The sequence below is a fragment of the Phalangium opilio genome, unplaced genomic scaffold (assembly GCF_054372755.1).
Source record: "Phalangium opilio isolate 3A_F unplaced genomic scaffold, DU_Popi_V2 ptg000209l_1, whole genome shotgun sequence".
In the NCBI taxonomy this organism is placed as follows: Eukaryota; Metazoa; Arthropoda; class Arachnida; order Opiliones; family Phalangiidae; genus Phalangium; species Phalangium opilio.
This window is the reverse complement of record NW_028324217.1, coordinates 14,770,280-14,842,368: the sequence shown is the minus strand read 5'-3', so window position 1 is coordinate 14,842,368 and position 72,089 is coordinate 14,770,280. Positions and strand designations below refer to the sequence as shown.

Below are 72,089 nucleotides of genomic sequence, written 5' to 3'. Positions count from 1 at the left end.
TATCTCTACCCTCCGGCAAGGAGGGGGCCTCTGGTTGTGATTTTACCGTGCTTGGTTTGGGGGTTTTTAAGCTGGCGACATGGGCGGTCCCGAGACGACGACCCTTTCGCCGCTCGCGTCGCCTCTTTGCGCGTTTCCCGACCCCGATTCTTGACTCAAAAGATCAGGACAAAAGGGACGTACGTGGCCTACCTTTTGACAACCGTAACAAGTCACGTTAGGGTTGTAGTATGCACCAGAAGGGGGGTTAACTCTTTCGCGCGGAGGATTGCTCTGCTGGGAGTTATTTCGGACACTGGAATTATTCTGGCGAGTTTGAAAAACGGTACGGCTATTATTTATGGGCCTATTTGAAAAATTATTTGATCGAGTGTCAAAACTATTCGATCTAGAATTGAAATTATTGGGTCTACTATTATCACGGCCTGAGGCATTAGAAGGGCGCGACGAGTTGCTGGGACCACTGTTCGGTACCGAGACGCTATTTCTAACAATAGGGGGATTAGGGTTGATTTGGTCCCTACCTTCCCTTCGGACGATAGTTTCTACGCCCATAGCGTCGTCTAAGAGCTCTCGTACACTCGCGTAGTGATCCTTTACCACTATGTATTTTTGGATATTGTCCCTTAAATTGTGTCAGATCACTTTAATCTTTTTCTCTTCTGAAAAAGGCTTATTCAATTGACTAAACAAATTCTGCATGTTTTCCACGAATTCACAAACGGCTTCATGCGGTTTTTGTTTTCTATCGTAAATTTTACTTTTGACGATTTCGTCTTGACCCTTTCTCTCAAACTTCGCTCTTAAGCTTTGTTCAAAATCTGAGTATGTAAGAAAGGGGGCGTTTTCTACGTAAAAGTCGAACGCGGGACCGTGAAGAGAGGGACAAATAAACCTTTGTAAAAATACTTCATCGGTTACGTTATGCGCATACCTTAGCTGTTTCGCTTTCTGTAAAAACTCTTTGGGTCCTGGATCTGTCGGATTCCCTGAGTATTTCATAGTGGGCATGGGGGCGGAATAAACAAAAGGGGTAGCTTCCACATTTAAACTAGGAGTGGGAGTATTATTCACTACTGGATTTGGAATGCACGCCTGGGCTACGCCGCTACTGCCGCTATGACTAGCACTAACTATTGGTAATGCGCTCGGAGCAAATGTAATGGGTGTAGTGTTATGAGCAACAACACCGGTATTGGCCAAACCAGGATTAACTCCAGGAGTTGGTTGTGTAATATTTAATGGCTGAACTAACGAAGCAATAGAAACCTGAGGTGGAGTCGCCACACTAGTTGAGGACGAAATAGGTGCCTGGGGCACTGTAGGGGTTATAATCTGATTTTGAGCATTTAGCAACTGAGTAACTAGATCACCAAGCCGTTTTTGTTCTGCAGCCTGCTGAATTAACTGGGCCATGATAAGAGTTGAAACATCAGGCGGGGTAGCATTAATAGTTGCATTTCCGCTCACACAGGCGTTTAGTGGCATGTTAGTGTTCACTGCATTCGCTGTTGCAACCGTCGGGGTTGCCGTATTAATATTGACCGACGAACTCGGTGGACTATTTTGGACATTACTACCCGCTAGTAACGTGACATTACTTGTACTTGTACTAGGGATAGGGGAAGTACTTCTATTCGGCGAAGCACTTCTAGAAGAAGGATTGCTACGAGTTACTAAGCCCATGTTCGTATTTCGAATATTATAACGTGCGTTTCTAGATAATCGACATAAAAGCCTATCTTGGGCGCTAAACCGAGAATACGGACTGTAATTTTCCTCACTCATAAAAAAATTCTTGGATACCAAAATAAAAGAACGACAAATAAAACAAATAAAAAAACGGGGATAATTTCAAAAACCAATTAAAACTTGGAACCAAATATTAAAAATAAAATAATCAACTTTTCAAAGCAACTAATCTGCAATACAACCTGGAAAAACCAATGCCTAAATCTACCAACCAACTAATCAACAAAATAAACAAACTAACAAACCTACAAGATTCAAATTGGCAACCAGGAAATATTGAGATAATTTCTTAATTCAGTTTCATACGTATCTTAATTTCAGTTTCATTAAAATTGGAATCCCGGACGGACCCCCAGTTTGTAGCGATTTTTGGGTTACCATTAATAAAGATCTGAGAACCTGGGAAATAACACTTCGCCACAAAAAGGTTTATACAAATTAGTGCTGATCCGGGTCATGTTAAAGGGGGAGAATTAAATTAAATAGGATTTGGTCAGTTTGTCTAGGGGAATTTTGAATAGGTTCATAATAAGAAACAATATTGAGAGTTACCAAAAGAATGTTTAATCACTAATGAACGATAGCAAAGTAATTAAACCTGGTCATGACCTTTGTACTAAATACAACTAATACAAAACAATACAACACAAATAATTAAATATCGTGCGCAATATAAATAAACAGAAAAACTTCTTAACAAAATAATAAAATACAGCCAACGTTACGTGTCCTTTTGGCGGGAGTAATTCATTTTCGCGACGGATGTCCGAAACACCACAGCATCGCGAGAGTCCGGTTTAAGAGTTATTCGCTCGTCCGGCTCGAATTATGCGGAATTAACGTTTGATGTCATCAGGAGGCGGGCGCCCAACGCGGCGGATAAATTTATTTGTGAATAGCCGTATAGGCTATCGAGCCTTTTTGGCGGGTGAGGGTTATAGTTTTAAGCTCCGAAGAAAAGACTTAGCGGTTTTAGCATTTAACCGACATTACGTTTTAGCGCGGAGTCGACACGGTACCATCTTCTCCGTAGGTAGTTAAGGTAGGTTCTGGTCTCTGGTTAAAGTTCTTTCTTTTTCGTCGACCATGAACTTCGAGGGAATAGCTACTCTCGGCTTTTAAGTCCTTTGATGGACATGGCGCCTAAGGTTCGTTACCTTATATTTTAGTTCGGCGACATCGTTCCCGCACATGTGCCTTCCGATCTTTATCGTTCTAGAACCCATTACGGCGGGCCAATACTTTTCATTCGCGCACAAAAGATGACAGATATTATTTACGACTTAACGCTAGGCAATATATATACACACACTATAACATATACAATATATACACAATGACCTGTATTTTTGGTAACTCTCGGTAAAAATATTCAGGTGGTGCACTTAAAGATCGAGGAGTTTCGAGGAATACCAGATAAAAACTTGGGGGTTGCTTAGCGTGATTGGGAAGGGTTGGTAATTGCTTTGTAAATTCTCGTGGCCTTTGAGAATTTAAAGTTGTCGGTTCCTTTCTGACGATCTTTGACCAGCAATAGAATCGCGCAGAAAGGTTCCAAGAAAAAGATACAATTATTGGAATACGACTAAAGGGGTCATGAAATGGTAGAAAATATCAGTTTTAGGGAAATGGCTAAATTTTATCGTTACATGTTTTTTTTTAAATTATTTGAACAGCAATTCGAAATTTTTGAATAGTAAAAGGAAAAGTTAAGAATAATAAGAAATATTAAGCAGATGACGGGCAAATTTATCAGAAGAAGGAATCATTAACTAGATAATTTGAAAATATAGTATATGAAGGAAAAATTAAGCAAAGGAACGAAAAATTTAAAAGTTTAAAACAGAAATAAGAAAAGTTTGAACAGAAATAACAAAGGTTTGAACAGAAATAACAAAGGTTTGAACAGGAATAACAAAGGTTTTAGTGAAAATAACAAAGTTTTGAATAAATATAACAGAGGTTTGAATAAAAATAACAAACGTTTGAACAGTAATAGGAAAGGTGTGAACAGTAATAGGAAACGTATGAAAAGTAATTGGAGAGGTGTGAACAGTAATGAACAATAATTGGAAAGGTATTAACAGTAATAGGAAAGGTGTGAACAGTAACTGGAAAGGTGTGAACAGTAACTGGAAAGGTGTGAACAGTAATAGGAAAGGTGTGGACAGTAATAGGAAAGGTGTGGACAGTAATAGGAAAGGTGTGGACAGTAATAGGAAAGGTGTGGACAGTAATAGGAAAGGTGTGGACAGTAATAGGAAAGGTGTGGACAGTAATAGGAAAGGTGTGAACAGTAATTGGAAAGGTATGAACAGTAATAGGAAAGGTATGAACAGTAATAGGAAAGGTATGAACAGTAATAGGAAAGGTATGAACAGTAATAGGAAAGGTATGAACAGTAATAGGAAAGGTATGAACAGTAATAGGAAAGGTGTGAACAGTAATAGGAAAGGTGTGAACAGTAATTGGAAAGGTATGAACAGTAATAGGAAAGGTATGAAAAGTAACAGGAAAGGTGTGAAAAGTAACAGGAAAGGTATGAACAGTAATAGGAAGAGTGTGAACAGTAATAGGAAGGGTGTGAACAGTAATAGGAAAGGTGTGAACAGTAATTGGAAAGGTGTGAACAGTAATTGGAAAGGTATGAACAGTAATTGGAAAGGTATGAACAGTAATTGGAAAGGTATGAACAGTAATTGGAAAGGTATGAACAGTAATAGGAAAGGTGTGAACAGAAATAGTGAAACACTGAACAGAAATAGTGAAACACTGAACAGAAATAGTGAAACTCTGAACAGAAATAGTGAAACTCTAAACAGAAATAGTGAAACTCTGAACAGAAATAGTGAAACTCTGAACAGAAATAGTGAAACGCCGAACAAAAATAGTGAAACACTAAACAGAAATAGTGAAACGCCGAACAGAAATAGTGAAACGCCGAACAGAAATAGTGAAACGCCGAACAGAAATAGTGAAACACTGAACAGAAATAGTGAAACACTGAACAGAAATAGTGAAACTCTGAACAGAAATAGTGAAACTCTGAACAGAAATAGTGAAACTCTGAACAGAAATAGTGAAACACTGAACAGAAATAGTGAAACTCTGAACAGAAATAGTGAAACTCTGAACAGAAATAGTGAAACACCGAACAGAAATAGTGAAACGCCGAACAAAAATAGTGAAACGCCGAACAAAAATAGTGAAACACTGAACAGAAATAGTGAAACGCCGAACAGAAATAGTGAAACGCCGAACAGAAATAGTGAAACGCCGAACAGAAATAGTGAAACACTGAACAGAAATAGTGAAACTCTGAACAGAAATAGTGAAACTCTGAACAGAAATAGTGAAACTCTGAACAGAAATAGTGAAACTCTGAACAGAAATAGTGAAACACTGAACAGAAATAGTGAAACTCTGAACAGAAATAGTGAAACTCTGAACAGAAATAGTGAAACTCTGAACAGAAATAGTGAAACTCTTAACATAAATAGTGAAACTCTGAACAGAAATAGTGAAACTCTGAACAGAAATAGTGAAACTCTGAACAGAAATAGTGAAACTCCGAACAGAAATAGTGAAACTCCGAACAGAAATAGTGAAACTCCGAACAGAAATAGTGAATCTCCGAACAGAAATAGTGAAACACCGAACAGAAATAGTGAAACACCGAACAGAAATAGTGAAACACCGAACAGAAATAGTGAAACACCGAACAGAAATAGTGAAACACCGAACAGAAATAGTGAAACACCGAACAGAAATAGTGAAACACCGAACAGAAATAGTGAAACACCGAACAGAAATAGTGAAACACCGAACAGAAATAGTGTAGCTTTCAGTATTATTCTCGTCATCTTTTCTATCACTCTCCATCACTTAAAATAGTATTTTGTTTATCTTTTCAATTATTTTCCACCAGTTTTTATTGTAGTTTGGTAGGTTCACAACACTTTAAATCGCATATTTTCCCATTTCGATACACTTTTGACTAAGTGCTTAGGGATAGAATCTAAGATCTGTATCTTGCTTTATCTTACAAATATTTTTATCCATAGATTCACCAAATAGAATAGAGGATATTTGATTTAATTTTATTCCGCTTTATTATGATATCCGATATTTGCTCATTGTATAAACATGATAAAGATATTTATGATACGGAGCTATCAGAATAAATGTCTTTAATCAATAGAAAGTAGGTTTATTAGTATCTAAACATTGTTTTAAGGACGATAACACTAGTATCTGGTGTTCATATCGGGATGGGAACAGTAATAGGGAAAGTACGAACAATAATAGGGAAGGTTTGAACACTAATAGGAAAGTTTTCTCTAATCATGTTGACTTTAGAAATGAATTTAACGAATGGACTAAAGCGTGGGTAGTTCGAAAGTCTACCCGCCATATTCCTGAAATTAGTTCACTTCTGCACTTATCAATTTAACGTTTGCTTGCTCACGCTCGGAGGAAATTTACCGATGATTTTGAAATGAGTTTAACCCTTTTATCATTGTTTAGTATGGTTTGAATTTGATTTTGTTTGTGTTTAGGAGATACAATTACCGTCTTTTCTATTTACTTTTTATCCTTACTTATAGGAAGATCAAATATTTGTTCATTTCCTCGGCATGTATGTGAAAGAATGGATAAATCGAGGCATATGCTTTTATCATTATCATTTCAGAATGATTATTGGTTCTCTTATCAGATCGAAAGTTCGCTTTACTGTTGGCACTGTGAGACAGAGTTTTGAACATGGTTTATTTCCCTTATCAGTTCAAATAATAATATATTATGATAAGAGAAATTTTATGTTTTTAATAATAAAAATTAACTAAATTAATATTTTATGGGTGTTATAAGATTTAAGATAAGACAACCAAAAAATTAGAAACACATTAACTCTGGCTAATCTTTAAACCGTCCTCGTCTTTTATACTTTAATGTCACGTGACATTCTGGGCTCTGACCATGTAAACATGGCACTCTTTTAGATCAATCATGTTCTTATAGTGAACATGGAGTTTAAACCACGTGTATAACAAGGGTTATTTACCACACGGGCCACGTTGTCGAATATTACGCTTAAGCCTAACATTTTCCTCCGTTATATTTAAGACATTCGAACCTGCGTGTGTACTTAATTAAAGTTTAAGATGTTCCCATTAAGAGGAGGGTACCTGATTCACTGACGCCATAGGAAGACTGTGACACGTCATGTACGTCACAACAATATTGGGTGAAAAATGTGACGCCATGTTTGATTCACCAGATGATTGTCCTAAAGATGCGGTGGACGCCATGTCTGATTCATTGACGCCATATTTACTGGTGCCAGATCATGTGCCAGATCTGGCACGATGCTGGCACTGGCTGACGCCATGTCCCCAAAGTGACACTTCCCTACTACTTAGGACTTTCACAGGGTTAAATTACAAAGCTTCGAGAGCTAGGACTTTCACAGGGTTAAATTACAAAGCTTCGAGAGCTAGGGCTTTCACAGGGTTAAGTTACAAAGCTTCGAGAGCTAGGGCTTTCACAGGGTTAAATTACAAAGCTTCGAGAGCTAGGGCTTTCACAGGGTTATAATACAAAGCTTCGAGAGCTAGGGCTTTCACATGGTTATAATACAAAGCTTCGAGAGCTAGGGCTTTCACAGGGTTATAATACAAAGCTTCGAGAGCTAGGGCTTTCACAGGGTTATAATACAAAGCTTCGAGAGCTAGGACTTTCACAGGGTTATAATACAAAGCTTCGAGAGCTAGGACTTTCACAGGGTTATAATACAAAGCTTCGAGAGCTAGGACTTTCACAGGGTTATAATACAAAGCTTCGAGAGCTAGGACTTTCACTGGGTTATAATACAAAGCTTCGAGAGCTAGGACTTTCACAGGGTTATAATACAAAGCTTCGAGAGCTAGGACTTTCACAGGGTTTTAATACAAAGCTTCGAGAGCTAGGACTTTCACAGGGTTATAATACGAAGCTTCAGCTAGGACTTTCACAGAGTTATAATACAAAGCTTCGAGAGCTAGGACTTTCACAGACCCTTATAAGAAAAATAAAATTATCATCAAAAACCATATAATTTCAAACAAACGCAAAAAAAGATCTTACTACATAGTTAAATATAAGTCAGCCAACTTGAAAGACCTTTCTTTTAAAGTAGTCGTACGAAACTCTATTAGCTATATAATCCCTTCGATACAGAAACTGCATCTAATACCGGTTTATGTAGGTTTTGCTTAAATTTTTGATAACTTATTGGTAATTTCAGTACCTTTTCATTTAAATTAAAAACAATATTGTTATATTCCATAACAAATGTATATTGTTACATTCTACAACAGACATATAAATACTTGGATATATCATAATAAAGCGGAATAAAATTAAATCAAATATCCTCTATTCTATTTGGTGAATCTATGGATAAAAATATTTGTAAGATAAAGCAAGATACAGATCTTAGATTCTATCCCTAAGCACTTAGTCAAAAGTGTATCGAAATGGGAAAATATGCGATTTAAAGTGTTGTGAACCTACCAATCTACAATAAAAACTGGTGGAAAATAATTGAAAAGATAAACAAAATACTATTTTAAGTGATGGAGAGTGATAGAAAAGATGACGAGAATAATACTGAAAGCTACACTATTTCTGTTCGGTGTTTCACTATTTCTGTTCGGTGTTTCACTATTTCTGTTCGGTGTTTCACTATTTCTGTTCGGTGTTTCACTATTTCTGTTCGGTGTTTCACTATTTCTGTTCGGTGTTTCACTATTTCTGTTCGGTGTTTCACTATTTCTGTTCAGAGTTTCACTATTTCCGTTCGGAGTTTCACTATTTCCGTTCAGAGTTTCACTATTTCCGTTCAGAGTTTCACTATTTCCGTTCAGAGTTTCACTATTTATGTTCAGAGTTTCACTATTTCTGTTCAGAGTTTCACTATTTCTGTTCAGAGTTTCACTATTTCTGTTCAGTGTTTCACTATTTCTGTTCAGAGTTTCACTATTTCTGTTCAGAGTTTCACTATTTCTGTTCAGAGTTTCACTATTTCTGTTCGGTGTTTCACTATTTCTGTTCGGCGTTTCACTATTTCTGTTCGGCGTTTCACTATTTTTGTTCGGCGTTTCACTATTTTTGTTCGGCGTTTCACTATTTCTGTTCGGTGTTTCACTATTTCTGTTCAGTGTTTCACTATTTCTGTTCAGAGTTTCACTATTTCTGTTCAGAGTTTCACTATTTCTGTTCAGTGTTTCACTATTTCTGTTCAGTGTTTCACTATTTCTGTTCAGTGTTTCACTATTTCTGTTCAGTGTTTCACTATTTTTGTTCGGCGTTTCACTATTTCTGTTCAGCGTTTCACTATTTCTGTTCAGAGTTTCACTATTTCTGTTCAGAGTTTCACTATTTCTGTTTAGAGTTTCACTATTTCTGTTTAGAGTTTCACTATTTCTGTTTAGAGTTTCACTATTTCTGTTTAGAGTTTCACTATTTCTGTTCAGAGTTTCACTATTTCTGTTCAGAGTTTCACTATTTCTGTTTAGAGTTTCACTATTTCTGTTCAGAGTTTCACTATTTCTGTTCAGAGTTTCACTATTTCTGTTCAGAGTTTCACTATTTCTGTTCAGAGTTTCACTATTTCTGTTCAGTGTTTCACTATTTCTGTTCAGTGTTTCACTATTTCTGTTCACACCTTTCCTATTACTGTTCATACATTTCCAATTACTGTTCATACCTTTCCAATTACTGTTCATACCTTTCCAATTACTGTTCACACCTTTCCAATTACTGTTCACACCTTTCCAATTACTGTTCACACCTTTCCAATTACTGTTCACACCTTTCCAATTACTGTTCACACCTTTCCAATTACTGTTCACACCTTTCCAATTACTGTTCACACCTTTCCTATTACTGTTCACACCCTTCCTATTACTGTTCACACTCTTCCTATTACTTTTCACACCTTTCCTGTTACTTTTCATACCTTTCCAATTACTGTTCACACCTTTCCTATTACTGTTCATACCTTTCCTATTACTGTTCATACCTTTCCTATTACTGTTCATACCTTTCCTATTACTGTTCATACCTTTCCTATTACTGTTCATACCTTTCCAATTACTGTTCACACCTTTCCTATTACTGTCCACACCTTTCCTATTACTGTCCACACCTTTCCTATTACTGTCCACACCTTTCCTATTACTGTTCACACCTTTCCTATTACTGTTCACACCTTTCCAACTACTGTTCACACCTTTCCAGTTACTGTTCACACCTTTCCAGTTACTGTTCACACCTTTCCAGTTACTGTTCACACCTTTCCAGTTACTGTTCACACCTTTCCAGTTACTGTTCACACCTTTCCTATTACTGTTAATACCTTTCCAATTACTGTTCACACCTCTCCAATTACTTTTCATACGTTTCCTATTACTGTTCACACCTTTCCTATTACTGTTCAAACGTTTGTTATTTTTATTCAAACCTCTGTTATATTTATTCAAAACTTTGTTATTTTCACTAAAACCTTTGTTATTCCTGTTCAAACCTTTGTTATTTCTGTTCAAACCTTTGTTATTTCTGTTCAAACTTTTCTTATTTCTGTTTTAAACTTTTAAATTTTTCGTTCCTTTGCTTAATTTTTCCTTCATATACTATATTTTCAAATTATCTAGTTAATGATTCCTTCTTCTGATAAATTTGCCCGTCATCTGCTTAATATTTCTTATTATTCTTAACTTTTCCTTTTACTATTCAAAAATTTCGAATTGCTGTTCAAATAATTTAAAAAAAAACATGTAACGATAAAATTTAGCCATTTCCCTAAAACTGATATTTTCTACCATTTCATGACCCCTTTAGTCGTATTCCAATAATTGTATCTTTTTCTTGGAACCTTTCTGCGCGATTCTATTGCTGGTCAAAGATCGTCAGAAAGGAACCGACAACTTTAAATTCTCAAAGGCCACGAGAATTTACAAAGCAATTACCAACCCTTCCCAATCACGCTAAGCAACCCCCAAGTTTTTATCTGGTATTCCTCGAAACTCCTCGATCTTTAAGTGCACCACCTGAATATTTTTACCGAGAGTTACCAAAAATACAGGTCATTGTGTATATATTGTATATGTTATAGTGTGTGTATATATATTGCCTAGCGTTAAGTCGTAAATAATATCTGTCATCTTTTGTGCGCGAATGAAAAGTATTGGCCCGCCGTAATGGGTTCAAGAACGATAAAGATCGGAAGGCACATGTGCGGGAACGATGTCGCCGAACTAAAATATAAGGTAACGAACCTTAGGCGCCATGTCCATCAAAGGACTTGGCGTTTTAGTCAAAAGATTTCAAAGTTGAAATTATGATTTTTTAGGACTGCATTTCAGAGTACTGCATTTTAGTCAAAGGATCTCAGAGTTGAAATTAATAGTTTTCGTGGACTGCCTTTCAGAGTACTGCGTTTTAGTCAAAAGATTTCAGTGTTGAAATTAATAGTTTTCGTGGACTGCATTTCAGTGTACTGCGTTTTAGTCAAAAGATTTCAGAGTTGAAATTATGATTTTTTAGTACTGCATTTCAGAGTTTTGCATTTTAGTCCAAAGATTTCAGAGTTGAAATTAATAGTTTTCGTGGACTGCCTTTCAGAGTACTGCGTTTTAGTCAAAATATTCCAGTGTTGAAATTAATAGTTTTCGTGGACTGCATTTCAGAGTACTGCGTTTTAGTCAAAAGATTTCAGAGTTGAAATGATGATTTTTTAGGGCTGCATTTCAGAGTACTGCATTTTAGTTGAAAGATTTCAGAGTTGAAATTTATAGTTTTCGTGGACTGCATTTCAGAGTACTGCGTTTTAGTCAAAATATTTCAGAGTTGAAATTAATAATCTTCGAGGACTGCTTTTCAGAGTTGAGATTACGATTTTTTAGGACTGCATTTCACAGTTCTGCGTTTCAGTCCAAAGATTTCATTGTTGGAATTAATAATTTTCGTGGACTGCTTTTCAGAGTACTGCATTATAGTCAACCAATTTCAGAGTTGTAATTAATAATTTTCGTGGACTGCTTTTCAGAGTACTGTATTTTAGTCAACCGATTTCAGAGTTGTAATTAATAATTTTCGTGGACTGCTTTTCAGAGTACTGCGTTTTAGTCAAAAGATTTCAGAGTTGAGATTACGATTTTTTAGGACTGCATTTCACAGTTCTGCGTTTCAGTCCAAAGATTTCATTGTTGGAATTAATAATTTTCGTGGACTGCTTTTCAGAGTACTGCATTATAGTCAACCGATTTCAGAGTTGTAATTAATAATTTTCGTGGACTGCTTTTCAGAGTACTGCCTTTTAGTCAAAAGATTTCAGAGTTGTGATTAATAATTTTCGTGAACTGCTTTTCAGAGTACTGCGTTTTAGTCAAATGATTGCAGAGTTGAAATTATGATTTTTTAGGACTGCATTTCAGAGTACTGCATTTTAGTCAAAAGATTTGAGAGTTGAAATTAATAATTTTCGAGGACTGCATTTCAAAGTACTGCGTTTTAGTCAAAAGATTTCAGAGTTGTAATTAATAATTTTCGGGGACTGCATTTCAGAGTACTGCATTTTAGTCAAAAGATTTCAGAGCTGAAACTCCAATTTTGTTGGACTGTATGTTAGGCAATGAATTTTAGAATTGCTTTCTTATATTTGTAAATGTGAACCGAACCTGCATACTACAAATAGTAGTGGACTGCATTTCAGACATTCAGAGGACCTGCAGATTAGTCGACCCCGCTAAAATCTGACGAAGCGACAACCCCGGCCACTACTACGACGGCTCGGGTCAAACTAAGAGCCTATCGTATACTACGATATGGCTAAAAAGGACTTCGGTAATTTTTCAACACCGTGTGATACACAAAAAGTGAAAATTGGACTTGGGTTAAGCATTTAACAAAAGCACTTTCGTCCAATAAAGCCTTTTTGTTCAAAATCAGGTTAGGTTCGTAATATTTTATAAATCATTTAACCAAAATATTGATGTTTATCTTTATTGACTTCTCAAATAATATGCCTTTTCCAAAAAGTTGCTGTTCGGTTAGGTTTGGTTTGGTTAGGAGGACGTCTCGTCCTCTTTGGGGCGGTTATACACTTCAAGTACAGTAAAACGGCTGGCTTAAAGTATTTTCATAATGAATATAACATAAAAAATAAATAAATATTAGCAATTGATTTTATTATGACATATATTGCTGATTTATTACTATTTTGTTCTTATAATCCTTAGTTCTAAAATAATAATTTAGAAAATGTTTGGATCTAGTGTTCATTTTACGTAGGCCGTAAATTGATATAAGTTAAATTAATTTAAATTTCATCGGGAAAAACCCGAAGTGCGGGTTTTTCGGTGCAATGGGATTTTCCCATTGGACAGCATCGTAAATCCGCCAAAGTGCAGGTTTTCGGTCGAATGGGGTTGGTTCGGTTGAATGGGATTCGGCGCAATGCTACTGAAGCGTTTAAATAAAGCTAAGTTGACGTTCAACGGAAATTTTGTTTTCCAACGAGAAGCGGCACGTGTTTTTCTTAAAACAATGTCTCTTATTTCGCAGGAATTAATTCAACCTATGTATTTAAACCAACACCATTCAGATATTTCAAGATAAACCTGCAAATATCTTTAAAACTAAGGTAATAAACCCGTAAACATGATAGGAATCTAAGCTTTAGTCAAGTTTAAAGCCTAAACATATAAACCTGAAAACATATTATTCAACTAGGCATATAATCGTGTAAACACGTCTTGTTACTAAGCGTCATAATATAATATAATAACATGACATATACCACCTTAAACTTGTTTAAATTCTAGATATGACAAGCGATCAACACATTTTGAACCTAAACATAAGGTGTTGCAAACCTAAACACCATTCTTACTTAAACATGAGTGTTTTTAAACATGATAAAATATCTGTTGCATTGTCGTGTTTAGGCAAGTGTTTAGTTTCTAAACGGTTGTTTTTCTGTGTAGTTAGGGAAGTAGTAGAGCATGAACGAGACATAAACAAACCACAATTCAAAATGTAGATAGTTGGAATTTTCTTCCCTCCCAATGACATTCTTAAGAACCCGTCTTTTATACAAATACCTTCCAGGTATCAATAGGAAGTATGCGGCGCTAGTGCCCAAAGGGTTTCCCCTTTCAATTTGAGCACTTTCACTTGAAAACATAAAATGCAAACCAATGTTTTAAGTATTTTTTAATTTTATTTTAGTTACCAATAAAGTACGTTTTAGTTGAGGATGTGTTTGAACTTATCGTATTATCACACGAAAGGATGCTTTTGCCTGTTGACACACCCCAAATCCATGGTAGAGCCTGGGATTTTCCAAATATGCTATACGACCTGCACCTTGAACCTATTTTTGTTAACGCCCGTTGTGGCGATTTTCGACTTATAATGGCTATATTCATTAAAAAGTAACAATAACTTAAATTTTGTGTTGTGAAAAGAACTTTATTCACATTTTGAGCCAAATATATTTTTAAACTAATGAATCCACATAAGGAATATATCAGCTTTTATGGTGGTAATAATAAATAACATTTCCAATCGGTTGGCTAGATTTGCTTGAAAAAAAATCTAAGTCGAATTTCAACGGAAACATAGGTTGTCCCACGAGAAGCGACATGCGTTTTATAACAGCATTTTTCGGAAAACAACATAGAGTTATTTCAACATAAGAATTTAAACCGTAACACCAAACAAAAGATTTGAAGATAAACCTGCAAATATCTTTGAAACTATGCTTATAAATCATTAAAATTGTTTGGAAACTAACCTTTAATCATGTTTTGAAACAAGAAAAATGAAAATGCAAACGTGTTTAAAACCTAAGACATATAAACCTGTAGACATGTTATAAAACAGGGCATATAAACTTGTAGACATGTTATACAACAGGGCATATTATCGTGTAAACATGTCTAGGTATAAGCATTATAATATAATAACATGACATATACCACCTTAAACATGTTTAAATGCTAGATATGACAAGCGATCAACACATTGTGAACCTAAACATAAGATGTTGCAAACCTAAACATCATTCCTATTTAAATATCAGTGTTTTAACCATGACTGTTACATTTTCGTGTTTAGGCAGGTAGTTGGTTTCTAAACACTTTTTTTTCTTCAGTGTAGGTAGTCCTCCTCTCGGAGAGGTAATATGTTGGTTTTCTTATTTTGTTTTTTTTTCTAACTTTCATCACAACGTACTTCTTATATCAAAGTGCCATATATTTTTTAACATTGAGTGCAATTTAAACTGATTGTGACCTTCTCTTGGTCAGCATATTATAAGAAAGTTGATGGTGTCACCGTTTCGGTAGAAATAAGCATTTTGGTTACTAAAATAAAAGCTTTTGTACAGACTTGAATTTTGAACATTAGCACCACTTAGGCAAGCTGTAGGGTGTGGGTGATAACGGATTTATTTTATTTTGAACATGGTTCCTAGAATTGATGCGGATTGAAAATTTTACAGGCAGATGTATGCCAACGTTTTAAAAGAATTTTGAAACCTTTGATTGTGTCTCTCAACGTTAATATTAAGAAGCGTTTGAAGAAGAATTATGGGAAAAGTAACGAAGAAATCATTTTTATACTTAATTTGAATATTTGTTTAGTAATGTTGACAAAATGAATAAGCTCTTTTATCTTTATATGGTCTCTTTTGTTGTACGAAAATGCTATCTGAAATACAAATCTCTAACACTTCATTTTCGTTATTAATTGGTAAAAGACCGAAAGTACGCAAATTTTGCTATCCTAACTTACAAAATTTGGAACCTTAATAGAATAATTTTAAGCGTTTCTATCTTTTTAGCTTTGCAATTAAGCAAAGTAGTTTGTATAAAATATCATGTTAAATTTAAAATTTTAAAATTCGAATTGCTTTAGTTAGATACTAATATGGGTGTCGTAAAAACAGTGACATTTATATTTGAATAATAATATTGACTTGGCCGCTCTTATATGTATAACTAATAATCAATATATGTTATATTTTAAATACTTCAAAAAAGGTACGCTTTAATTTTGAGTTAAACCTACCTCTATTTAAGGGAAAAAACGTGGCATACGCTTCGAAACTGAGAGATTCACGCTATGAAAAGTTGGATTTTAATTAGTGGAACCATCTTTTTTGTTTTAAAGCAGCTCATTTTTCTCATCACTTGTTAAATGTGATCAACATTTTTCTAAGCATACACTCATATCGAAAGCAGTACGTTATCGGTTAAATTTTTTGCTCATAGTTATTGTGAGGAGCCTTGATTTCTACCAGATTAGAAAAAACATGCAGCGTCATTTTGAACATAATTATTTTGAAAATTATTTACACGCTTTTTTATACTTTGCAACTAATATTTCCATGATGAGAACCATGGAAGCAAATCCCTGCAGTGAGAGCATAAGAATGAATGCTCCAGATAAATTGCTGATCTTAAGAGGCGTTGCTTCATTGTATTCTTCGGCTATGAAACATTTCCACAAGTTTCTACTCTCTGAATTTACCCAGTTCTCTATGAGATGGCCTTCGATCATCCAACGAATTCTGTAAATATAGAAAAGAGCCCCGGAACTGTTAGCCAAATAGAAAATATCCTTTTGTAAGCAATCAAATTTTCGTCACTACGGCTCGCAAAGCACAAGCGCACCAGAATTTATTGGGTTTAATTATTTCATAATAATTTCATGATTATATTTTATGAAAAACAAATATTTATCTTTATAAGGGCAAAATTATAGTAATGCATAAAACCTGTTATTTTTGGAAAAGAATTCTTGTAATTAAAATTTTGGGAAAAATTTAACTTGCGTTCGGTTAGTAACGTATAGTAATAATATATTCATTACTGTTCATGTTATTTACACCTTTTTATGTGAATATTTTTGAGTGATTTTATGTCCAAAATGTTCTATGAAAAATATTTGGAGTCTGCTAATTCGTCATATGAACACAAGTATATTAAGAAGCAACCTGCATGGATATCTATGCAAAGCGTTTTAATTTTCACTTTTGGTGAAACGTATGATTCTCAATTTTATAAATTTAAATAAATTGAAATGTCTCGTGAAGATACAAACAATTCAAGGCATTTTTTGAATATAAATTGACACGACCAATATCGAAAATCATACTCATTTTCTCCTAAAATTAACTTTCAAAAAGTTGCAACATTTCTAATTTGGGCAAATTTGTCCTTTTAAAGCACGTGCTTGAACTCACACCTTGAAATTTTGTCTCGTTTGATGAGAAACTTCATAAAATCTGATACTGTCAAGAATGAATTCTCTTGAGTCAACGGTTTAAGAGTTATTGAAATTTTTCCCAAAAAACACATTAACAGACAAAGAATTTTGAAAAAGAACCTACAACCCTTTTTAGAACACCCTGTATAACAACTCACCTTGTGTACATTTTTCTATAAATTGTATCATTTAATTTTGGAGAGGCAAAAAATGTTAGAAAAAACCAGCCCCAAATTCCATCCAGAAAATAAAATTCACGGTTTCCTTTCAGATTTCTACAGTTTTTGGCGAAATTAATCTTCATTGTTGTTTGCTCGATAACAATCACAGCTTTGCCATCTTTAACTCGTTGGAAAAGGTAGGGTTTGTCAAACTCCTGTACTTTGAATGCTGCTTTTGAAACCCCATGATGTACGATGTTCTCCCAAACCTTATAATACGCCGGAATATTCGTTTTCTATAAAGAGTAAGCATTTGTCGATATTAATACGCACGTTACCTGTTCAGCGTTGATAGAAAAAAATATTTGTACAACAGGGCGCAAAGTGAACACAGGTCCACTACAATCATTGCATTTAAAATATCTCTTCAATCTCAAAGATAGTTTAAAGATTGAAGTTGATAATTACGCACTTTTCGAGGATATAGATGTAAAAAAAATTAAAAATGTAAACCAGAAACAACCAGATATGTATTTCTACCACTACATTATTGCGCAATATCTAGTTTTTTCTCTTAAATTTCTAATACTATATTCATCATTTCAAGAATATAAACTAAGCAATATTTTGAAGAGTTAACTACTCCAAGCCTGCGCATGCTAGTCTTTAATGCCACAGTTGACCGAATGTGGCCTATTACCGTTAAAGGGATTGTGTAAAGAAAATCAAGTGATTTTTTTATCGATTCTTCTAATAATAATAACACCGAATGATATTAAAATACAATTAGTTTGAAATTTCATGGCTAATTTTAAATAAGTACTACCGAGCAATCACGTAACTCTCTGCCTTTTTGTTGACAAAATAAATGTAAAAGGATTTCTATTGTTCATCTTCAGTTCGCTAGAACCACATTGCACGGCTTTCTGTTAGCTAGAACCCTTCCAACTTTTGACCCAGCGGGGCTTCGAAAATCGGCACGGTCGCTTCATTGTTAGTTTCGATGCTCTGTTTTCAGTTCGCTAGAACCATTGTCGCTGGAAGTCGGCCTTTAACCCGATACCGATCGATACCGGTGCAAACATGAACCGATGCCGATATTTACTCACTATGACCCAAAACTCGATACTTTAACCGATACCGGTATTTTTAGTAGTACAGTGCCATTTACATATGTATTAAAATTACCAGGAAATAATTATGGAGTAATTTCATGAATTATAATACTAAGTACAATGTTTACAGGTGTACTTCCAAAATAATATCACGGCTTGTATATGCTGAGAGGCACTTTATCCTTATACTTCTAGCAATTTTTAGTAATTTATCATTGAATTATTGAAAGTAAAGAGTGAAATTATTTCAAAACTTTAAAAATATTTGCGAAACTAACTTTTAGTTTTTTTTATCATTTCAAAATATGGTGATATAAAATATTTATTTTTATTTTTATCAACAGTTTTATTGCTATTTTCGCTTATTAGTTATTAGATAAACTAAATTCAGGTACTTTTTATGTAAATCAAAACTTATCACGATTAACAATCATGAAATGAGATATTATCACCATCAATACATAACTGAAAGACCTAAAAATGTCATGTTGCACCACATAACGCATTTTAAACGAGTATCGGTTTAGTATCATATTAAACCAACCGATCCGATACTATCGGGAAACCCCGGGTATCGGTGCCGATACCGATATGGTATCGGTACCGGTACCGGTTCATCCCTATTATGTACCCTATTACAAAAAATGCATAAAACTACCCACTTGAAAACATTGGTAGAATAGATGATAATCTGGAAAATGCGGAACAATTTCTTTTCTTTTTGCTAAGTCATCGATACCGGTAATGATATCTCCTTTTCCAGACACCATAAGCAAAGCTTTAAACTGACCAGAAAAAGAGTTAACGAGAACTAGCATTATCAGCAACCAAGTTGAAAGAATTAGTCGCCCCCTTGACGTATCAGGTGACCGTGGTGACCCTAGAATTAACGGTAAGTTGAGAATCATTTTCTATATTACTTCACAATGAAGCCCAAGAGGTTCTTCAATTTACTGTATTAGTTAAACACTTTGCCTAATATGAATGCGATTAGACTGAATTATTTTTGTTTTCTTACTAAATACCGTTGTCTCACTGCAATAATTTTGCTACCTATTCTTTTAATCTATCATGATTTCTAATTATTGACATAGGCCGTTTATATACCATCCGAGTTTCTCTATTCACGTTCATCGACCTCGTTATTTACATTTCTTATCCTTGAAATAGGCCTATCAATAAAGAGAAATTGGTTTAAGTTGAAATAATTTCTAAAGTTTATATTTAGAAGTATTAAATTTGAATATAAATAACTCCTAAAATTTGGAATATGCCTATATATTTAGTTAAATAGTATTAAATTTGAATATAAATAACTCCTAAAATTTGAAATAGGCCTATATTTAGGTTAATGAAAAAGTATTAAATTTGAATATTTATTATTTAAATTCAATGTATTACAAGAATTTTTTAGAGTTACATACACTTAGAGATACCATTTGCTTACAGAATTGAAAACTTAAGAGAGTGGAATTATTAAAAATATTAACTATCATCTCGATATTTAAATTAGACACGGCATTAGAATAATGTTCATCTACACGTTCGCTCCATTCCGTCATTATACAATCATGCTGTAATTGTGAAGGATGGTCGATAATGCAGCCGTTGCACGAATTCTTTATTCCCTCAGTTAGTTGCTGTATTACTATGTCCTTAATCGCACTCTCCACACGTTTCGCTTCGGTAATGAATGTCGTCACCTGAATGTGTTTTTGCAATAACTTCTCCCATAGGAATGGTCCTATGGCAAATCCATTCCTAGTTGGGTATTGGATTCCGTAGTTCGCTCCTCGTCCCTGGATCACTTGGCGGATATTTAACATCTTCCTTTCCTGGTAAGTTACAAGTTGAATTCGCTTGTCCATTGATCCCTCGAAAAAGCACGTGGTGAGTTGAGCGTAGTCCTTCTCGAAAAATCCGTTTATGGAGTCCTTCATTCCGTAAAGTTGCATATATTCCTCCTCGCTTAATACGATCCCTGTTGAGCCATCGGTCATTCCTAGTCTAATCCTGCAGTCCGGCGTTACACTGACTGATTTAGTTGAGGAAATCTCGAACACGTTGGAGTTATCCCTAAATATTCACATTAAATAGAAATATGGTAATCACATTAAATAGGATGCGAACCAAGATTATAGCACTAAGATTTTATGGGAAATTGTACTTACATTTTTCGGATCTGGATCGGTACTTCAAGGAAGGATGTAGAATGTCTTATCTTTAAACCGTCCTCGTCTTTTATACTTTAATGTCACGTGACTTTCTGACCGTGTAAACATGGCGCTCTTTTTAGTCCAACCATGTTCTTATAGTGGACATGGCGTTTAAACCACGTGTATGACAAGGGTTATTTACCACGTTGTCGAATATGACGCTTAAGCCTAACATTGACGCCATGATTGATTCACTGGCACCATATGAGGACATGTCATGTACATCACAACAATATTGGGGGAAAAATGTTTGATTTGCTGGCGCCATAAGAGGAAAATTGCGGTGGACGCCATGTCTGATTCATTGACGCCATATTTATCGGTGCCAGATCATGTGCCATCTGGCACTGGCTGACGCCATGTCCCCAAACCAATACTTTCTATCTACTCCTGCTCTTTTTGCCATTAACTGATTTCCCTGTGTCCAAGATTTATCCTTATTGGATGTAAAATGTCGTCTGCTTTACTGTATATTCGCTATGCTTGGAATACTGCTTCAATATTTCGTAAATTTTTACTTCAAAAAAGAGAAATAATTGCATATCTAGGTAAATAACTTTGTAGTAGTAGACCTCTTGACTCGGAGAGGTAATATTTTGGTTTTCCCAACTTGTTCATTAATGTTTTAATATTAAAGTCAATCCGAACAGTAAAAAAATATTGAAAACCTTAATTTTTAAACGTTTTTTTAAAGATGATATTCATGAAAGAATATATTTTTATCCATTAAATAAAATTAACAAGGAAATTCTTAATCCAACGGTATTGTACATTCATAAAGCACTGCTAAACGTGTTAGGTGACACTCTTAAAAGTGTTATGCGACACTCTGGATGTGGCGTCGCTAGGCCTTTTATGGGAGCTATAGCGCCCCCAAATTTAAAATTTAGCCCCCTCAAAATAATCCGTAAACTATACCAAAAAATTGCTCGTAGCCCCCTAAAATTCTTTAACAATATAGTGTATATAAATTATAATGAAATGTTCGTTAAGGTTCATCTTTGTAGAGATGAATTTCAATATCAAACAGTAGTGGGGACTAAAAGCAAACGAAAACTAAACTTAAAAAAGACGAGCGAAATTCTTTCATCTACAATTGTCTCATAGTCAATAACTTGGTTCCGTACTCTTTATCAAAAAAGTTTGTATATCTTTAATATACGAATAATAAGATTATGTCCCCCAAATTTCAAGCCCTAGCAACGCTATTGCACTCCTGAAAGTGTTACGCGATACTCTTAAAAGTATTGTGTTACACTAAAAAAACGAGACTAGGTAAGGTACTGGCCTCACAGTAGGTCGACTATTATTATTATTGTTACAATTGGGGAGAGGGGGGCTCACATCCTTGCACCAATGTCAGAGGCATATTGTGCACCCACATATTCAGGCCTTGAAGAGACCTGTGGCCACGGTGTAGCGTAGAATTCGTTCCACCGTTATGGACTATAGACGCCAGCTTGAGAGGCCAACATGTGGGGCACATGCTTTTGTGACATGTCTTATCTTTATTTTGAGTAAAATTAGAGTAGAAAATGGTTTTTTTTTTAAATATTTTAGAGTAGATTCGGTCAAATGCGTTTCTGGTGTTCGAAAAACTCTTCGTGAAAAGAGATTGTTAAATTTAACGAGTTCGTCTGTATCTACTGCTGGGATATTATAGCCTCCAAAACCAATTTAACACCCGATGCATTTTTATTAATTTAAAACTTTCTGCCTTTTCAGAAGTTATTAAGTCGGTGAAAATGACCAACATATCATGCAGTTTCACGCTGGATTTTGTGCAGTTTCACATTGCATGAAAGAACTACCCTTGCCTAAAGGGTTATAGAGCTTGTAACGCTAAAAATTCCTATTTCTAAGAATAAGCTTGTGGGCATGTCAATTCCACGAAAATATATAATTGTTACCTCCCTGCAAAATTCTATTCCGGATAGATTTTGTAGATAAACCAATTTCGGACTTTCTCGGCCAAAGAAGTTCGAAAACGTTCTTTCAAATCCCAACAGTCATAAACCCATATCCTTAAGTCATTAGTCCTTATCTTTCCCTTACTCAAAGCGAGAAGCGTTCTCCCTCCAGCTTCCCTCGAACGAATTTTGACAATCTTTCTTATTCATTTATTTCACTAAAAAGTATTGAGAGTTGCCTTTAACCTACGTACCAGTAAAATAGAATTGGTAAATGCATTGTTGCTTATACAGGGTGTTTCTGAAATGTCCATCACAAATTAAGGGGCGTGTTTATGGGACCAAACTGAGCGGAAAGTACCAAAGAACATGGGGTGTACAACATTTTGTTACGGAGATATGGCCTTCCAAACATTCGCCCCTAAAACAAGGAAATATCCAAAAATGAGGAGTAACACTTAAGACCGACTAACCAGCTTGTTTAAAATTACTAGACAATTTCAATAGCCTTTAATCGAACAATTGATTTCTACCTTTACTAATCAGAAGCGTATAAATGAGTAGAAGTATGCCTACGGTGGTAATGTAAAATTAATCCCAAGTGACATGATGTTTCAAGATCTTCCCAGCACCAAGTAAAATGGTTCTGATTGAAGGGACTTTTATTAGCACAGCGTAAACAACGTTATTTTCAGGAATTAGTCCAAATGTCCACGGGCGGCATTACAAAAACGAGGCAGTCTTTCGAATGATACTTGGACATGTTGGAAGATCGCTGGCTTGTTCCTGTTATCTCAAACCGTAAAAAGCTACGCAAATCTTCATCATCACGGACAACACTCTTGTACGTTAGGTATGACCTTGAGAAAACCTAAAAGGACATCTCGAATGTATTTGAAAAACCCATCTCCAATTAAGGGGCGTGTTGTTTGTTTCCAACAGAGTAAACTCGCCCAGAGAACAATTACAATGCAGAGCCACGTTTCGGCGTTAATGGCCCACAAAGGTGGTCCCAAAAACAAGAACAAACTTTAATTTGTTTCGTTCAGTAAGTGTTTCATGTGTCATAGATAAAACGCCATGATTAATGCACGAAGAAAATGAATTTATTGACAAGTTTTAACATTTAATTGCAACTAGTTACAAAAATTGTTCAAAGTGTTCACCACCCGCGTTAAGGCACACATTAGCACGTCTTACAAATGATTCCCTTACACGTTGAAAAATGCCTGGAGTTTCGCGAATTGTTTGACAGCCGTGAATTATTCGTCGACGTAGCTCTTCAACATCGGGCACTTCAGTCTGATAAACTAAGTCTTTCAGGTGGCCCCAAAGAAAGAAATCACAAGGGTTCAGATCGGGTGATCGAGCAGGCCACTCCACAGGTCCACCTCGACCTAACCACCGCAAAGGGAAGGTCGCGTTAAGATAATTTCGGACCGCGATGCTGAAATGTGGTGGTGCACCATCGTGCATGAACCACATTCTGTTTACCAAACCTAAGGGTACGTCTTCGAGTAGTTCCGGTAAATCGTCCCGTAAGAACTGCAAGTAAGCCACACCGTTTAACCTGGGCTCTAGGAAATATGGCCCAATTAAATTGTCACCCACAATACCACACCACACGTTTAAACTTAATTGTACTTGGTGACTTCTAACGCAAGTTGCGTGGGGGTTTAGCTGGGACCATTGATGTTTATTATGTAAGTTAATAATACCATCCCGTGAAAAGTTAGCTTCGTCAGTAACCAACAAATCCCGTGGGAAATCGATATCGTTTACTTTAGCCAGAAACCACTGACAAAACGCCGTGCGTCGTGGGTAGTCCGCTGGATTCAAACCTTGAACTTTTTGAACATGGAAAGGATGAAACCGGTGGCTTCTGAGGATTTTCCACACGAGCGTGTGGTTTACGCCTAATCGGCGACCAACTTGGCGGGTACTTGATTCAGGCTCGTCCTCGAAAATGGTGAGAACTTCGTCTTCTACGGCCTCTGGGATGGCTCTCGCTCTAGGTTGAGGTCCAGCCGGTTGGATTCGTCCATCTTGCCTCAAACGTCTGTCCACAGCCTCGAACGTCAGTCGATTTGGTAGTCGCCTCTGCGGAAATCTTTCCTGATACAAGCGTACAGCTGCAGCGGCATTCCCCTCGGCTAGTCCATACATTAGGTGCATATCCGCATATTCGGCATTTGTGAAGAAAGGCATTGTAACAGACTTCGTTGAATTATGAGTTTAATAATACAAACACATGTACGTGAAACCTCTTTTATTCCTTTCTTAAAAAACATAGTGCTCTGTTTTAGTGCTCTGTTTTTTAAGAATAGGCGAAGTTCTCACTATTTTCGAGGACGATCCAAAAACAAGCAGCCGCCAATTGGTTTGCTGATTAAGAAAAAACCACACGCAACTTGCGTTAGAATTCACAAAGTACAATTCAGCTTAAACGTGTGGTGTAGTATTGTGGGTGACAATTTAATTGGGCCATATTTCCTAGAGCCCAGGTTAAACGGTGTGGCTTACTTGTAGTTCTTACGGGACGATTTACCAGAACTACTCGAAGACGTACCCTTAGGTTTAATAAACAGAATGTGGTTCATGCACGATGGTGCACCACCACATTTCAGCATCGCGGTTCGAAAACTTGTCAATAACATTTTCTTTGTGCATTAATCATGGCGTTTTATCTATGACACATGAAACACTTACTGAACGAAACAAATTAAAGTTTGTTCTTTTGTTTGGGACCACCTTTGTGGGCCATTAACGCCGAAACGTGGCTCTGCATTGTAATTGTTCTCTGGGCGAGTTTACTCTGTTGGAAACAAACAACACGCCCCTTAATTGGAGATGGGTTTTTCAAATACATTCGAGATGTCCTTTTAGGTTTTCTCAAGGTCATACCTAACGTACAAGAGTGTTGTCCGTGATGATGAAGATTTGCGTAGCTTTTTACGGTTTGAGATAACAGGAACAAGCCAGCGATCTTCCAACATGTCCAAGTATCATTCGAAAGACTGCCTCGTTTTTGTAATGCCGCCCGTGGACATTTGGACTAATTCCTGAAAATAACGTTGTTTACGCTGTGCTAATAAAAGTCCCTTCAATCAGAACCATTTTACTTGGTGCTGGGAAGATCTTGAAACATCATGTCACTTGGGATTAATTTTACATTACCACCGTAGGCATACTTCTACTCATTTATACGCTTCTGATTAGTAAAGGTAGAAATCAATTGTTCGATTAAAGGCTATTGAAATTGTCTAGTAATTTTAAACAAGCTGGTTAGTCGGTCTTAAGTGTTACTCCTCATTTTTGGATATTTCCTTGTTTTAGGGGCGAATGTTTGGAAGGCCATATCTCCGTAACAAAATGTTGTACACCCCATGTTCTTTGGTACTTTCCGCTCAGTTTGGTCCCATAAACACGCCCCTTAATTTGTGATGGACTTTTCAGAAACACCCTGTATGTATATACGTATATAGTACGGGTGCGCTTGGTCCGCCTAATTGGTAGCAGGACCAAGATAAAATCTATTCGGTGTGTGTGAGTGTGCGGGCGCGCTTTACCTATAGAAAGCTGAACTTTCTTGGAAAGGACAATCCGATCGGCGGTAAAGAAAAAGATGAAAGAGGAGCAAAGATGACTTCCTTTTAACCCATTAAGGGCATGGAAGTGGCGCCTTCAAAAAGAGACGACGATATTACTGTCGGGCGCTGGGTCCCAAAGACTTGAGGGATAATATAAAACATAGAACAGAGAGACCCACGATTTTGAAGAGGAGAGCTGGTCTCTGGACGTCCCAGACTTAGGTCTAAATTTTATATCAACCAGATCGCGGAACCAACTTGAAAATGTTTCGGTTCGCTATGGAGTTTAGTTAAGAAAAACTCTTCTCTCCCGCGCCGAATACCGCGCTTGAAAAGACTCGGGTAGTGGGAATAACGCCCCAGGTACTAATCCGATACCTGGCGACGTATTAACTTTAATAATGGCCCAATTAAATCAACAAGCGGCCGAACAGCAAAGGCTTAATTTATTATTGACGCAATTATTAGGTGCTCAGACTCAAAATTCGAGTACCCCTGCGCCCCTATTATCTAACCCTCCGGCACCGCCACTATGCCCTAGTTCATCATCTAGCCAATCTTTGCTGGTCACAAATAATCTTTCAAACCAGATTCAAGCGACTACACCCCCACAAATTAATTCTAATCCACCCCCCTTGGGTGTCGCGAATAATTTGAATGTAGTTCCAAATAATGTTAGCGGGCAAGCCCCTTCGTTAACTCCCCAATCTCAAGGACCAACGGTAGTAAATGCTGGTTCAATAGCAGGCGCCAACCAAGTTATGGCCCCTATCGTTTATTCAGCACCGTTGCCCCCTATGTCTTATTCAGGGAACCCGACTGATTCGGGCCCTAAAGAATTTTTGAAAAGAGCTAAGCAATTACGCTACGCTCATGATGTACCAGACCAATATTTTCTTCAAAAATTTGTAACTCCCGCTCTTCACGGCCCAGCATTTGATTATTTTATAGAAAATGAACCGTTTGAATCTTTTGCCCAATTTGAGGAGGGTTTGCGAGCAAAATTTGAAAGAAAAGGGCAAGACGAGATAATTAAAGGAAAAATTTATGATAAAAGGCAAAAGCCCCTAGAAAGTGTCTCCGATTATGTCGAGAGCTTACAAAAATTATTTAATCAAATACACAAACCTATGAGGGAGGAAAAACAAATTAAAGTTATTCGATTTGGGCTAAGGGATAGTATCCAAAAACATTTAGTTGTTAAAGACAAGTATGTCAGTGTTCGTGAACTACTGGATGACGCAATGGGCGTCGAAAGAATTGTAAGAAGGGAAGGTCGCGAGCAAAGCGACTCTAACCCCCCTACCAGTAGAAGTTTAGCCCAGGGCAATAGTGGAAATTTCAATAGACGAACCATCGCTCTTCGCAGGGTCGCCCTAGTAGCTATAACGGCCGGACTATTCCTCCACCGGGAAGATCTATGAATTATAATGCAGGTCCCAATAATAATAGTAATAATTATCGGCAAAATAATTTTCAGAACCGTACAAATAATTCCAGTGGCCAAGTAAACAATCGCTCCCGTAATCCTAATGTTAATCGAGTGGCCCCTAATTCTGGTCCCTATTTTAACCCGAATGTCACTTGCCATGGTTGCGGAGAAGTCGGCCATGTGCGCCCCTATTGTCCGGTAATATTAAATGGTCAAACCCCGGTTTCGGGAAACGGAAATCGAGGCGACGTAGAAAGCGCCATCTCGGCAGCGTCTGCGCCGCCCTCTCAACAAATGTAAAATCTAAACAAACTAGCACGGGAAATGAACCATCAGGGCCCTCTGGTAAAACGAATGTTTTGCCAGAAAACCGAAATTTCTTACACATATTTTTAGGCTCTGTCCCGTGCCTAGCTTTAATTGAAAATGGTTCTACTCACACTTTAATTCGTACCGATTTAAAACCCCTATTAGAACAACAAGGTTTTGTAACTACCAACAAAAATTTTGCTTTAGCTCAGCCAGATTCCACCTTATTAGCCACGCAGGGTACCGTTAGGGTTCCATTTTGTATTCCCCGGAAACAAGTTAGTTTCGAAGCCGCTTATGTCTCCAACATTCCATACCAATGTATATTAGGTCGGGATTTCTTAGGAAATGTGGGTATGATTGTTGACTTCGGTCAAAATAATTTTTGGTATCCAGAAAGTAGTAAGGATAAAATCGATTTTGCCCCCATTTTTGGCAGTAAGGGCAGTATTTTTAGTTTGTCATCCACTCCCGATCTTAGTGCTCACATTGATGAAGAAGGCATAACAAAGGCCCTCGACGAAGCTCCATTAGACGCGGATAAGAAATCGACACTAAGTTCCTTAGTGAACCAATATAAATCCATATTTTCTTTAATACCCGGTAAAACCCATAAAGTTGAACATTATACAGACGTAGGTAATAGCTTACCTCTCGCTTCACCCCCTTATAGATACTCCCCTATAAAACGCTCCATTATAGATAAAATAATCGACGGAATGTTAATGTTAGACTTAATTGAGCCCTCCGATAGTCCGTGGGCCGCTCCGAGCGTTTTAATTTGTAAACCTCCTCGTGCTCCTCGCTTATGCCAGGACTACCGAAATTTAAATTCCGTTACTCGCAAAGACGCCTTTCCTCTCCCTAGGATAGACGATATCCTCGAATCTCTCCATAAACCCAAATACATAACCACGTTGGATATGCGCAGTGGTTACTGGCAGGTCCCTTTACACGCGGCTCACCGCGATATTGCTTCTTTTGTTACCCACAGAGGTCTTTTTAGACCTAAAGTGTTAATGTTTGGACTGTCCAACGCCCCTGCTACTTTCCAACGTATGGTTAACAATATTTTCGGTGATTTGTTTAATTCCGGCGTATGCGCGTATCTAGATGATTTGATCATCGCTTCATCAGACTTCGAGACTCATATAAACACTCTCGGAAAAGTTTTTGAGCGTATTTTAAGTTCTGGTTTAACAGTTAAAGCATCCAAAACCCAATTTTGTAGACAGGAATGTCGGGTATTAGGCCATGTAGTTAGTTATGATGGTATAAAAGTAGACAGTGAGAAAACGGATTCGATAAGCAATTATCCGACCCCCAAAAATATTAAACAACTCCGTAGATTTCTTGGTATGGCGTCCTATTATAGAAGATTTATTAAAGATTTTTCAAAAATAGCCAGCCCTCTTAATTCTTTATTACACATTAATACTACCTGGAGTTGGGGAGAAGCCCAAGAATCCGCTTTCAATACTCTGAAACGTCATCTTACATCAGCCCCCATTCTTAGTTCGCCTGATTATAGATACCCTTTCGTTATCCACTGTGATGCGTCCAATGTTGGCGTGGGTGCAGTGTTATCACAAGTTATTGATGGCAGAAAGCATGTCATTCAATACGCGAGCAAATCACTTAATGACACTCAGAAAAAATATTCCACAACGGAAAAAGAGTGTTTAGCCATTAAGTTTGGAATAGACACGTTTCGACCTTACGTAGAAGGCACGAAATTTGATATTTATACTGATCATAGTGCGCTCAAATGGCTTCTCACCGCACCTGACCCTACGGGAAAGTTCGCAAGGTGGAACGCCCATTTGCAATATTTTAATTTTGATGTACACCATGTACCCGGGAAGAACAATGCTGTCGCTGATTTTCTATCCAGAATCCCAGAAGATTCTGATCCCCCTAACCTTAGTCCCGTAGGTCAAGTTTCGACCATTTCTGGCAGTAATCCTGATAGTCGCCCCGTTCTATATGATAATGCGGAGATTATTAGTGCCCAAATTAAAGACCCTAAATTAGGTCCATTGTTAATTTATTTAAGACAAGGTTATTTACCCGACAATAAAGAGTTGCGGGAATATATAGAAAAGGCAGCCCCCCGGTGCGACATTAGAAAAGACATTTTATACTACGACACTAAAAAGAATACCCACGGATGGGACTCTTACAAAATTTTTGTTCCCGATGCTTTGAAAGCACGGATTCTATATTTGAGTCACGACATTCCATCAGCCGGTCATTTTGGTGTAAGAAAAACAATAAAACGTATTCAGAGCCAGTTTACCTGGGAAGGACTCACGCTAGACGTGATGAAATACTGCAGCTCTTGTTCGGTTTGTCAAAAACACAAAAACCGAGACAATTACCTGCCGGTCTGATGAAGTGTAGTGACGTAACGGAGCCCTTTTCCACAATATCAATCGATTTAAAAGGCCCGTATTGCCGTAGTAAGCGGGGATATAAATATATCCTCGTGATCACCTGTCTCCTGACTTAAGCCTGGTTTTCACTGGCCCAAAACGCAGGAAAAACCGCGTTCCGCGCCGTTTTTTAAGAGGTAACTTGCCGCAAAGTTTCGCGTTTTCTGTGCGGCAAGCACGGATTTGGTTTTCTATTTTTCCGCAAATTTTTACGGAAAAGAAAGCGGTGACCAATAGGAATCGACGAATGCGTGACGTCATAGGCTTGGTTTTGGTCAGCTCGCGAGGCTTTTTTTCGACGCCATTTTTTTATTTTCAAGGCGCTTCTGTTGTCGAGTTAAATTTCTAAAAATGTATAGTTAACGATTTGCTAAAGAAATTTGGCTTATTCGTTATTTATATGATAAAATTGAACGTTTTTACAAAGACAATTAAGTCTAAGAAAATAGATAGGTTGCTATTGGTGCATTTTGAACATAACAGATAAGCCTTGGTCTCCATGAACTCGCACTCTTTCATATTACAAGTGAAATCGTTTTGCCGCCGCTTTTTAAGGAATTTTCCGGAAAATTTTGCGGATTTTTCTTTTCTGTTCCGTGAAAGTTTCGGCAGTGAAAACCAGGCTTAAATGGGTCGAAGTGTTTCCCCTCCGGTCAGCAACCACGAAACCCATCGTGAAACATTTAATTGATGATGTGTTTACACGTTTTGGATTACCATCTACGGTGGTTAGTGATAATGGTAAAGTTTTTGTTTCAAAGATTTTCGCCATAGTTTTCGAAAACTTGGGTATAAAGCAACGCTATACGTCGTTGTACCACCCTCAAGAAAACCCGGTAGAAAGATCGAATCAAGTTTTAGGGACCATGATTGCCTCCTATGTCACAAATAATCACCAGGATTGGGATTTATATCTACAGCAATACGCTATGGCAATAAGGAGTGCAATTCATGAGTCCACGGGATTCAGTCCCGCTGAGTTAATGTTCGGCCGCGAAATTCGAACGGCCTGTAACGTAATTGCCCCTCAAAATCAGGGTGCGGATTTAGTTGATTGTGATGACGCCACTCAGTTCTATGGTTTCAACCTTTTTCCAAAAGTACAAAAAGCTTTGGAAATTGCGTACGATAACATCAAAAAGGCTCAAGTTAGGCAGAAAGCCAACTATGACAAACGCCATAGAGACTTTGAATTGGACGAAGGAGAATTAGTTCTTAAGCGAACCCATCACCTATCGAACGCAGCTTCCAATTTTGTTGGTAAACTTGCGGAAAATTATGAAGGCCCTTATAAAATAGCTAAAAAGCTGAGCTCTAGGACTTATAAATTAGAGAATATGGAGACGAAAAAGTTACTCTTTGGAACGTACCATATTTCTCAGCTAAAACCTTTCAAAGAGCGTAAGGAATTAACCCTTCAGGATAGCGATTTTGATGCGTCTCTGGCAGTAACTAATGATAGTGAGCTAGACGACGAAACTTTTGTAGCGCTCCCTGCGGAATCCGTTAGTGATAAACCAGTGGATAATTTAGTATCCGATTTAACAAAGTCCCAAGCAGAATCTGACATAGATGAGCCGGTTGACGATTCGGAACCAATTTTTAAAGGTCGAGTGTTACGACCCAGGGATCCCGTAACTGGAAAGGTCATATCCAACGTGTGATTTCACGACCAGTTACTATATTAATTTTAAGCGCAATTTTGTTGTTATTTCGAAATAATTCTTTTTATATAGTGCACTTGTATATACTGAGATATCTCCAATGTTAATTTTTTGAATACACGCGTATAAACTAATGTTAATTTTTTAAATCCATACTCATAACTTAATGTAAATTTTTAATGTTTATACCCAACTAACGATTAGTTTTTCAATGTTCGTATTTTAAATTTTTCTATGAAACTAATGGTTAATTTGTCAACGTTAATATCAAACTACAAGTTAATTTATCAAGGTTACAATATCAGTTCGATCGAGGACGTTCGAAGCCAGTTTGGGGGGTATTGTAACGCTATTTCCTATTTCTAAGAATAAGCTTGTGGGCATGTCAATTCCACGAAAATATATAATTGTTACCTCCCTGCAAAATTCTATTCCGGATAGATTTTGTAGATAAACCAATTTCGGACTTTCTCGGCCAAAGAAGTTCGAAAACGCTCTTTCAAATCCCAACAGTCATAAACCCATATCCTTAAGTCATTAGTCCTTATCTTTCCCTTACTCAAAGCGAGAAGCGTTCTCCCTCCAGCTTCCCTCGAACGAATTTTGACAATATTTCTTATTCATTTATTTCACTAAAAAGTATTGAGAGTTGCCTTTAAAGTACGTACCAGTAAAATAGAATTGGTAAATGCATTGTTGCTTATATGTATATATGTATATAGTACGGGTGCGCTTGGTCCGCCTAATTGGTAGCAGGACCAAGATAAAATCTATTCGGTGTGTGTGTGTGTGTGCGGGCGCGCTTTACCTATAGAAAGCTGAACTTTCTTGGAAAGGACAATCCGATCGGCGGTAAAGAAAAAGATGAAAGAGGAGCAAAGATGACTTCCTTTTAACCCATTAAGGGCATGGAAGTGGCGCCTTCAAAAAGAGACGACGATATTACTGTCGGGCGCGGGGTCCCAAAGACTTGAGGGAGAATATAAAACATAGAACAGAGAGACCCATGATTTTGAAGAGGAGAGCTGGTCTCTGGACGTCCCAGACTTAGGTCTAAATTTTATATCAACGAGATCGCGGAACCAACTTGAAAATGTTTCGGTTCGCTATGGAGTTTAGTTAAGAAAAACTCTTCTTCTCCCGCGCCGAATACCGCGCTTGAAAAGACTCTTAATTACTAAAAGAGCTCGGGCAATTAAAAACAATCGTCTGTAATTAAGACAACAGTGCTCCGGTACCACACGCGACGCACGCCGCCAAAGATGATCACGGCTCGCCAGCACACGTGACGTTGACTATTATTTATTTATTATATTATTTTATTACTTTTATTGTTGTTATTATTATTATTTAAAGAGGTTCCTTAAGAACCTGCATGCCATTGTGTATTATTAACTTTTGTATGGTCATGACCTTCGTACCATGTTTATTTGTTTAAGTATAGTAAAGGTATCGACTTATTGGTAACTCTCAATACCGTCTTAAATTAATTTATCCTATAAAATCATCCCCTAGACAAACTGACTTTATCTTAATATTACCTACGCTTCCTGAAATGAGTAAGGTAGCGAGAAACCCGGATAGCCTAATCCTTTTTCCTTCGTACTTTTGTAGTGGATTGACATGTTAGTTAAATTTAATCTATTATTTCTTATGACCGTTACGCAATTCGCAACAAACTTGGGGTCCGTCCGGGATTTAATGTTAATTAAACTAAGAATTAAGTACTTATGAAGCTAAATTAAAAAAAATTAAAAAATCTCAATATATTCAGGGTGCCATATGTTACTTTTATTAGTTTGTTCGTTGATTGGTTGGTTTTCATTTTGGCATTTCCAGGATACTGTTGTAGATTAAAAATTTTGCAAGGAAGTTAATAGTATTTTATAATTGGTTTTATTGAACGTCTCTGGTCTCTATGCACCCTCTGCTAGATCGTAATTTTATTATTATTTTATGGTAAACTCGCCTAATGAGTGAAACGAATCCCTACTCTAGATTTAGCAAAGAAGACACATTATTGTGCCAGGAATCTCGCAGTGAGCTTTATAGAAATAGACAATTAGTTGATATGGCTTTCGTAGCGCGTAGTAACCCCTCTTCCAGGAATAATTCTCCTGTCAGATCTACAAGTCCGAATCAAATCGTAGGAAATAGACCTGTCACACCACCGGTCGCCTCTAGCAGCTTAACCAATGTTCCTTTAGTATCGGGAAACGTCTCCCAGGCTACCCCTAACCCTGTTATTACGACTACTACTAATACTCAGGTAACCGTTAGTAATACTAACCCCATTATGACTAGTAATAGTACTCAGAGTGGTACTAGCCCGAATGTTACCGTTACCCCTTCGGGTAGTGGGAATAACGCCCCAGGTACTAATCCGATACCTGGCGACGTATTAACTTTAATAATGGCCCAATTAAATCAACAAGCGGCCGAACAGCAAAGGCTTAATTTATTATTGACGCAATTATTAGGTGCTCAGACTCAAAATTCGAGTACCCCTGCGCCCCTATTATCTAACCCTCCGGCACCGCCACTATGCCCTAGTTCATCATCTAGCCAATCTTTGCTGGTCACAAATAATCTTTCAAACCAGATTCAAGCGACTACACCCCCACAAATTAATTCTAATCCACCCCCCCCTTGGGTGTCGCGAATAATTTGAATGTAGTTCCAAATAATGTTAGCGGGCAAGCCCCTTCGTTAACTCCCCAATCTCAAGGACCAACGGTAGTAAATGCTGGTTCAACACTGTAAAAAATTATTGTTGAAATTACGGCAATTTTACTGGCAGAAAATTACCAGGAAAGTTACCGTTAAATTACAGGTTTTTTTACCGTTAACATCAACATTAATTTTATCGTGAAACTTGCAATTAAAAACCTGATATATGTACAATTATAGTATAGTTAGTTTAACAGAAACGTTACTGTGGTGTCAACAGTAAATTGTACCTGATCTCTACTTTTATTTTAAAATAAAATGACGGTAAAGAAACCACAACGTTATTTTTCACATAAATCTTGCAATTTCATTTGTAAAGGTTAAAGTGTCTAATCCTTTACTATATATCCTCATTATTTCTATTAAAGGCCCAATATATATCATTTAAATGTGTATTTAACTTTCGGCTCACTCTAAACCGTAAAGACCTCCTCAAGGACAAGATGAATCAAGGCTAATTTTGCTTTAGCCCATGGAATTCTTAATTCATGGATCCACTTCGAACAACAGTTACTTAACAAATAACCGTTAACATCCATTGAAACTATGAAAGTTAAATTTTTCGTTTACCCTATATATAAATGCATTAAAGCTGAATTAAAACGTAAACACAAAATTTGAAATATTAATATCAAGAGATGTTCTTGGAATATTGAAATGAAACAGAGCTTTATAGCTACACAACTACTAAAAGAATCGTAATGTCGAAACATATTTAATAGATTTTCATTTAATATTCTGCATAAAGAAAATGTTTATGGTTTTGTTAGAGATCTTTTCATCCTACTCGCTTTATATTAACTTTAATACGCGTATAGTGTTTCGATTCAGATGCAATCTTCATTACTCGTTCTATATAAACTTTCAATCTTATCGTTCCGAAGAAAGAAGTTTATCTTAAATAATTAAATAAATATATCTTATATTAATTATTTTAATCGTCTGTATTTTAGATTAATTATAGTTAAGTCGATGCAAGAAACATCATTCCTAAAACTATTTTAAACATAGCTATGGTTAACGTTTGACCCCTAGCGAACACCTTTTTCAGAATTTTCGTGAATTTAGGGTATATAACGTGATCGATTCACAGTGAGGTATATAAAATGAGCCTAGCCGCTCGCCGAGTACATCTTAAACTTAACGACGTAGACGCAGTAGAAGCTAATGTCGCAGATTGGTGTCTATTTGGTATAGACGGAAGACTAGTGCATGGTGTTGTTGTTAGAATCCAATAAATATTTATTGGTATTGGGTTAAAGAGTTCGCCAGCAGTTGAAGTTATAACGGCTAGTTAACGATTGACGTTAAGTAAGATAAATATAGCGATGAAGTTAAGTTTTCCGAATTTCTGTGTACTGCGAATGCGGTCCGGAAATTGCGAACACGTTTGCTCCGATTTGCCAACTGCTAACGCGGTGACAGACTGACGGACGCAGAGATACGTCCAGTATAATACTTCTCCGTGACGTCATCGTCACTCGGAGAGGTAAAAATAAATTTTTAGATAAAAAGTTTTAGGAAAATGAAATTCTTCTTGAAAAATCTGAGATAAGTAATTTTATTGCAATGAATTTAAAGGAAATAAATCCAATACCAGTAAAATAAATTTCCCTAGATATGGAAAATTTCCCTCAATCTGGCATCACTGTATTACGCGGAAGAATGCTGGTTAATCCGATTTGTTACGCTTAGTTGTTGTCCAATGTCGTAAATTGTAATAATAGTAAATAATATCCTAACAGATAATAAAGGTGAACTTATTTGAATTTATTTCATTTGGGGTAGTACGAAACCCAATGCAAAGAATACCATTGTTGATATACTATTCCTAACCTAACAGCATCCTCACAGTTGATCACTGATAATTTATTGTTGATGTTACGATATTTCTAAACGACAATGTTTCTACTATTACTTAGTGTTGATTTTACAGTATTTTTAATCGACAGTATTTTTACTATTACTTTATTGTTGATGGTACGGTATTTTGAGATAACAGTAACTTTCTTGTTATTTATTGAACATTAACTGCTAAATGTACAGTTACTAAAATTATTACATTTTTACTGTTGCTTATAGTAAATATCCTGTTAATCCAACGGTAATATCTGGTATTGGATGTTACTTGTTGAAATTTTACGGTAATTCAACAGGAAGAAACAGTTATTTTTAACAGTGAATAGCAGGCGCCAACCAAGTTATGGCCCCTATCGTTTATTCAGCACCGTTGCCCCCTATGTCTTATTCAGGGAACCCGACTGATTCGGGCCCTAAAGAATTTTTGAAAAGAGCTAAGCAATTACGCTACGCTCATGATGTACCAGACCAATATTTTCTTCAAAAATTTGTAACTCCCGCTCTTCACGGCCCAGCATTTGATTATTTTATAGAAAATGAACCGTTTGAATCTTTTGCCCAATTTGAGGAGGGTTTGCGAGCAAAATTTGAAAGAAAAGGGCAAGACGAGATAATTAAAGGAAAAATTTATGATAAAAGGCAAAGCCCCTAGAAAGTGTCTCCGATTATGTCGAGAGCTTACAAAAATTATTTAATCAATTACACAAACCTATGAGGGAGGAAAAACAAATTAAAGTTATTCGATTTGGGCTAAGGGATAGTATCCAAAAACATTTAGTTGTTAAAGACAAGTATGTCAGTGTTCGTGAACTACTGGATGACGCAATGGGCGTCGAAAGAATTGTAAGAAGGGAAGGTCGCGAGCAAAGCGACTCTAACCCCCCTACCAGTAGAAGTTTAGCCCAGGGCAATAGTGGAAATTTCAATAGACCATCCCCTCAGGCGAACCATCGCTCTTCGCAGGGTCGCCCTAGTAGCTATAACGGCCGAACAATTCCTCCACCGGGAAGATCTATGAATTATAATGCAGGTCCCAATAATAATAGTAATAATTATCGGCAAAATAATTTTCAGAACCGTACAAATAATTCCAGTGGCCAAGTAAACAATCGCTCCCGTAATCCTAATGTTAATCGAGTGGCCCCTAATTCTGGTCCCTATTTTAACCCGAATGTCACTTGCCATGGTTGCGGAGAAGTCGGCCATGTGCGCCCCTATTGTCCGGTAATATTAAATGGTCAAACCCCGGTTTCGGGAAACGGAAATCGAGGCGACGTAGAAAGCGCCATCTCGGCAGCGTCTGCGCCGCCCTCTCAACAAATGTAAAATCTAAACAAACTAGCACGGGAAATGAACCATCAGGGCCCTCTGGTAAAAAGAATGTTTTGCCAGAAAACTGAAATTTCTTACACATATTTTTAGGCTCTGTCCCGTGCCTAGCTTTAATTGATAATGGTTCTACTCACACTTTAATTCGTACCGATTTAAAACCCCTATTAGAACAACAAGGTTTTGTAACTACCAACAAAAATTTTGCTTTAGCTCAGCCAGATTCCACCTTATTAGCCACGCAGGGTACCGTTAGGGTTCCATTTTGTATTCCCCGGAAACAAGTTAGTTTCGAAGCCGCTTATGTCTCCAACATTCCATACCAATGTATATTAGGTCGGGATTTCTTAGGAAATGTGGGTATGATTGTTGACTTCGGTCAAAATAATTTTTGGTATCCAGAAAGTAGTAAGGATAAAATCGATTTTGCCCCCATTTTTGGCAGTAAGGGCAGTATTTTTAGTTTGTCATCCACTCCCGATCTTAGTGCTCACATTGATGAAGAAGGCATAACAAAGGCCCTCGACGAAGCTCCATTAGACGCGGATAAGAAATCGACACTAAGTTCCTTAGTGAACCAATATAAATCCATATTTTCTTTAATACCCGGTAAAACCCATAAAGTTGAACATTATACAGACGTAGGTAATAGCTTACCTCTCGCTTCACCCCCTTATAGATACTCCCCTATAAAACGCTCCATTATAGATAAAATAATCGACGGAATGTTAATGTTAGACTTAATTGAGCCCTCCGATAGTCCGTGGGCCGCTCCGAGCGTTTTAATTTGTAAACCTCCTCGTGCTCCTCGCTTATGCCAGGACTACCGAAATTTAAATTCCGTTACTCGCAAAGACGCCTATCCTCTCCCTAGGATAGACGATATCCTCGAATCTCTCCATAAACCCAAATACATAACCACGTTGGATATGCGCAGTGGTTACTGGCAGGTCCCTTTACACGCGGCTCACCGCGATATTGCTTCTTTTGTTACCCACAGAGGTCTTTTTAGACCTAAAGTGTTAATGTTTGGACTGTCCAACGCCCCTGCTACTTTCCAACGTATGGTTAACAATATTTTCGGTGATTTGTTTAATTCCGGCGTATGCGCGTATCTAGATGATTTGATCATCGCTTCATCAGACTTCGAGACTCATATAAACACTCTCGGAAAAGTTTTTGAGCGTATTTTAAGTTCTGGTTTAACAGTTAAAGCATCCAAAACCCAATTTTGTAGACAGGAATGTCGGGTATTAGGCCATGTAGTTAGTTATGATGGTATAAAAGTAGACAGTGAGAAAACGGATTCGATAAGCAATTATCCGACCCCCAAAAATATTAAACAACTCCGTAGATTTCTTGGTATGGCGTCCTATTATAGAAGATTTATTAAAGATTTTTCAAAAATAGCCAGCCCTCTTAATTCTTTATTACACATTAATACTACCTGGAGTTGGGGAGAAGCCCAAGAATCCGCTTTCAATACTCTGAAACGTCATCTTACATCAGCCCCCATTCTTAGTTCGCCTGATTATAGATACCCTTTCGTTATCCACTGTGATGCGTCCAATGTTGGCGTGGGTGCAGTGTTATCACAAGTTATTGATGGCAGAAAGCATGTCATTCAATACGCGAGCAAATCACTTAATGACACTCAGAAAAAATATTCCACAACGGAAAAAGAGTGTTTAGCCATTAAGTTTGGAATAGACACGTTTCGACTTTACGTAGAAGGCACGAAATTTGATATTTATACTGATCATAGTGCGCTCAAATGGCTTCTCACCGCACCTGACCCTACGGGAAAGTTCGCAAGGTGGAACGCCCATTTGCAATATTTTAATTTTGATGTACACCATGTACCCGGGAAGAACAATGCTGTCGCTGATTTTCTATCCAGAATCCCAGAAGATTCTGATCCCCCATAACCTTAGTCCCGTAGGTCAAGTTTCGACCATTTCTGGCAGTAATCCTGATAGTCGCCCCGTTCTATATGATAATGCGGAGATTATTAGTGCCCAAATTAAAGACCCTAAATTAGGTCCATTGTTAATTTATTTAAGACAAGGTTATTTACCCGACAATAAAGAGTTGCGGGAATATATAGAAAAGGCAGCCCCCCGGTGCGACATTAGAAAAGACATTTTATACTACGACACTAAGAAGAATACCCACGGATGGGACTCTTACAAAATTTTGGTTCCCGATGCTTTGAAAGCACGGATTCTATATTTGAGTCACGACATTCCATCAGCCGGTCATTTTGGTGTAAGAAAAACAATAAAACGTATTCAGAGCCAGTTTACCTGGGAAGGACTCACGCTAGACGTGATGAAATACTGCAGCTCTTGTTCGGTTTGTCAAAAACACAAAAACCGAGACAATTACCTGCCGGTCTGATGAAGTGTAGTGACGTAACGGAGCCATTTCCACAATATCAATCGATTTAAAAGGCCCGTATTGCCGTAGTAAGCGGGGATATAAATATATCCTCGTGATCACCTGTCTCCTGACTAAATGGGTCGAAGTGTTTCCCCTCCGGTCAGCAACCACGAAACCCATCGTGAAACATTTAATTGATGATGTGTTTACACGTTTTGGATTACCATCTACGGTGGTTAGTGATAATGGTAAAGTTTTTGTTTCAAAGATTTTCGCCAGAGTTTTCGAAAACTTGGGTATAAAGCAACGCTATACGTCGTTGTACCACCCTCAAGAAAACCCTGTAGAAAGATCGAATCAAGTTTTAGGGACCATGATTGCCTCCTATGTCACAAATAATCACCAGGATTGGGATTTATATCTACAGCAATACGCTATGGCAATAAGGAGTGCAATTCATGAGTCCACGGGATTCAGTCCCGCTGAGTTAATGTTCGGCCCCGAAATTCGAACGGCCTGTAACGTAATTGCCCCTCAAAATCAGGGTGCGGATTTAGTTGATTGTGATGACGCCACTCAGTTCTATGGTTTCAACCTTTTTCCAAAAGTACAAAAAGCTTTGGAAATTGCGTACGATAACATCAAAAAGGCTCAAGTTAGGCAGAAAGCCAACTATGACAAACGCCATAGAGACTTTGAATTGGACGAAGGAGAATTAGTTCTTAAGCGAACCCATCACCTATCGAACGCAGCTTCCAATTTTGTTGGTAAGCTTGCGGAAAATTATGAAGGCCCTTATAAAATAGCTAAAAAGCTAAGCTCTAGGACTTATAAATTAGAGAATATGGAGACGAAAAAGTTACTCTTTGGAACGTACCATATTTCTCAGCTAAAACCTTTCAAAGAGCGTAAGGAATTAACCCTTCAGGATAGCGATTTTGATGCGTCTCTGGCAGTAACTAATGATAGTGAGCTAGACGACGAAACTTTTGTAGCGCTCCCTGCGGAATCCGTTAGTGATAAACCAGTGGATAATTTAGTATCCGATTTAACAAAGTCCCAAGCAGAATCTGACATAGATGAGCCGGTTGACGATTCGGAACCAATTTTTAAAGGTCGAGTGTTACGACCCAGGGATCCCGTAACTGGAAAGGTCATATCCAACGTGTGATTTCACGACCAGTTACTATATTAATTTTAAGCGCAATTTTGTTGTTATTTCGAAATAATTCTTTTTATATAGTGCACTTGTATATACTGAGATATCTCCAATGTTAATTTTTTGAATACACGCGTATAAACTAATGTTAATTTTTTAAATCCATACTCATAACTTAATGTAAATTTTTAATGTTTATACCCAACTAACGATTAGTTTTTCAATGTTCGTATTTTAAATTTTTCTATGAAACTAATGGTTAATTTGTCAATGTTAATATCAAACTACAAGTTAATTTATCAAGGTTACAATATCAGTTCGATCGAGGACGTTCGAAGCCAGTTTGGGGGGTATTGTAACGCTATTTCCTATTTCTAAGAATAAGCTTGTGGGCATGTCAATTCCACGAAAATATATAATTGTTACCTCCCTGCAAAATTCTATTCCGGATAGATTTTGTAGATAAACAAATTTCGGACTTTCTCGGCCAAAGAAGTTCGAAAACGCTCTTTCAAATCCCAACAGTCATAAACCCATATCCTTAAGTCATTAGTCCTTATCTTTCCCTTACTCAAAGCGAGAAGCGTTCTCCCTCCAGCTTCCCTCGAACGAATTTTGACAATCTTTCTTATTCATTTATTTCACTAAAAAGTATTGAGAGTTGCCTTTAAAGTACGTACCAGTAAAATAGAATTGGTAAATGCATTGTTGCTTATATGTATATATGTATATAGTACGGGTGCGCTTGGTCCGCCTAATTGGTAGCAGGACCAAGATAAAATCTATTCGGTGTGTGTGTGTGTGTGCGGGCGCGCTTTACCTATAGAAAGCTGAACTTTCTTGGAAAGGACAATCCGATCGGCGGTAAAGAAAAAGATGAAAGAGGAGCAAAGATGACTTCCTTTTTACCCATTAAGGGCATGGAAGTGGCGCCTTCAAAAAGAGACGACGATATTACTGTCGGGCGCGGGGTCCCAAAGACTTGAGGGAGAATATAAAACATAGAACAGAGAGACCCACGATTTTGAAGAGGAGAGCTGGTCTCTGGACGTCCCAGACTTAGGTCTAAATTTTATATCAACGAGATCGCGGAACCAACTTGAAAATGTTTCGGTTCGCTATGGAGTTTAGTTAAGAAAAACTCTTCTTCTCCCGCGCCGAATACCGCGCTTGAAAAGACTCTTAATTACTAAAAGAGCTCGGGCAATTAAAAACAATCGTCTGTAATTAAGACAACAGTGCCCCGGTACCACACGCGACGCACGCCGCCAAAGATGATCACGGCTCGCCAGCACACGTGACGTTGACTATTATTTATTTATTATATTATTTTATTACTTTTATTGTTGTTATTATTATTATTTAAAGAGGTTCCTTAAGAACCTGCATGCCATTGTGTATTATTAACTTTTGTATGGTCATGACCTTCGTACCATGTTTATTTGTTTAAGTATAGTAAAGGTATCGACTTATTGGTAACTCTCAATACCGTCTTAAATTAATTTATCCTATAAAATCATCCCCTAGACAAACTGACTTTATCTTAATATTACTTACGCTTCCTGAAATGAGTAAGGTAGCGAGAAACCCGGATAGCCTAATCCTTTTTCCTTCGTACTTTTGTAGTGGATTGACATGTTAGTTAAATTTAATCTATTATTTCTTATGACCGTTACGCAATTCGCAACAAACTTGGGGTCCGTCCGGGATTTAATGTTAATTAAACTAAGAATTAAGTACTTATGAAGCTAAATTAAAAAAAAATTAAAAAATCTCAATATATTCAGGGTGCCATATGTTACTTTTATTAGTTTGTTCGTTGATTGGTTGGTTTTCATTTTGGCATTTCCAGGATACTGTTGTAGATTAAAAATTTTGCAAGGAAGTTAATAGTATTTTATAATTGGTTTTATTGAACGTCTCTGGTCTCTATGCACCCTCTGCTAGATCGTAATTTTATTATTATTTTATGGTAAACTCGCCTAATGAGTGAAACGAATCTCTACTCTAGATTTAGCAAAGAAGACACATTATTGTGCCAGGAATCTCGCAGTGAGCGTTATAGAAATAGACAATTAGTTGATATGGCTTTCGTAGCGCGTAGTAACCCCTCTTCCAGGAATAATTCTCCTGTCAGATCTACAAGTCCGAATAAAATCGTAGGTAATAGACCTGTCACACCACCGGTCGCCTCTAGCAGCTTAACCAATGTTCCTTTAGTATCGGGAAACGTCTCCCAGGCTACCCCTAACCCTGTTATTACGACTACTACTAATACTCAGGTAACCGTTAGTAATACTAACCCTATTATGACTAGTAATAGTACTCAGAGTGGTACTAGCCCGAATGTTACCGTTACCCCTTCGGGTAGTGGGAATAACGCCCCAGGTACTAATCCGATACCTGGCGACGTATTAACTTTAATAATGGCCCAATTAAATCAACAAGTTTTTCGTGTTGACAGGGCATTCTTTCTTGTATGGTCCTCCAGGTCGCACTTCATGTTTTTCTGGTACGTGATAGATCCCGTACTCGTTTTGTTCCATGGGTACTTCCTCGGATACAATGTTATGAATGTCGAAGGCTTCGTATTCTTCCTCCTGGATGTCAGTGTGATTCGCTTGAGCATTGAATTTGGAACGATTGTTTCGGTTTCTGCACGCTCTTGACAAGTGACCTCTCTTTCGGCAATTGTGGCACGCAGAATCATTGTATTGGCAGTTGGCAGGTTCGTGTCCATGAGAATTACATCTGTAGCATTCTTTGCTGTCACTGCTGTATGACTTCATGGCATTATCTTGATTATTGAACCTTGTCTGTGGTCTTCTTGTCTTCTGAGGACATTTCTTCTTGGATAAGATGGATATGGCATTTACTTCATCGTTTTTCTCTGTGCTTCTATGATTCTTCATGGCACTGATGTTTTGCGTTGCCTGTTCCATAGCTTGAGCAATAGCAATAGCTTTAGCGAGCGTCAATTTATCTTCAGCTAAGAGAAGTTTTTGCAGTGACTCTTCTCGGCATCCACATACTAATCGGTCTCTAAGCATGTCATCCAGCGATCCACCATAGTTGCAAAAGTTCAGAGATATATTTAGCGATATAGTTTCTCCAGGTTGACGATCTCTCGAGTTGAACTTGAACCTCTCTACTATTTCGAATGGTATCGGGTTGAAGTAATAATTTAAGGCTTTGACTAATTCTGTGTAGGTTTTATCCGTTGGCTTGGCTGGTCCCACTATGTTGCGTAGTGTGGCGTATGTCGAAGCTCCGATGACCGTGAGCAACATCGCCTTCTTTTTACCTTCAGCTTCTATGTCGTTAGCAACGACGTATTGCCCCAGTCTTTCGGCATATAAGGTCCATGATTCCGTTTGTTCATTGAACGTTCCAAAATGAGCAGTGACTGACAGGTTTGAGGATTCGATGATTGTCTCTCGTTGTCTTTATGTCCTTCTCTCGTACTGGTGGTGATCTTCGTTGTAGATGCTGTTAGTCGTTGAACTGGAACCGTCTACGCGATCTCGTTAAAGCCATTTCGCCTCCTTCGCCATTTGTTGTGTTCTTGTGTGCCTACACATTACTAGTGACTAAGACTATGGTTTGATGTTGGTAAAAGAATTTAATGGTATATACAATGGATACAAGTCATAGTTGGTATAAAGCCTGCTTGGAACTCTCTGTAGTGTTATCGTAGCCGGGGTTTATATGCTAGCCGTTATAGCATAGATTGATAAGGTAGTAGGTCAGTTAGTTTTTTAGATTACAACATAACATACCCTTTACTTTTTTAAAGATATATTAATTTAAGTAACGGTGTCCAAAGCCAACCCGATAGCACCTATTTCCAAAGTTTTATATCCTAGCCTTCTTTTTCCTTATAAAGTTTAAATCCCTCTCCGACTAACACATGATTTCGAAAATGGAAAAGAAGTGTAACGCCATCATTCCACTCTTTCTTTAATGTTTTAGAGATAGTTGTACAACTTTAAGTAATGGTGCCCATATGCAACTCGATAACACGTATTTCTAACACTTTATACCCTATCCTCCTTAGGCTAAGGAAAATTGTTCCAAATTTCTCTCCGACTCACACCACTCCCGTAGTAGAGAGACTTTACGGAAGCAAGAGCCTAGCGACATTTTGCTGTCATAAGGTGGTATGTGAGAAACCCTCACTTTCGTGTTAGTTATGAACTCCTGATAAAAATGTAATACTTCAACAAAAATAAGCATTACGATTACGACATCTAATAAACAAGTGGGGTAGATTCAATATTGGTCGTCCTTGACAGTTAGTTCAGTATGATATTAATTGCATAGCCATAATGTATCAAATTGATCTTCAAATGCATAACGCAAGTCATCTTGAGACCTGAAAAGATTCGACTTCATTCAAAACGCATAGGAAATGCCTATTGTTATTGGTTTTCTACCCCATATATTCTAATTCAAATAACCACACCTGACCTAACCAAAGACAATTGAGACCAAATCAACAAAACCAACCTACTCTTACCCAATACCGTTGGAGTTCAAATAACTCAAAACATCCCAACCTAACCTCACCTGATCTAATACTAATAGGTCTATAATGAACCAACCTAACCTCACCTGATCTAATACTATTAGGGTTGAATTGACCCAATGAAAAGTTACAATCTGTTTAAAGTAACGCTAAAATGATAGAAGCTGCAATCAAAATGCTCTCAAATTTTGAAAAGCCGTTTTGGAAAAGCTCTTATGATAAAACGCTCCATACATACGATACTTTCAGAACAATCACAGATCCTACGAACCAGTAATCCTGTAGCAAAAGTTCCATTAGTTTTCAAAATTACTTAAACTAAATGGCATAATGAAATCCTTCATAATATTTTATTGGAAAACCTTTTATCAACCAACGAAGGATAACAAACATACTCCAGTAAAAAAAAATTCTAAACGCCCTAGTTTAATAAAAATGTTTTTAAGCTTGTTTTGAAACTCTTGGGGTTATCATTAATTTATTTACTAACATCAACAACAATGTCTAGAGTTACCCTGTTATTAACTGTCAAAAAGCGATAGATGAGCCATATTTTCGCGCCAGTCGATGGACGTTTATTTTATAACCAATAAAAACCAAACTTTGGTATTTGGGCGTGCCTTTAGGTTTCTAGTAGCAGACGACATAGCCAGCTCGAACATTACACTCATGTACGCAAGCTACTCGTGGGATATATTTTCCGAACAGCTAGTGTCCGTGGCGCACTATTCTTGTTGGCTATGCTAACACTAAATAGCTCCTTCTATCGCCGAGTAAAAGGCAAATTAGGGAAAGACTGATAGCTATTAATTTTAGAAAATAAATTAATTGGGTTATTAAATATATCTAATGTATAAAATATGATATCGATATCATGGTTGGACCCTGGGCTCCCAACCAATACACCGCAGTGTCTTTCCGTATGCTACCTCCATATCTTATTACATCATACCTGACCCTAGCATCCATGTCATCCGGTATACCTGGAGGTTTTTTCTCATTCGTCTTTACGTTTGAAAAAGAGGTATTTTATGAGAATAAGTATTTTTTAATAATGAAATTATTATTTTATTACTATTTTGTTCGAAGTTGATTATTGTAAGCGTGAGCATGTGATCAATTCTTTAGTACAAGCCGAATCTATTAGCGTCCGTGAACGCGGATCGAGTGGGCTATGTTATTAGTAAGGCTCTTAGCAATTACGAAATTTAAGGGATTTAATGGTGAATTATGATTGGTTTTGAACGGCGGTTAAGTTTAAAAAGGCTTATAAAGGATATTACGGAATACATACCCGTTCTTGGAATGAGCAAACTCAGATGTTTTAACGGGGTAAAGGGTTTCCAAATCTCACCGTGGAATATTTTAAATTAAAAGGTCTTCATGGAGAAAAACGCAGTTTGTGAATCTTTCCGTTACAGTTTCTTTCTCTACTTGATTATGTTGTGCTGAAATTTACTTAAATATTTTTTTTTTACACGACATACAAGTGCAGACAAAAAGGCACTGTATACACGTTACGTGACTGTCCAGGCAGAGTAATTGTATTTATCCTGCTGCAGTAGTAAAATTCTTAGGAATAGAACATTATGTGTCACATATACACTCCACAGGATAGCTGAGGTTTTCATACGTTTTTTGGGCAATCATACTTTTACCCTAAGCATCACTGGGCAACTCACAAATTTATGCATTCCAAATGCTTGAGAATTCCTGGTACACTTTGACACATATTTTTAACACAGCCAGATTCAGTAAAAGGCAGCCTGAGTTTCTCAAATATGCCTGCTAACTTTCACTTAAGAGCAAAAACGTATATCGTAATAGGTTTAGCTACTTGAGGGTGCTTATGTTAAAACTAGTGTTTAAACCTGTCTTCGGCTCTCAAGGGAGGTAGTTTTCAGCAGAACTACACTATAAGGTTGTGGCTAGAATCAAATCAGGGAGAAAACGTTCTGGGCTTTCGGAGTATTTTCTTTATACAGTCTACAGCAGCGTGCGAAATAAGCGGGTGGCACAGGGCAAATGACCAGTTTAAAAATTTCCTGGTCCAGTTTAATAATTAAATCGGAGGGGGGTCACAAAATTCAAGGTTAACCAGAGCCCGGACATTAACTCAAATTTATAATTATCCACTTCTTCAGTTTAGCAGACTACTTGCCTTGGTCAATGGTCATGAACCAGTTTATTTATTCCAGCCAGGGGGGGGGGTCGCCGGCTTAATGTCCTGTTTAAAAAAATCCTTATTTCACACCCTGGTCTACAGGTCAAATCAATTAGAAGGTAATAATTTTTAGGTGTTATCTTGATATAGGCAGAATAACGGGAATACCTTTTGGAGCTTCGATACTTTTTTCACATATTTTCTTCATAGATACCATAGTAAGTTAGGGAGAATGTTTGGGCGTTTTAGGATTTTGAACATGATTTTTGGGGTTTCAGAAAATACCTCACCGAATTTACCCTTCTACTTCACCAGAAATTAGGATACAAACATTGGAAGGAAAAACAATTGAACATCCGCCTAGGGATTTTATGCATACTACGTAGAGGAATTACACATAACAGGGGTTATTATACAAATAATGTATTTGACGCGTTCAATTTTCATAAAAAATCGAGGATGAAATATTTGTTTGAAAGAATCACACGCCGAATGCCTAACATAGAAAGTTGGCCCTTCGGTGTTATATAATTTCCTGGTTAATATGATTATCTATTGTTTTTCTAACTTGATAAATAAATTATAAAAGCTAATATTGTACTTCGTTCGGTTTTGTCAAAGAGTATGCCGCCTCTGCTTTAACTGAGTTAACTATTAAATTAATAGATATGGTATGGAATACTGCTATCCATGATAGCACTATCTTTGTACGCCACAGTCTCGGAGTTTCTGATGAACAATTTGTTACGCAAAAATACATCAAAGACGTTTTGGGATATCTTAAGTTTCTACAACTGGACGTTTGTAGCGTCATTCTTTTCCGAAGGTGCGTATACCACTCTGTCTTTCCTAGAATTTCAATATATTTAAAAATTAATATATTTAAAATTGCAAAAGTTGTTGTGACTTGCAGTCGATAAAGACAATAATAAATTAATACATTACGTTGAGAATGAGCAACTCAATTACATGTTGATTTCTTGGATAATAAATTAAAAGAATTGGTAGCAAAATTACTGCAGTGAGACAACGGTATTTAGTAAGAAATCAAAAAATAATTCAGTCATATCGCACTCATATTGGCAAAGTGTTTAACTAGTACAGTAAATTGAAGAACCTCTTAGCTCTTGGGCTTCATTGTGAAGTAATATAGAAAATGATTCTCAACTTTCCGTTAATTCTAGGGTCACCACGGTCACCTGATACGTCAAGGGGGCGACTAATTCTTTCAACTTGGTTGCTGAAAATGCTAGTTCTCGTAAACTCTTTTTCTGGTCAGTTTAAAGCTTTGCTTATGGTGTCTGGAAAAGAAGATATGATTACCGGTATCGAAGACTTAGCAAAACGAATAGAAATTGTTCCGCATTTTCCTGATTATCATCTATTCTACCAATGTTTTCAAGTGAGTAGTTTTATACATTTTTTGTAATAGGGTACATAATAGGGATGAACCGGTACCGATACCATATCGGTATCGGCACCGATACTCGGGGTTTCCCGATAGTATCGGATCGGTTGGTTTAATATGATACTAAACCGATACTCGTTTAAAATGCGTTATATGGCGCAACATGACATTTCTATGAATGTCAATCGTGATGAGTTCTCATTTATATAAAAAGTACCTGAATATAGTTTATCTAATAACTAATAAGCGACAATAGCTATAAAACTGTTGATAAAAATAAAAATAAATATTTTATATCACCATATTTTGAAATGACAAAAAAAAACTAAAAGTTAGTTTCGCAAATATTTTGAATGAATTTCACTTTATACTTTCAATAATTCAATAATAAATTACTAAAAATTAGTAGAAGTATAAGGATAAAGTGCCTCTCAGCATATACTAGTTAAAAAAGACAAGCCGTAATATTATTTTTGAAGTACACCTCTAAACATTGTACTTAGTATTATAATTCATGAAATTACTCTATAATTATTTCCTAGTATTTTTAATACATATGTAAATGGCACTGTACTACTAAAAATATCGGTATCGGTTGAAGTATCGGATTTTGGATCATAGTGAGTAAATATCGGTATCGGTTCATGTTTGCACCGGTATCGAGTTAAAGACCGACTTCCAGCGACAAGGGTTCTAGCGAACTGAAAACTGAGCATCGAGACTAACAATGAAGCGACCGTGCTGATTTTCGAAGCCCCGCTGGGTCAAAAGTTGGATGGGTTCTAGCGAACTGAAGATGAACAATAGAAATCCTTTTAAATTTATTTCCTCTCGAATCCCCTGAAGGAAATTCTCTATTGCGTATCTTCAGTTCGCTAGAACCACATTTCACGGCTTTCAGTTAGCTAGAATCCTTTCATCTTTTACCCCAGTGGGGATTCGAAAATCAGCACGGTCGCTCCATTGTTAGTCTCGATGCTCGGTTTTCAGTTCGCTTGAACCCTTTACGTTGGAAGTCGGCCTTTAAGCCTGGTATCGGCCATCTCTAGTATTAGATATAACCACACCCAGCTTAAAACAGGAAAGGAAAAAAACACACTAACTTATATGGAGAAAATTTAAAATTATGCAGCAAGATGGTTTCGGGTTCAATTCGGGATAGAGGCACCGTGTGAAACGCTTGTAAAAAAACCCAGACAATGTGCAGTTTTTACCTCTCCGAGTGACGATGACGTCACGGAGAGGTATTACACTGGACTTGTGGGTGTGTCTGTCTGTCACACCCCACGTGACCGCGTTCGCAATTTGCGTATCGGAGCAAACAAATACCCGATTTCCGGAACGCGTTCGCGGTTCACGGAAATTTGGCCATTCATCTGCCAACACCTGTCTTTACTAACTGGCTTCTAAGGACCACAATCTGCTAGTCTTTGTCCATCCCACATGGGCACTAGCCTGTACTTGCTGGCTCGTAAGCACCACCATCTTCTGTTCTTCGTCAATCCCACTTTGACACCAGCTTCTATGCACCACCATCTTCTGTTCTTCGTCAATCCCACTTTGACACCAGCTTCTATGCACCACCATCTTCTGTTCTTAATCAATCCCACATTGACACCAGCTTCTATGCACCACCATCTTCAGGTCTTTGTCCATTCCGGCTTCTTCTCCATCGTTATCGTTCGGTTTTAAGATATACGCGGCGATCGGCTAGGGTTAAGAGAAACGGTATGCTATCGATTGGGCGTGTTATCAAAACAGCATTGTCCAAAACGGCTTTTTCATAAACGCGTTTGCCATTATAGCCATTTCTCGTTTTAGCGCATTTTGATTACAGCGTTTATATCTTGAGCGTTGTTTCGTACGCCTTTTCCAAAATATTGTCGTTTATCTTCATTGACTTCCCAAAATAATATCCCTTTTCCAAAAAATTATATTTTATATTTACTTCCGATATAACATTACTCCTTTTTGCATAATATTGTTCTTTGTTCTATATACTTAATATAATTAAGATTTCCCTCCCTATCAACTACAGTTTGGGCGGAAACAGCAACCGCTGTTTTGGGAAATAACGCTGTATTGAGAAACGCGGAAACTGCAACCGCGGTTTTGCTTCCACCCAGTTTTGCAAACCGCTGTTTCGGGAACCGCTTTATTCCAAAACACTCTTTGGAAAACCGCTCAACTACCCGTGAACCACGAGAAACGTCTAGCCTCCCCAGGGCAGGGCTTCTACCATGGGTTCACGCGAATGCGTTTTTATCTATTATCATATTGGAAACGAATCGTATATATACCCCAAAATTTGAAGAAAGCGGGCAAGAGGGGTACCCTTCACTTTAAACGTCAATATTAGAAAAGTTTCAAAAGATAATAGGAATAACTTTATTTTAAACGATTTAACTATTATTAATGTTAATTATTGAAGATTAAAATAATTAAAAATAATTATATTTAATAAGTTCAGCTAGCTACTTGGACCAAGTCATCTTGCGACTTATTGCCACTTATCTAACGCCTTTACAATGCATAGAGGGGTGGTGGCTAGCCCCTATGCCACAGCTAACCGACAGCGCCCTATACTAACTATTACCGTTAACCTCTGCAAGTTTTGATGGAAAGGAGAAACCGGGTTAGACCGCGGAGGAAAACTCCTTTAACAAGCGAGGAGAGAACTTACAAACTCTACGCAGAAGGATTTCTTCCCAGATTTTTCACCCGGTGCCACAGTCCGGGATCGAACCCAGGATCCTCTTGCTGCGAGGCGAAAGCGCTAACCGCTACGCCACCCCACCTCACAATTAGTAAGATAAACTATTATTTCTATGTAATGACACAAGTGAGAGTTTATATAGAACCAGTAATGAAGATTGCATCCGAATCGAAACACTACACGCACGAATCGAAACACTACACGCATATCAAAGTTAATATAAAGCGAGTAGGATGATAAGATCTCTTACAAAACGATAACATTTCCTTTTTGCAGAATATTAAATGGAAATATTTTAAATATTTTTCGGCATTACGATTCTTTTAGTAGTTGTGTATTCCAAGTACATCTTTTATATTAACATTTCAAATTTGGTGTTTACTTTTTAATTCAGCTTTACTACATTTATATATAGTGTAAACGCAACTTTTAATTTCACTACATAATATGGATTTTAATACTTCGTCTCTATAAGTGTTGAAGCGATTGGGTCTATGAAATAAGAAACCCTAGATTTAAACCAGAATTGACCTTGTTTCGTGTCCTCTTTCAAGAGGTGTTAACGGTTCAGAGTGAGCCGAAAGTTAAATACACACTTAAGTGATAGATATTAGGTCCTCATTAGAATTATGAGAATACACGGGGAAATGTTAAACGATTAAACATTTACAAATGACCTTCGCCATATCCTGCCAATTTGAGCTACGTATTTCCGGTTTTTCTCATTGGCTGGTGGACCCATGGACGAAGTAATACTGAAGGACCAATGGCAGCCCATTACTAAGCGACTTAACAACCAATGTATAGCTTACTTCCCTCTTTTCAGCCCCAACATGGAGGGTGTTATGAAAATGCGGAGTCAAATCCCGGAAAACGCTAGCGCCATCTAGACAAAATAAGACGTTAGCTGCTTCCCTCGTTAGAACGTTGATTCTCCCTCTGTCCGGTTTGCTACTATCTGCCGCTAGGTGGCGAATTAACAAGTATTTTTCAACTCTCTCCCTCTGCCATCCGTCCTTCAGTATTGGATCGTCCATGGTGGACTTGTGTTTGGAAAGTAAATTCGTCTCGACTCGGAGAGGTTTATTTTGGTTTCCCAACTTGTTAAATAATACTATTCGCACATTTTAAAGAGGTTTCCCTCACTGTGTTTTCAGTCTTCCCTCCATTAAACGTTGCTGAGTTTGAAGGGAGGATGAAATGGAAAATCAAGTGATTTTTTAACGATTCTTCAACTAGTTATAAGAGCATTCTACATAATGAAACATCCAAGAAATAACACCGAATGATATTAATATTACAATTAGTTTGAAATTTCAAGGATAATTTTAAGTCAGTACCTCCGACCAATCTACTAACATATTTCTCGTGGGACGCGAGATTTGATAGAATTTGCGCGCGATATGACAATCGTGGCGCGAGGCACGGAGCGTACCACGAGAATTTTGTCAACAAAAAGGCAGGGAGTTACGTGATTGCTCGGTAGTACTTATTTAAAATGAGCCATGAAATTTCAAACTAATTGTATTTTAATATCATTCGGTGTTATTATTATTAGAAGAATCGGCAAAAAATCACTTGATTTTCTTTTCACCCTCCCTTTAACGGTAATAGGCCACATTCGGTCAACTGTGGCATTAAAGGCTAGCATACGCTGTAAAGGCACCCACATGTAAAATAGCTACAGGCTTGGTGTAGTTAACTCTTCAAAAACAATGCTTAGTTTATTTTCTTGAAATTATGAGTTTAATATGAGCAATTTAAAAAATAAAACCCTGATATTGGGCGATAACGAAATGGTAGAAATACCAATCTGCTTGTTTCTGGTTTACATTTTAAATTTTGTTAAGTCTATATCCTCAAAAAGTTTAAAATTATCAACTTCAACCTTTAAACTATCTTTGAGAAAGAAGATATATTTAAAATGCAATTATTAAAGTGGACCAATGTTCACTCTGCGCCCTGCTGGCGCTGTTGTACAAATATTTAAACTATTATCGCTCAACAGGTAACGTGAGTAATTATATCAACAAATGCTTATTCTATTTAGAAAACGAATATTCCGGCGTATAAAAAGGTTTGGGAAAACATCGTTCATCACGGGGTTTCAAAAGCAGCATTCAAAGTACAGGAGTTTGACAAACCCTACCTTTTTCAACGAGTTAAAGATGGCAAGGCTGTGATTGTAATCGAACAAACAACAATGAAGATTAATTTTGCCAAAAACTGTCGAAATCTGAAAGGAAACCGTGAATTTTATTTCTGGATGAAATTTGTGGCTGGTTTTAATTACAAGAATTATTTTTCAAAAATAACCGGTTTTATGCATTACTAAAATTTTGCCCTTATAAAGAGAAATAATTGTTTTTCATAAAACATAATCATGAAATTTTTGTGAAATAATTAAACCCAATAAATTCTGGTGTGCTTGTTCTTTGCGAACCGTAGTTACAAAAATTTGATTGTTTACAAAAGAATATTTTCTATTTGGCTAAAACAGTTCTTTGGCGTTTTTCTATATTTACAGAATTCGTTAGATGATTGAAGGCCATCTCATAGAGAACTGGGTAAATTCAGAGAGTAGAAACTTGTGGAAATGTTTCATCGCCGAAGAATACAATGAGGCCACGCCTCTTAAGATCAGCAATTTATCTGGTGCATTCATTCTTATGCTCTCACTGCAGGGATTAGCAGCAATGTCTTGGAAAACTAGCACTTCTCTGGTCGTAATTTGAGTCCTGCTTCTTTAATTGTTCGCAAAATCAAATCCAATTTCCGTAAGTAATCCGCTTCGTCTTTGCCGCCAATTGCAATGTCATCTTGCATGGGTGTTACCTTTCCTTGATTGCTTAGTAACGCTTCCATGTGCTTCTGGAAGATGGCCGAAGCTAAGGATATACCATACGGTAAGTAGTTATACCGGAACAAGCCTATCTGCGTGTTGATCACAACAAGATCTTTGGGTTCGTCATCTAGTTCGAGTTGGCTGTAAGCGTCTCGCATGTACAGCTTCGATAATACTTTGCATCTGGAAAGTTTCGTGAAAACTTACTCGGCTTTCGGTAATGGATATTTCTCAGTCAGGATTTGACGATTGGCGGTGACCTTGAAGTCGCCGCAAATTCTGACGTTTCCATTGGGCTTCAATATTGGGACGATAGGAGCCGCCGATGTTGCAAATGGTACAGGAGAGATGATGTTTGCATCTTGCAGTCTTCTCAGTTCTTCATCGACCTTGTCTTTGTACGCGAAAGGCACTGATCTTGCTTTGAAGAATCGTGGTTCAATTTCGGGTTTGCGATACAAGTGGACATTATTTCCTTTGAGACATCCACATGAACTTGTGTCAAAGATCTCGGCATGCTTGTCCAGTACGGCCTGTACTTGCTTGATACATTCATGACCAGGCTCGCTTGATTTAGTACACCCTTTTTTAGAATCGGAAGTAAGGATGAAAGCTAGGTTCTACCGCAAAGGGTAGGTCTTTTTCCTCGGTATATCACAATGGGCAGTACGTCTTCGTACGTCAGGTATGTGACGTTGACTTTTGCGACGCCGATAGTCTCGATGCAATGGCCCGAAAATGATCTGAGTCCTTTGTCAAACTTTTTATGGATCCTTCGTCGATGATGGCGTTGGCGTTCTCGCTAGACATGAGGGTAAACGCTGAACCCGTGTCGACTTCCATTGTTAAGTTTTTCGTGTTGACAGGGCATTCTTTCTTGTATGGTCCTCCAGGTCGCACTTCATGTTTTTCTGGTACGTGATAGATCCCGTACTCGTTTTGTTCCATGGGTACTTCCTCGGATACAATGTTATGAATGTCGAAGGCTTCGTATTCTTCCTCCTGGATGTCAGTGTGATTCGCTTGAGCATTGAATTTGGAACGATTGTTTCGGTTTCTGCACGCTCTTGACAAGTGACCTCTCTTTCGGCAATTGTGGCACGCAGAATCATTGTATTGGCAGTTGGCAGGTTCGTGTCCATGAGAATTACATCTGTAGCATTCTTTGCTGTCACTGCTGTATGACTTCATGGCATTATCTTGATTATTGAACCTTGTCTGTGGTCTTCTTGTCTTCTGAGGACATTTCTTCTTGGATAAGATGGATATGGCATTTACTTCATCGTTTTTCTCTGTGCTTCTATGATTCTTCATGGCACTGATGATTTGCGTTGCCTGTTCCATAGCTTGAGCAATAGCAATAGCTTTAGCGAGCGTCAATTTATCTTCAGCTAAGAGAAGTTTTTGCAGTGACTCTTCTCGGCATCCGCATACTAATCGGTCTCTAAGCATGTCATCCAGCGATCCACCATAGTTGCAAAAGTTCAGAGATATATTTAGCGATATAGTTTCTCCAGGTTGACGATCTCTCGAGTTGAACTTGAACCTCTCTACTATTTTGAATGGTATCGGGTTGAAGTAATAATTTAAGGCTTTGACTAATTCTGTGTAGGTTTTATCCGTTGGCTTGGCTGGTCCCACTATGTTGCGTAGTGTGGCGTATGTCGAAGCTCCGATGACCGTGAGCAACATCGCCTTCTTTTTAAATTCAGCTTCTATGTCGTTAGCAACGACGTATTGCCCCAGTCTTTCGGCATATAAGGTCCATGATTCCGTTTGTTCATTGAACGTTCCAAAATGAGCAGTGACTGACAGGTTTGAGGATTCGATGATTGTCTCTCGTTGTCTTGATGTCCTTCTCTCGTACTGGTGGTGATCTTCGTTGTAGATGCTGTTAGTCGTTGAACTGGAACCGTCTACGCGATCTCGTTAAAGCCATCTCGCCTCCGTCGCCATTTGTTGTGTTCTTGTGTGCCTACACATTACTAGTGACTAAGACTATGGTTTGATGTTGGTAAAAGAATTTAATGGTATATACAATGGATACAAGTCATAGTTGGTATAAAGCCTGTTTGGAACTCTCTGTAGTGTTATCGTAGCCGGGGTTTATATGCTAGCCGTTATAGCATAGATTGATAAGGTAGTAGGTCAGTTAGTTTTTTAGATTACAACATAACATACCCTTTACTTTTTTAAAGATATATTAATTTAAGTAACGGTGTCCAAAGCCAACTCGATAGCACCTATTTCCAAAGTTTTATATCCTAGCCTTCTTTTTCCTTATAAAGTTTAAATCCCTCTCCGACTAACACATGATTTCGAAAATGGAAAAGAAGTGTAACGCCATCATTCCACTCTTTCTTTAATGTTTTAGAGATAGTTGTACAACTTTAAGTAATGGTGCCCATATGCAACTCGATAACACGTATTTGTAACACTTTATACCCTATCCTCCTTAGGCTAAGGAAAATTGTTCCAAATTTCTCTCCGACTCACACCACTCCCGTAGTAGAGAGACTTTACGGAAGCAAGAGCCTAGCGAAATTTTGCTGTCATAAGGTGGTATGTGAGAAACCCTCACTTTCGTGTTAGTTATGAACTCCTGATAAAAATGTAATACTTCAACAAAAATAAGCATTACGATTATGACATCTAATAAACAAGTGGGGTAGATTCAATATTGGTCGTCCTTGACAGTTAGTTCAGTATGATATTAATTGCATAGCCATAATGTATCAAATTGATCTTCAAATGCATAACGCAAGTCATCTTGAGACCTGAAAAGATTCGACTTCATTCAAAACGCATAGGAAATGTCTATTGTTATTGGTTTTCTACCCCATATATTCTAATCAAATAACCACACCTGACCTAACCAAAGACAATTGAGACCAAATCAACAAAACCAACCTACTCTTACCCAATACCGTTGGAGTTCAAATAACTCAAAACATCCCAACCTAACCTCACCTGATCTAATACTAATAGGTCTACAATGAACCAACCTAACCTCACCTGATCTAATACTATTAGGGTTGAATTGACCCAATGAAAAGTTGCAATGTGTTTAAAGTAACGCTAAAATGATAGAAGCTGCAATCAAAATGCTCTCAAATTTTGAAAAGCCGTTTTGGAAAAGGTCTTATGATAAAACGCTCCATACATACGATACTTTCAGAACAATCACAGATCCTACGAACCAGTAATCCTGTAGCAAAAGTTCCATTAGTTTTCAAAATTACTTAAACTAAATGGCATAATGAAATCCTTCATAATATTTTATTGGAAAACCTTTCATCAACCAACGAAGGATAACAAACATACTCCAGTAAAAAAAAATTCTAAACGCCCTAGTTTAATAAAAATGTTTTTAAGCTTGTTATGAAACTCTTGGGGTTATCATTAATTTATTTACTAACATCAACAACAATGTCTAGAGTTACCCTGTTATTAACTGTCAAAAAGCGATAGATGAGCCATATTTTCGCGCCAGTCGATGGACGTTTATTTTATAACCAATAAAAACCAAACTTTGGTATTTGGGCGTGCCTTTAGGTTTCTAGTAGCAGACGACATAGCCAGCTCGAACATTACACTCATGTACGCAAGCTACTCGTGGTATATATTTTCCGAACAGCTAGTGTCCGTGGCGCACTATTCTTGTTGGCTATGCTAACACTAAATAGCTCCTTCTATCGCCGAGTAAAAGGCAAATTAGGGAAAGACTGATAGCTATTAATTTTAGAAAATAAATTAATTGGGTTATTAAATATATCTAATGTATAAAATATGATATCGATATCATGGTTGGACCCTGGGCTCCCAACCAATACACCGCAGTGTCTTTCCGTATGCTACCTCCATATCTTATTACATCATACCTGACCCTAGCATCCATGTCATCCGGTATACCTGGAGGTTTTTTCTCATTCGTCTTTACGTTTGAAAAAGAGGTATTTTATGAGAATAAGTATTTTTTAATAATGAAATTATTATTTTATTACTATTTTGTTCGAAGTTGATTATTGTAAGCGTGAGCATGTGATCAATTCTTTAGTACAAGCCGAATCTATTAGCGTCCGTGAACGCGGATCGAGTGGGCTATGTTATTAGTAAGGCTCTTAGCAATTACGAAATTTAAGGGATTTAATGGTGAATTATGATTGGTTTTGAACGGCGGTTAAGTTTAAAAAGGCTTATAAAGGATATTACGGAATACATACCCGTTCTTGGAATGAGCAAACTCAGATGTTTTAACGGGGTAAAGGGTTTCCAAATCTCACCGTGGAATATTTTAAATTAAAAGGTCTTCATGGAGAAAAACGCAGTTTGTGAATCTTTCCGTTACAGTTTCTTTCTCTACTTGATTATGTTGTGCTGAAATTTACTTAAATATTTTTTTTTTACACGACATACAAGTGCAGACAAAAAGGCACTGTATACACGTTACGTGACTGTCCAGGCAGAGTAATTGTATTTATCCTGCTGCAGTAGTAAAATTCTTAGGAATAGAACATTATGTGTCACATATACACTCCACAGGATAGCTGAGGTTTTCATACGTTTTTTGGGCAATCATACTTTTACCCTAAGCATCACTGGGCAACTCACAAATTTATGCATTCCAAATGCTTGAGAATTCCTGGTACACTTTGACACATATTTTTAACACAGCCAGATTCAGTAAAAGGCAGCCTGAGTTTCTCAAATATGCCTGCTAACTTTCACTTGAGAGCAAAAACGTATATCGTAATAGGCAGTGCCGTCTTATCCATTGGGCCCGTTGGGCACTGGCCCAGGGGCCCCTTAAGAACAGGGGCCCCATAATTGTCAAATAATACTCATTTTACATTTTTTGTCATAAGAAAACCACTAGAAAATATAAACTACTTTCCATCGGTCATACAGTCTTTTCAATGAAAAATTTAGCCTTCGAACTTGAAAAATGTAAAACGAAAAATATGAGACCTATGAGGCCGAAGCTTTTACATTATCCCCCCTCACTTCACAACCGCACATCGGCTTATTTATTTAGTTTGAAACCTTCACCCTAAAACAGACTCAGTCTATACTGTAATTTTGCCCATGCCCAGAGAGAAAACCTGGAATTTTCTCGCTCATTCTCGCTGTTAGGTGGCACGTGTGGTACAAGTCTATAGAGTGCTGTCAGAAGCGCCGGTGTGACGTCACCCATGCTATTTTCCCATAAAGAAAAAACGGTAACTGTCATGGCCGCCCATTGCTAAAGGCAGAGTTGTGACGTTTAACCTTGGATCTGACGTCACAACTGACAGCACTCTATAGACCTTTTCACCGGTAGAGCGGGGGTGAAAAGGGGGGAAAAATTTCGAGAGGTGAGCATGCGTAGAAAGAATGTTTGGGGGCAGTGCAGTACTTTTAACCATTCCTTTTGCCTTATTTGCTACGCATTCGAGTTTTTTTTATAAAACAGTGTTGTATTACTTGTTGTAAAAGTATTAATTGAACTTCCGAGGTGAAATTTTATCAAATTAAATTGATAGACGTAAAATTAGGGCATTTAATGAAATTCTACTCACTAAATTGGGCGCCAGGGCTTACGGGCATTTATACACAGCGCTTTCGGCACGGCATCGGCGGACATCGCTGTCTATTCGCCGATGAAGCGATGATCCCGTACCGTCGCCAGGGCTTAGTGAGTTATAGCGGCCTACTAATATCAATGCACCGTTTCCATTAGAACTTAAACACTTTATTTCTTAACATGATTTTAATTGTACTATCTCGGTTTTAAATACTAGAAATTTTATTTTAATATTAAATTTCAAAAGGTCTCCCATACGTCCATCGTAGTTTAGTTTACACGTTTAACTCCATAGAAGCGCTATAACTCATGCACCCAAACATTGCAACTTCTCATGCGCGGCCCTTAATGTGAAATTGTGAATAGGTCTATTACTTTCCCCGCTGAAAGTAGACAACTCTGCTTAAAATATAATGCCTGTTATGAATAAAATTATGGTTGAGATGTTAGACAAACTATAAATAGAGATTATTAGTGATCAAATCAAAAATGAAACGTAATACTTTGAGCGGTGCCCAGAAGATAAAACGAGCTGCGCAGGAGAAAGAGAAAGCTAACAAACTTCCCAAGGTAGCAGCGCAAGAAAGTGCGCAAATGTTTCTGACTTAGCGTTGACTGTTAAATTTGTAGACTTTTGTTTGAAGGAAATAATAAATATTTTTACTTCTCGATTAATGTTTTGTATAGGAGATTAGGGGGCCCAATATACTACACTACCCAGGGGCCCATATAGCACTTAAGACGGCCCTGGTAAAAGGTTTAGTTACTTGAGGGTGCTTATGTTAAAACTAGTGTTTAAACCTGTCTTCGGCTCTCAAGGGAGGTAGTTTTCAGCAGAACTACACTATAAGGTTGTGGCTAGAATCAAATCAGGGAGAAAACGTTCTGGGCTTTCGGAGTATTTTCTTTATACAGTCTACAGCAGCGTGCGAAATAAGCGGGTGGCACAGGGCAAATGACCAGTTTAAAAATTTCCTGGTCCAGTTTAATAATTAAATCGGAGGGGGGTCACAAAATTCAAGGTTAACCAGAGCCCGGACATTAACTCAAATTTATCCACTTCTTCAGTTTAGCAGACTACTTGCCTTGGTCAATGGTCATGAACCAGTTTATTTATTCCAGGCAGGGGGGGGGGGTCGGTCGCCGGCCTAATGTCCTGTTTAAAAAAATCCTTATTTCACACCCTGGTCTACAGGGCAAATCAATTAGAAGGTAATAATTTTTAGGTGTTATCTTGATATAGGCAGAATAACGGGAATACCTTTTGGAGCTTCGATACTTTTTTCACATATTTTCTTCATAGATACCATAGTAAGTTAGGGAGAATGTTTGGGCGTTTTAGGATTTTGAACATGATTTTTGAGGTTTCAGAAAATACCTCACCGAATTTACCCTTCTACTTCACCAGAAATTAGGATACAAACATTGGAAGGAAAAACAATTGAACATCCGCCTAGGGATTTTATGCATACTACGTAGAGGAATTACACATAACAGGGGTTATTATACAAATAATGCATTTGACGCGTTCAATTTTCATAAAAAATCGAGGATGAAATATTCGTTTGAAAGAATCACACGCCGAATGCCTAACATAGAAAGTTGGCCCTTCGGTGTTATATAATTTCCTGGTTAATATGATTATCTATTGTTTTTCTAACTTGATAAATAAATTATAAAAGCTAATATTGTACTTCGTTCGGTTTTGTCAAAGAGTATGCCGCCTCTGCTTTAACTGAGTTAACTATTAAATTAATAGATATGGTATGGAATACTGCTATCCATGATAGCACTATCTTTGTACGCCACAGTCTCGGAGTTTCTGATGAACAATTTGTTACGCAAAAATACATCAAAGACGTTTTGGGATATCTTAAGTTTCTACAACTGGACGTTTGTAGCGTCATTCTTTTCCGAAGGTGCGTATACCACTCTGTCTTTCCTAGAATTTCAATATATTTAAAAATTAATATATTTAAAATTGCAAAAGTTGTTGTGACTTGCAGTCGATAAAGACAATAATAAATTAATACATTACGTTGAGAATGAGCAACTCAATTACATGTTGATTTCTTGGATAATAAATTAAAAGAATTGGTAGCAAAATTACTGCAGTGAGACAACGGTATTTAGTAAGAAATCAAAAAATAATTCAGTCATATCGCACTCATATTGGCAAAGTGTTTAACTAGTACAGTAAATTGAAGAACCTCTTAGCTCTTGGGCTTCATTGTGAAGTAATATAGAAAATGATTCTCAACTTTCCGTTAATTCTAGGGTCACCACGGTCACCTGATACGTCAAGGGGGCGACTAATTCTTTCAACTTGGTTGCTGAAAATGCTAGTTCTCGTAAACTCTTTTTCTGGTCAGTTTAAAGCTTTGCTTATGGTGTCTGGAAAAGAAGATATGATTACCGGTATCGAAGACTTAGCAAAACGAATAGAAATTGTTCCGCATTTTCCTGATTATCATCTATTCTACCAATGTTTTCAAGTGAGTAGTTTTATACATTTTTTGTAATAGGGTACATAATAGGGATGAACCGGTACCGATACCATATCGGTATCGGCACCGATACTCGGGGTTTCCCGATAGTATCGGATCGGTTGGTTTAATATGATACTAAACCGATACACGTTTAAAATGCGTTATATGGCGCAACATGACATTTCTATGAATGTCAATCGTGATGAGTTCTCATTTATATAAAAAGTACCTGAATATAGTTTATCTAATAACTAATAAGCGACAATAGCTATAAAACTGTTGATAAAAATAAAAATAAATATTTTTTATCACCATATTTTGAAATGACAAAAAAAAAACTAAAAGTTAGTTTCGCAAATATTTTGAATGAATTTCACTTTATACTTTCAATAATTCAATAATAAATTACTAAAAATTAGTAGAAGTATAAGGATAAAGTGCCTCTCAGCATATACTAGTTAAAAAAGACAAGCCGTAATATTATTTTTGAAGTACACCTCTAAACATTGTACTTAGTATTATAATTCATGAAATTACTCTATAATTATTTCCTAGTATTTTTAATACATATGTAAATGGCACTGTACTACTAAAAATATCGGTATCGGTTGAAGTATCGGATTTTGGATCATAGTGAGTAAATATCGGTATCGGTTCATGTTTGCACCGGTATCGAGTTAAAGACCGACTTCCAGCGACAAGGGTTCTAGCGAACTGAAAACTGAGCATCGAGACTAACAATGAAGCGACCGTGCTGATTTTCGAAGCCCCGCTGGGTCAAAAGTTGGATGGGTTCTAGCGAACTGAAGATGAACAACAGAAATCCTTTTAAATTTATTTCCTCTCGAATCCCCTGAAGGAAATTCTCTATTGCGTATCTTCAGTTCGCTAGAACCACATTTCACGGCTTTCAGTTAGCTAGAATCCTTTCATCTTTTACCCCAGTGGGGATTCGAAAATCAGCACGGTCGCTCCATTGTTAGTCTCGATGCTCGGTTTTCAGTTCGCTTGAACCCTTTACGTTGGAAGTCGGCCTTTAAGCCTGGTATCGGCCATCTCTAGTATTAGATATAACCACACCCAGCTAAAAACAGGAAAGGAAAAAAACACACTAACTTATATGGAGAAAATTTAAAATTATGCAGCAAGATGGTTTCGGGTTCAATTCGGGATAGAGGCACCGTGTGAAACGCTTGTAAAAAACCCAGACAATGTGCAGTTTTTACCTCTCCGAGTGACGATGACGTCACGGAGAGGTATTACACTGGACTTGTGGGTGTTTCTGTCTGTCGGTGTGTCTGTCTGTCACACCCCACGTGACCGCGTTCGCAATTTGCGTATCGGAGCAAACAAATACCCGATTTCCGGAACGCGTTCGCGGTTCACGGAAATTTGGCCATTTATCTGCCAACACCTGTCTTTACTAACTGGCTTCTAAGGACCACAATCTGCTAGTCTTTGTCCATCCCACATGGGCACTAGCCTGTACTTGCTGGCTCGTAAGCACCACCATCTTCTGTTCTTCGTCAATCCCACTTTGACACCAGCTTCTATGCACCACCATCTTCTGTTCTTCGTCAATCCCACTTTGACACCAGCTTCTATGCACCACCATCTTCTGTTCTTAATCAATCCCACATTGACACCAGCTTCTATGCACCACCATCTTCAGGTCTTTGTCCATTCCGGCTTCTTCTCCATCGTTATCGTTCGGTTTTAAGATATACGCGGCGATCGGCTAGGGTTAAGAGAAACGGTATGCTATCGATTGGGCGTGTTATCAAAACAGCATTGTCCAAAACGGCTTTTTCATAAACGCGTTTGCCATTATAGCCATTTCTCGTTTTAGCGCATTTTGATCACAGCGTTTATATCTTGAGCGTTGTTTCGTACGCCTTTTCCAAAATATTGTTGTTTATCTTCATTGACTTCCCAAAATAATATCCCTTTTCCAAAAAATTATATTTTATATTTACTTCCGATATAACATTACTCCTTTTTGCATAATATTGTTCTTTGTTCTATATACTTAATATAATTAAGATTTCCCTCCCTATCAACTACAGTTTGGGCGGAAACAGCAACCGCTGTTTTGGGAAATAACGCTGTATTGAGAAACGCGGAAACAGCAACCGCGGTTTTGCTTCCACCCAGTTTTGCAAACCGCTGTTTCGGGAACCGCTTTATTCCAAAACACTCTTTGGAAAACCGCTCAACTACCCGTGTACCACGAGAAACGTCTAGCCTCCCCAGGGCAGGGCTTCCACCATGGGTTCACGCGAATGCGTTTTTATCTATTATCATATTGGAAACGAATCGTATATATACCCCAAAATTTGAAGAAAGCGGGCAAGAGGGGTACCCTTCACTTTAAACGTCAATATTAGAAAAGTTTCAAAAGATAATAGGAATAACTTTATTTTAAACGATTTAACTATTATTAATGTTAATTATTGAAGATTAAAATAATTAAAAATAATTATATTTAATAAGTTCAGCTAGCTAATTGGACCAAGTCATCTTGCGACTTATTGCCACTTATCTAACGCCTTTACAATGCATAGAGGGGTGGTGGCTAGCCCCTATGCCACAGCTAACCGACAGCGCCCTATACTAACTATTACCGTTAACCTCTGCAAGTTTTGATGGAAAGGAGAAACCGGGTTAGACCGCGGAGGAAAACTCCTTTAACAAGCGAGGAGAGAACTTACAAACTCTACGCAGAAGGATTTCTTCCCAGATTTTTCACCCGGTGCCACAGTCCGGGATCGAACCCGGGATCCTCTTGCTGCGAGGCGAAAGCGCTAACCGCTACGCCACCCCACCTCACAATTTATAAGATAAACTATTATTTCTATGTAATGACACAAGTGAGAGTTTATATAGAACCAGTAATGAAGATTGCATCCGAATCGAAACACTACACGCATATCAAAGTTAATATAAAGCGAGTAGGATGATAAGATCTCTTACAAAACGATAACATTTCCTTTTTGCAGAATATTAAATGGAAATATTTTAAATATTTTTCGGCATTACGATTCTTTTAGTAGTTGTGTATTCCAAGAACATCTTTTATATTAACATTTCAAATTTGGTGTTTACTTTTTAATTCAGCTTTACTACATTTATATATAGTGTAAACGCAACTTTTAATTTCACTACATAATATGGATTTTAATACTTCGTCTCTATAAGTGTTGAAGCGATTGGGTCTATGAAATAAGAAACCCTAGATTTAAACCAGAATTGACCTTGTTTCGTGTCCTCTTTCAAGAGGTGTTAACGGTTCAGAGTGAGCCGAAAGTTAAATACACACTTAAGTGATAGATATTAGGTCCTCATTAGAATTATGAGAATACACGGGGAAATGTTAAACGATTAAACATTTACAAATGACCTTCGCCATATCCTGCCAATTTGAGCTACGTATTTCCGGTTTTTCTCATTGGCTGGTGGACCCTAGGACGAAGTAATACTGAAGGACCAATGGCAGCCCATTACTAAGCGACTTAACAACCAATGTATAGCTTACTTCCCTCTTTTCAGCCCCAACATGGAGGGTGTTATGAAAATGCGGAGTCAAATCCCGGAAAACGCTAGCGCCATCTAGACAAAATAAGACGTTAGCTGCTTCCCTCGTTAGAACGTTGATTCTCCCTCTGTCCGGTTTGCTACTATCTGCCGTTAGGTGGCGAATTAACAAGTATTTTTCAACTCTCTCCCTCTGCCATCCGTCCTTCAGTATTGGATCGTCCATGGTTAAAGTGACCATACGTCCCGGTTTAGCCGGGACAGTCCCGGTTTGTTAAACTTTGTCCCGGTGTCCCCGAAGAATGCCTCGGGACACTAAAAAGTCCCGTTTTCTGGAAATTGTCCCAGTTTTGATTATCGCGCGGTATATGTAATTATGTATTCTGCTAAATATTTCTTCAAATCTGTGAACAATGTCAAGGTGACTTGTGTAGTTTTTTAGTGACGAGTGAGTCTTCTTTTATTCAAAATGCCTAAACGCAAATGCGTATTTAACGACAACCTTCAAAAGAGTTAGTTAGGCGCCAAGTTTATCAAAATTTAGCTCTTTCATCGAGATCAAATTTATAGACAGCGAAATTGCGGAGCTCGCTTCGCTCGCTCTGAATTTTTAAACATAATATTTTCAATAGGCTTTGCTTTTCAAAGTAAAATCCGATTAGTTTTTTTGAGATTTTTCTACATAGTTTAAGCTAAAATAGGTTTACCTATGAGGGTTTTTAGTACTATATTTCCTATAAAAACACACTTTCTTTTCAATAATATCATAATTCATATTTTCTATTAGGAATTAAAATTTTTGGCTGAGCTCCCTGGTGTTGCCTTGGGCCCCAGCCCCCCTGAGAAAACAATGATCGGCGCCCCTGCTTAAAATCATCACCAGACCTCCATAAACAAATCTGTGCTTCAGAAAAATATAAGAAAGACAATATCAACCCTTAGAAAAATCTTAGTTGTGTTTACTTCAATCCGAATTTTAGTTTGTTTCTAGTGTTTACAAGCCGTCCCGGTTTGGGGTAAAAAATAAATGGTCACTTTATCCATGGTGGACTTGTGTTTGGAAAGTAAATTCGTCTCGACTCGGAGAGGTTTATTTTGGTTTCCCAACTTGTTAAATAATACTATTCCCACATTTTAAAGAGGTTTTCCCTCACTGTGTTTTCAGTCTTCCCTCCATTAAACGTTGCTGAGTTTGAAGGGAGGATGAAATGGAAAATCAAGTGATTTTTTAACGATTCTTCAACTAATTATAAGAGCATTCTACATAATGAAACATCCAAGAAATAACACCGAATGATATTAATATTACAATTAGTTTGAAATTTCAAGGATAATTTTAAGTCAGTACCTCCGACCAATCTACTAACATATTTCTCGTGGGACGCGAGATTTGATAGAATTTGCGCGCGATATGACAATCGTGGCGCGAGGCACGGAGCGTACCACGAGAATTTTGTCAACAAAAAGGCAGGGAGTTACGTGATTGCTCGGTAGTACTTATTTAAAATGAGCCATGAAATTTCAAACTAATTGTATTTTAATATCATTCGGTGTTATTATTATTAGAAGAATCGGCAAAAAATCACTTGATTTTCTTTTCACCCTCCCTTTATCGGTAATAGGCCACATTCGGTCAACTGTGGCATTAAAGGCTAGCATACGCTGTAAAGGCACCCACATGTAAAATAGCTACAGGCTTGGTGTAGTTAACTCTTCAAAAACAATGCTTAGTTTATTTTCTTGAAATTATGAGTTTAATATGAGCAATTTAAAAAATAAAACCCTGATATTGGGCGATAACGAAATGGTAGAAATACCAATCTGCTTGTTTCTGGTTTACATTTTAAATTTTGTTAAGTCTATATCCTCAAAAAGTTTAAAATTATCAACTTCAACCTTTAAACTATCTTTGAGAAAGAAGATATATTTAAAATGCAATTATTAAAGTGGACCAATGTTCACTCTGCGCCCTGCTGGCGCTGTTGTACAAATATTTAAACTATTATCGCTCAACAGGTAACGTGAGTAATTATATCAACAAATGCTTATTCTATTTAGAAAACGAATATTCCGGCGTATAAAAAGGTTTGGGAAAACATCGTTCATCACGGGGTTTCAAAAGCAGCATTCAAAGTACAGGAGTTTGACAAACCCTACCTTTTTCAACGAGTTAAAGATGGCAAGGCTGTGATTGTAATCGAACAAACAACAATGAAGATTAATTTTGCCAAAAACTGTCGAAATCTGAAAGGAAACCGTGAATTTTATTTCTGGATGAAATTTGTGGCTGGTTTTAATTACAAGAATTATTTTTCAAAAATAACCGGTTTTATGCATTACTAAAATTTTGCCCTTATAAAGAGAAATAATTGTTTTTCATAAAACATAATCATGAAATTTTTGTGAAATAATTAAACCCAATAAATTCTGGTGTGCTTGTTCTTTGCGAACCGTAGTTACAAAAATTTGATTGTTTACAAAAGAATATTTTCTATTTGGCTAAAACAGTTCTTTGGCGTTTTTCTATATTTACAGAATTCGTTAGATGATTGAAGGCCATCTCATAGAGAACTGGGTAAATTCAGAGAGTAGAAACTTGTGGAAATGTTTCATCGCCGAAGAATACAATGAGGCCACGCCTCTTAACATCAGCAATTTATCTGGTGCATTCATTCTTATGCTCTCACTGCAGGGATTAGCTTCCATGGTTCTCATCATGGAAATATTAGTTGCAAAGCATAAAAAAGCCTGTAAATAACACGAAAATGTAACGGTTATGGTTAAAATACTGATATTTAAATAGGGATGATGTTTAGGTTTGCAACATCTTATGTTTAGGTTCACAATGTGTTGATCGCTTGTCATATCTAGCATTTTAACATGTTTAAGTTGGTATATGTCATGTTATTATATTATAATGCTTAGTACCTAGACATGTTTACACGATTATATGCCCAGTTGTATAACATGTCTACTGGTTTATATGTCTTAGGTTTTAAACACGTTCATGTTCAATTGTCTTGTGTCAAAACATGTAGAATTTCGAACACTTTTCAAAACATGAGGTGGATCTGGTACTACAAAAATCTTTTTCTCTGGATTGCACGGGTGTGTAAAGTGGTGTTTCTTTTCATAACATGACACCTTAATTCCTAGGTCACGATACATAGCCATATTTTTAGGGCCCATGTCACTTACTATCGACACAACGTTAAATCCAATGTCATGAAGGCATTTTATACAGTCCGTCATGAAATTCTTCAGATCACCGCTGTCTATACTGTTGCCAACCAAATGCCAACCAAGAATGTATTTCCATTTGGAGCAAGCAGAACGAACCATTACCACTAATCCCTGGGTGGCGACTGCATGGTTAGACAATGTTGAATGTCCCAATACAGTTTTTTAATCCAGCATCATATTCGTATGACCGCTTAATTTGCATTTCGTCAACCAAGAGTATAACACTTTCTTCTATCTTTGTCATTTTGGGTGATTGTTTTTGCAGCAGGCGCAGCGTGGCACTTTGAATACCTGGCGGAAATTGAAGCGTCTCTAGATGTTGATTTAGGCACCTTGTTGTTGGAAGTGGATGGCCTTGCTCACGTAAGAAATTGTACCCTTTTGTACCAATATTGTATAGAAGTTGTAACGACGATTGTATGGCTTGAGGAGACCACTGTTTGCATCGTTTGCGCTGTTCTACAACGTGATTTATTTGATCCGCAGTGAAGAGTTTGCCAAAGGCCGTCATTACTTTCTCTAATTGGTACCTCGATCTTTCGTGTTCCGAAAGCAGTTTAGCGTGCTGTTTTTCAAGGTCTGTATTCTTCTGTGACAATTCCGCTATTGAAGTCTTCAAATCTTTTATAATTATTTTCAGGTTTTTAGAGGCATTCTTTGACTCATCAGAAAACGTTTCTGTCTGTGTTTCGATGTGGCTTTTTCGTGAATTGTCAACAGACGCCTTTAACATATTAATGCAAAGTTTAGACCAACGCCAAAAAGTTTAACATACATTCAATCTGTTTCATAATCGTGATTATTTACATTTTTGGCCACATCAATTGATTCCAAACGCCGCACTTTAGAAAGTCTTTCCATCTCGTCCTGGGATTAATTGCAATAAATAACTAAAACATCCATGATACCAAACAATATTGCGATGTTATTAAATCTAAACTTACCATATCATTTCCGGTGTTTTTTCTTTTATTCCTCTCAGACATGGATACTTCTTTTTGAATTGGGTTTGGTGCTCCAATTGTAGGAACTGCATTTGGGAGTTTTCTACCATTTGTGCCAAAGCAATTCGAAGAAAAATGATCCTTCAAACAAAGTGGTTATTAAATAACTATTATTCATTCATTAATAAAACAAGACATTACCTTACAAAGACGCAAGTGCCGATATTTTCCACTTAAGGCATCATTGCTATTTCTACCGATAAAGTTAAACCATTGTTGTCTAACGTCACGATTATTTGGAAAATAAAATAAATAAACATCCTTTTCTGAGTTTGTGCAAGGCGGGAACGCGCATTTACAAGTCATAGTAAATTTTAAATTGAAAATTTAAATTCAACCTACTCCCTTGACTTTAAATTGAATAAAGAAAAACTCATGAACTTGAATATATTCAACTTTATTCTTTAGTAATAAACAATGTGTAAGTTGTGTTTAAAAAATGGAGGCAATATTTTTCACAATCTATAAAATAACACCAATGTTCAGTTTTTTATTACAATTTCAACCAACAATGTCTTTTGTAACACCAATGTTCTAAAAACGAAGTATTTTAAATTTCGCGCCAAAGACCAAATTTTCCCGCCATCTACCTGTTACTGTTGGAAGTAAAACATCCAGTGGTTACCGCGCATGTCAATGGGCGGGGCTTCACCTTTCCCCACTCGGTCTATATCCCACTCTAGCTTCTTGCTAAGCGGGACGCTAGAAAATGTTTGTCTCTGACAGATCGGAGCTAGCGTCATTTTCTCGCTCTAGTTTTGCGTTTTCTCGCGTCTAGCGAGGGGTTCCCGCGGCAATGAAAACACCTTTGCTAGAAGCCAGACAAAGTTCTAGCAAACTCTTCTCGCTCTAGCGCGAATTTTTCTCGCTTCTAGCTTTGATGAAAACGGGGCTTAATGGCTTTAGCATTTTCCTTGCTTAAAGTCCCTTAATCCGCGATAAAACGACGTAGGTCCAACAGTATTATATCCAGTGAGTGTTTTTTTTTAAATTAAAAGTAATATTTATACTTAATTGTATTTAATGAAACTATAAAAATGCACCACATTTAAGTTGTACCTTTAATAAAAGATCGTTCCCAAAACTAACGAACCTATAGTTTCTTTAAAAACGTTCCTAAGTTTGACTCATTTTGAAAAATATTTCCACTTTATATCTATGGGAAAATTTTGACTTTTTCACCAAAAGGTCGGATTAAATTTTTGGATTCTATAACCACCCTAGGCCAGTGGC

At 37.3% G+C, this 72,089-nt stretch overlaps 4 protein-coding genes across 4 annotated transcripts; 2 read left to right on the top strand and 2 right to left on the bottom strand.

Moving 5' to 3' along the window:
• The first annotated feature begins 41,630 nt into the window (after positions 1–41,630).
• Positions 41,631–54,620, top strand: LOC149620793 (glutamate receptor ionotropic, kainate 2-like). The gene is made up of 4 exons (XM_089855085.1): positions 41,631–42,659; positions 48,721–48,880; positions 49,239–49,456; positions 54,229–54,620. The coding sequence occupies exons 2-4, from the start codon at positions 48,745–48,747 to the stop codon at positions 54,511–54,513; spliced, it is 639 nt and encodes a 212-aa protein (XP_089711211.1). The 5' UTR covers positions 41,631–42,659; positions 48,721–48,744; the 3' UTR covers positions 54,514–54,620.
• Positions 43,798–44,652, bottom strand: LOC149620794 (uncharacterized). The gene has a single exon (XM_089854609.1). It carries the CDS (start codon positions 44,650–44,652, stop codon positions 43,798–43,800), a length of 855 nt encoding a protein of 284 aa, XP_089710735.1.
• Positions 54,621–54,887: 267 nt separating the features above from the next.
• Positions 54,888–57,006, bottom strand: LOC149620792 (uncharacterized). The gene is made up of 4 exons (XM_089854608.1): positions 57,003–57,006; positions 55,785–56,939; positions 55,231–55,606; positions 54,888–55,164 (listed from the first exon to the last, which is right to left on the bottom strand). The coding sequence occupies exons 1-4, from the start codon at positions 57,004–57,006 to the stop codon at positions 54,888–54,890; spliced, it is 1,812 nt and encodes a 603-aa protein (XP_089710734.1).
• A 5,217-nt stretch (positions 57,007–62,223) lies between these two features.
• Positions 62,224–69,059, top strand: LOC149620791 (glutamate receptor ionotropic, kainate 2-like). The gene is made up of 3 exons (XM_089855237.1): positions 62,224–62,505; positions 62,864–63,081; positions 68,668–69,059. The coding sequence occupies exons 1-3, from the start codon at positions 62,370–62,372 to the stop codon at positions 68,950–68,952; spliced, it is 639 nt and encodes a 212-aa protein (XP_089711363.1). The 5' UTR covers positions 62,224–62,369; the 3' UTR covers positions 68,953–69,059.
• The last annotated feature ends 3,030 nt before the right edge of the window (positions 69,060–72,089 follow it).

Bases quoted from the DNA above. Each gene is read 5' to 3' on its own strand.
- LOC149620794 (XM_089854609.1), bottom strand. From the start codon at position 44,652: ATGTTGCTCACGGTCATCGGAGCTTCGACATACGCCACACTACGCAAC.
- LOC149620793 (XM_089855085.1), top strand. From the start codon at position 48,745: ATGATAGCACTATCTTTGTACGCCACAGTCTCGGAGTTTCTGATGAAC. The intron at 48,881-49,238 runs GTGCGTATACCA...CGTTAATTCTAG, and splicing joins AGCGTCATTCTTTTCCGAAG to GGTCACCACGGTCACCTGAT. The intron at 49,457-54,228 runs GTGAGTAGTTTT...TATTCTATTTAG, and splicing joins TATTCTACCAATGTTTTCAA to AAAACGAATATTCCGGCGTA.
- LOC149620792 (XM_089854608.1), bottom strand. The intron at 55,607-55,784 runs GTTTGACAAAGG...ATTCTAAAAAAG, and splicing joins CGACGAAGGATCCATAAAAA to GGTGTACTAAATCAAGCGAG. The intron at 55,165-55,230 runs GTAAGTTTTCAC...AGACGCTTACAG, and splicing joins TATCCATTACCGAAAGCCGA to CCAACTCGAACTAGATGACG.
- LOC149620791 (XM_089855237.1), top strand. From the start codon at position 62,370: ATGATAGCACTATCTTTGTACGCCACAGTCTCGGAGTTTCTGATGAAC. The intron at 62,506-62,863 runs GTGCGTATACCA...CGTTAATTCTAG, and splicing joins AGCGTCATTCTTTTCCGAAG to GGTCACCACGGTCACCTGAT. The intron at 63,082-68,667 runs GTGAGTAGTTTT...TATTCTATTTAG, and splicing joins TATTCTACCAATGTTTTCAA to AAAACGAATATTCCGGCGTA.